The sequence below is a fragment of the Canis lupus genome, chromosome 24, assembly GCF_003254725.2.
Source record: "Canis lupus dingo isolate Sandy chromosome 24, ASM325472v2, whole genome shotgun sequence".
Classification (NCBI taxonomy): domain Eukaryota; kingdom Metazoa; phylum Chordata; class Mammalia; order Carnivora; family Canidae; genus Canis; species Canis lupus.
The window spans coordinates 1,303,789-1,372,605 of record NC_064266.1 but is presented as its reverse complement, the minus strand read 5'-3'; the positions used below and the strand labels follow the sequence as shown (position 1 = coordinate 1,372,605).

Genomic DNA, 68,817 nt, shown 5'->3' with positions numbered 1-68,817 from the left:
TGGGATTCAGATTAATGGAGGGACAAGATCTGGGAGACATGCATCAAAAGGGGCCCTGTCATAAAGAACAACAACAGAAAAAAAAAAAAAACACTTCTGAAAGGTTGGGAGAATGATGTGATGTCAATTGTGGGAGGCTATGGTCTTAAGCACAGGGAAAGGAACCAGTTTTTAAAATTCCTTTGCCAGGACACCTCAGGAAGTAGTTTGAACATTATATAAAGCAAATCATCTTCAATACTGTCTTCTATATATCTTGTATAAAATAAAAATGCATACCAATGGGTGTTCTGAGCCAAACTACATGCACAAAAGTAATTTTGCTCAGGACAGAGAAATCCAGTTGCCACTATGTTGTCATTTTTTGGTCTATTTTAATTTCTTTACCCATCATCTACTTCTCTGTCTTACTCAAAAAGGTACACCTTTAAAAAGTAAAATATGTTAATTTTGCCTTTTTGCCCTTTCTTTTGGTCTTTGTCTTCCTTTTCAAGGCTAGCCCCTTGTTCACTCCCTTTTTCCCAAAGCTAACTCCTGGCTGTGCTCATTTTGATTTTTGGTGACACAGAGCTGAGTTGTATTCTCCAACAGACAGCCACAGTCCTCTGTCTTATCTGGATTTTCCTCTCTATATAGCCAAGCAGAGGTCCTGCTCCCACAGCCATTTCCTAGCACCTGCTGAGCAGATAAGGGAATACTTTTGCTAAATGCAAAAATGTATTGAGCTTGTATTATGATAATTAATGTATATTAAAGCTTTTAGTACTTAATTTTTAAAAGTGCTTTCATATGTTAAAATCCATGGTTATTGTCTTACATATCCTAGGTATCCCCTTCTGGTAACCTAAGTCCCTTTGTCCTTTAGGGAGGGCTTGTGGTTTGACTGGGTCTGGCTCACCTACTGGGACTTAGCTGCCTATTCGGGCCTGGCCACCTTCAGCCCACAGTCAGGAGTCTTTTGCTGGAAAGAAATGTGTTCTCTTGGCTAACTGAGCAGGCAAATCAAGCCTCAGGCTATTGGTAGTCATCCTTCCTATACGTGGAAGAACCTGTCTGATGAATCCAATAGGGTAAAAGTAGAAGTGAATGATGGGGAAAGAGAGTAGCATCCTTGAGCTACTGTATCTTTCTATGCCTGAGTTCCCCATTTATGTGAGCCAAAAAATTCTTTCTGCATCAGCAAATTGTTTTTAATATTTTCTTTATTTGAGAGAGAGAGAGACAGACAGACAGACAGACAGAAAGAGAGAAAAAGAGCACAAGCAGGAGGGAGAAGCAGAGGGAGAGGGAGAACCAGAACCCCCACTGAACAGGGAGCTTGATGTGGGGCTCAATCCTCATGTTCATGACCTGAGCCAAAGGTAGATGCTTAACTGACTGAGTCACCCAGGTGCTCTGCTTCAGCAAATTTAAATTGAGTTTCCTTTTCAACTGAAAGAGGTCTAATTAAGGCATAATTTGACAGTCATTTATTAAGTCTACTATGCAACACACACATTTGGCTCAAGAATCACTTTGTTCACATTATCTTAATGTGGGTGCTTTTTAGATTATTATTTTTATTAACAACCCTTTGAAGATTAGTCTCCTGAGACTCCAGGGAGTAATTCTCTCCACTTTACAGAGGAGGAAACTGAGGCACAGGGTGATTTAGTAAGTTGCCCAGCATCACACAGCTCAGACTCTTAGTCCAATGCCCCGTAGAGATAAAAGACACACCAGGGCTGTGAAGGAGCTCTCAATCTCTTTCTATACCAATAGCTTTGGGTATAGTATAGACCTTATCACCATTTGCAGTTAAGTATGTGGCCAGATAACAGAGAATATGCGGGGAAGGGATTGCCCAGCCTGTGACAGCCAAGAAGGCTGGACGAAGCTTGGCTTTTCATCAGGCCTGGAGGAGTGGCCAGGTCCAGAAAGGCAATGCCCAGAGGAGGTGCTCTCAGAAAGGGAAAGACAAAAGTGAAGGCTAGAAGTGGACATATGAGGTCCCTCACACCACTAGGGGTATGACTCTTTCAAGGCCATCCATGTCATCTGAGCCTCAACTTTCTGACTGATACTACTGGAAAGAAATGCTCTCCTGTGACTCCCCTCCTTCCCCCTTTTCTGCCCTTTCCCTTCTTTCTTTCTCTTTTCTCTCCTCTCTCCCTTCTGTGTTCTCCCCTCCTCCTCCCTGTCCTCCCATGTCCTAATGCTTCTGGACACTTAGGATTGGCAGTTCCAACAGAGGACACTGGATTTATAATCCATACACTTGATTCCAAATCCTGTCTCCACTTACAAATGTATGTCACTTGCATCAAGCTGCTTAGCCTCTTTTAACTCAGTTTCCCTATTTGTAAAATGGACAGAATTCCTTCCTCAAAGACTTTTCAAATGAAAAATCTTTTGGCCCTTCCAGATCAAGCTTTTTGCTTTAAATGAGGTTTCTAGCACAGTCTAATTCTCTAGTCCCAACCTGGAACCTTTCATTCCTTCCACTGATGACATTCACCTCTGTGGCCTGAGTTCTTATCTCCTGCTCGGTTCCCAAACTATGCATACCGTGTGGGTTCCTCACTGCTCAGGGTCATCTTCACATTACCCTGGGGCTTGTTAGAAATGCATAATCTCAGGTCCTACTCTGGACCTTCTGAACCAGAGCTTGTATTTTTTTTTAATTTATTCATTTTAAAGAAAGAGACAGAGAGAGACAGAGAGAGCAAGCACAGCAGAAGGAGAAGAAGAGGGAAAGGAGAGGGAGAAGCAGACTGCCCCGAGCAGAGAGCCTGACCCAGGGCTGGTTCAGGACTTGAGCAGAAAGTAGATGCTTAACTGACTAAGCCACTCAGGTGCCCCCTAAGCTTACATTTTAACTGGTCCCAGGGAGACAGATCTGTGCATAAAATTTGAGAACTGCAGCTTTCTCCCCACATCGGACCCCACAAACCCACTGCCTACTCATGGTTGTACTTAGCTAGCTGACCCTCCCCCTGGTCACTCTTCCATTTTCTGCAAAATCCTTCCTCCAGGGAGCCTCCTTGGTTCATGCCCCCATGGCACCTTGCACTTGTCCTGGTGACATTTAGCAGAGTTGCAATAAATAATTATTCGAGTAACCTCTGTGGTAACAAAATTCTCGCCTATATTATTCATCACATAACCTCTACATCTTAAGTTCCCAATAAATATTTCTTTAATAAACTAATGGTAAATGAAGGAGTATTGGAATAAAGGTTACTGTACATGTAAATAGCTGATATACAAGAGCTGAGTAAATGTATGTTTTCACTTTCCCACATGTCCCACAGCATAGGAGGCATATATACTCTGTGTATACGTCAGAGTCAGGATCGGTTGGGTGCTGGTAACACCAAAGCCACGTGGTCCAGATGCTGCCCTCTGGAGCTCACAGAAGTGCTTCTCAACATCAGTGTGCCGTTCTATCATCCCCATGATGAACCACAGCCTTACCCACCTATGCTCAAGGGCAAGTTTGTGTGGCATGCCTTCCAGCTAGGGTTCCTCCCACAGAGAGCAATAAAGAAAGTGCATACATTTGACCTGACCGCATGTGTGGTGTGTACTGCATGTCACTAGGTACAGCACAGAGATACAAAACACGAGACCACTAGGTTGTTGCTGGAAATTCTACTCTGGGTTGAAACCAGGTATAATGACTCCAATGATTTGTAAGTTTCCTTTTAGAGAAAGATCCACATAGACCAGAACAGTTTGGAAAGCTGCAATTGCTATTTATCAGCAGGGCAAAATGTTCTGTATTTTCTATGAGAAGCCCTCAACTTAAGTCAAATAGATCTTTAAAAAATCTTCATACATTCTTTTTTGCAGCAAGAGTACATTTAAATCATGATAGATAATCTGAAGTCTTGAAGGGTTTCCAGGGAGTGAGAGACACAATAGGAAGGATTAATTGATTGAGCTGCTTAATGTAATGAATGTTCTAATTCTTCAGTAAAGTGGAGGGTCTCACTTAGCCATTTCAGTGTCTTTGTACATAGTCTCTCTCATTTAATCTCCATGCTCTCCTTACCTATATTTCTTCTTTCTTTTTATCTTATTATCCTGGGGATATTTTATAAGCCACCTGGGAAAAAACTTCAAGGACCAGATATAACTTAAATATATGTGTACAGCTTCGGGCTTGGGAAATTTAGGGAAAGGTTGAAAATTAGAGTCAACTTTGTGGACAAGGGATGAGTGACTTAAACACACCCTTGAAAAATCAGCAAGATTTCGATAGGTAGAAACCCATTTTAACTTGCTGGTCCTACCTTTGCACTTGCCCTGAGCCCCTTGGATCATGGAGAATTATATTAGCCTCTGAGTTGAACAGCACTGAGCACCTAGCTACATGCCACAAGTGCTGGCTGTTATGTGGGTTCATGTGCAGGATATCAACCCAAGGCAAATACATTCTCCATTTGGGGTGATGGAAATGGTCTATATTTCCATCAGGGGAGTGGTTCCAGGGTGGATTCATTTGTCAAAACTCATCAAACTATTCCTTTAGGGATACCTGTATGGCTCAAGTATCTGGCTCTTGATTTCGGCTCAGGTCATGATGTCAGGGTCCTGGGACTGAGCCTCACTTGGAACTCCACATTCAGTACAGTGTCTGCTTGGCCCTCTCCCTCTGCTCCTGCCCCTGCTCTCTCTTTCGCTGTCTAAAATAAATAATAAAATCTTTTTTAAAAATCTATTCTTTTAGATTGAGGATAACTTGTTGCAAGTGAATTATGCCTCAGTGTAGTTGATCTTAAAAATGAGCATACGCTTTTGGTCCATTAAGGGTCTGTCCTCACTCAAGTTTGAGGTAACGCATTGGCAACTCTTAGAAGTTGGGGAAGGTGGTAGAAGAGGAGGGTCTCTCTGCATGACTGAGCTTTGGAAGCTAAGAAGCATCAATAAGATACAAATCAAAATATGTTAGGGATCTGAATCTGAGGAAGGGCTATTGAAAGATGCTGCTCTGATTTCAGTGGTAGCTGCTCTGATTTAAGTGGCAGGGTACCTGGTGGTGCTGCCTCGCCAGTCCAGGGTGAGGCGAAGGATCCATGGTGTGGAAAGTAGGAGAAGGGTGCATAAAGCTGAGGGGAGAAAAGAAGATGGAGAGCTGACAAGAGGTCACCATCACGGCTGGCAGAGGGAACAGAGGTCCATGCTGATGGTACATTTTGGGAAACTGTCTAGAAGTCAGTGCCTCTTTAGGCACCCAGGGTGGGGCTACCCCTTGGTACTGATGCTTTCTGCTGGTGCTTCTTAACCATTCCTGAGCATGAGCATTGCCTGAAGAGCTTTCACCAAATGCAAATGCTGAGGACCCTTCCTATCCAGCTGGCCTGGAGTGGGGCCAGCAGTTGTTGTTGTTGTTGTTTTTGAAGCTTCTCAGATGATTTTAGTGGGCAGACACCAACACCAACCCTCACTCTGTGTTCCTGGAATCAGGGTGGGGAGAAGCTAAGTGAAGAGGGGACTGAGACCCAAAGAGGTTAAGTCACTTACCCAGAAGTTATACAGTTTGACTGGCCCCTGAGCCAGACTGGCCCCCATGACGTAGGATCCTCACCCAGCTGCTGCATGGTGGACTTCTCTGCTCCCTTGTCCCTTTTCCTGCTGTTGACAACTGTGGACACATATGGGATCAGTGTCAACCCTCTATTCTTGGGGCTTCCTCAGACACATGCTGGAATTTCAGCACTACACAGTCAAGACCAAGGTTCTAGGCCTGGGTTGTCACATGGGCTGTGGGGAGTTGCCTTTCCCAGGACAGTGCGGTGGGGTCTCCCTCAGTCCTGCTGAGACCCTTGAGATGCCACAGGGAACCGTATATGCTTCATTTTCCCAGGCACAGACTGTCTATTAAACTTTGAGATCGCAAAATTCAAAGAAAAACAAGCTTCCATTTTCTGTCCCTCCCAACCCATCCTAAACAGTGTTCCACCCAACCCATTCCCAAACTCACTGTTAACCACCTATTTTCTGGCCCTCCATTCCTTCCAGGACAAAATCCAAACTCTTGACCAAATGTCAGCAGTTCCTCTGAGCCATGACTCTGGGTTGTCACTGCACGAGGATACATTTCACAAACCTTTGGCACCTCCCAAACTGATCTCTTAGTTCCCCGGGGATCCTCTGCCTGTTCTCACAGATTTCTCAGGATTTAGAAAACTTAACTCTCCAGCCAGTGATTCTCAGTCCTCCTTCATTTCATGGCCCCTAGGAAAGACTACTATCTCTTCACCAAACACTATGCTCTTGATCCAGATTGCTATGACTATTTGTTGGCTTCTGCCTCAAGTCTTCTGCATTTGCTTTTCTGTTCAATCTTCCTAGCTTTTTCTCCTAACCAGTTCCTTCTAAATCCTCACCCCCCAACCCAGCCAGTGACACTGTTCACTCCAGCCTATTACCTTCTTCCAGTGCACAGAACCATTTGAAATCATCTTGACTTTTTGTCTACTTTGTGTGTTATCTGCCTTGCTCTACTTAAATGTAACCTCCATGAAATGCAAACTTCTTCTGTATTGCTCACAGCTGTACCTCTACTGCCAGTACAAGCACATAGTAGAATCTTATTCAATGTTAGCGCAATGAATGAATGAAGGAATGCAGTTATTCTGGGCCACAGTAGGCCAGATACACTTCCTGTCCTAGGCACGGCTTCTTTTTTCTTTTTTTAAGATTTTATTTATTTATGCATGAGAGACACACACAGAGAGGCAGAGACACAGGCAGAGGGAGAAGCAGGCTCTCTGTGGGGAGCCTGATGCAGGATGCGATCCCAGGACTTCAGGATCACACCCTGAGCCAAAGGCAGAGGCTCAACCACTGAGCCACCCAGGTATGCTTAGGCACGGCTTCTTGAGCCACCTTCTGCCTCTGCTCACCATCTGGGCTAAAGTGTGTCTGTCATCTCCTCAGGCAAGCCCTTCTTTTCACCAGTTGGACAGCAGGTATTTTCAGAGATAGATAGATATCTGACCTCATAGGTGAACAGCAAGCACTCAGGAGATAAGGCAGGTGGATATGGGCCCCCTTTCCCGTGGCCCAAAAGGCCAAACCATGGTCTAGGAGGTCAAAGACAACCTCGACCATTCCCCAGTGTGAGGATGGACTATTTTGAAAACAAAATAAAACAAAAAAACTGCCATATTTGTAATAACAATGAGTCACAAAACTTCATACATTCATCTGTAAAATAAATTGTAACTGCTGGCACGGATCAGAAAACTATTAACACAAATTGAATACCAATAAAAAATAAATTTTTATTAGAAAAAAGAAAACTATTAACAAAAGAAGAAAGAAAGAAAGAAAGAAAGAAAGAAAGAAAGAAAGAAAGAAAGAAAGAAAGAAAGAAAGAAAGAAAACTATTACCCATGGGCCAAATCCAGCTAGCCACTGTTTTCTTATGGCTCAAGAACTAAGAGTGGTTTTTATTATGTCTTACTGGCAATGTTTTAAAGGGCTATATAAGCACTGAGATAATATGATGGAGAGGAAATTTTAATTATCTTCTGAAAATCTCGCAAAACAACAAATGGATGGTAATGCTGTTGTTCATAAGATCAAAAGTGCACAGGATGAAATGAGCGTGCATATAACTTACTTTTGCCACTACAGAGAGTGTTAATGTCATAGAAGAATCTGGTTGAGAAATAGACTGTCTACTCCATGAGGTGGACAAGCAGGTCATGGTTCACCAGAAGAACATGACCAGTGAGGAGTGTAAAACTGTGTAAGGAATCTTCTGCAGAAAAATATATATTCGGTCCTATGGATTCATGGGTGAAAATACCAACTTGACCTTGTTTCAACCCATTTTTATCCATCAGCATTAACACTGACCCCTTGCAGTTCAGCTTCTAATTGTGGTATCAACATTAAGTCTTTTCCGTTAGTGCATGATATATGCTTGTCCTTAAGGGTTACATAGAGTGTCATCAAAGAGACTGGAAACCCAGCGTTTCCTTCCCAGCCTGCCCAATGTGGTTCTGCAGAGCAGACATTCGTACACGTGTCCACTTGGGGGCTCCATAGAACAATGTTCCAGAGCAGTTTTTAAAAAAACCAGATCAATAGCATCTCAACTGCCACCTCAGGGCCAACGTAACACGTCTGCATCACCTGCTCAAATTTGTAATTTTGCAAACATTATAAAAAAAATTCATTACTGAAAGAAAAAATATTTGAGGTGAGATTTTCCCAGCCAGAGAAGCTAATCCAGGAGTAAGACTTAATTAAATGTGGTCCCCATTCAGGTAAGGAGACTGCACCAGCGCACCACCTGACTTGAAGAATCAGCAGGGTGTGCAGGGGTCACCCCACCACCTTCCTATCTCCAGAGGGATCCCCCTCCTGAACACGAGGCACTAGGAATCAGGCATTCTGTCCTAGACTCTCGTTATCAAAAATCCAATGTCTAAGCCAAATGGATGCCAGGTCTGAAGAAAGAAAACATTCTGAGTGGCCCTAATTTCACAGGAAGTATATGCAAATGGTATCCTATTGATAAAAGAACTATTCATAGCACTGGGACCTCTTTATGGCCTGGAAAACATTTAGTAATGATTATGACCCTAATTTTTTACAGCTCTTTATCACATTTATGGACTTTTTCCTTTATATATCACATTTTATCTCCTAAAATACACATGGATTTGTATTGGGTTGAACTGAATATCCCAGAATTAAATGACTAACTTTCATAATATCTGGTCCAATACTTACTGTTCCTTGACTATTTTTCAGAAGGTTGAGTTAATTTACTTTAAACATCTGTATGCCCTCCTTCAATGACATGGTCTTTCTGAAATACACAAAGCATAAGCATGTGATGCAAACAGATACACCCGAGCTGCTTTGAGACATCAATCATTCAGTACCTAAGTTTGTAAAAACCTTTCCCTGATGCACCTGGTTCTGAGAAGTTACCCAAGAGCTAAGGTGGAGCCCTTTCATTGGGGTCCTGGTGCATTTTTCTGAAATAAAAACAAATATCCCCAACTCCATTTAAACTGTATCCTGCTATTAAAGGTACATATACTCTGTCATGGTCTTATATTTCTCCTCCCCAGTTTGAACAAATGTTACCAGTTTCAGGGCTTCTGGAATTATTACCAGCTAATAATTTCACCAGCCCTCTGGGTTTAGAAAACAATACTTGATGTAAGCCGTTTCTGATCTCCTGCTAATCCGAGATAATTGCTTTCGGGTTTCATGGGGAATCTGAAATTCTCAATGCTGGATTCACTGAATGGGTCTACTGGAAAAGGGCTTTAGGGGACACTTTCTGCCTCTCTTAGCAACCCAGGTTTTAGCAGCAGTTCTAGCACAAAAGAAGCCTTTACATTGGTGGCTGCCAACTGCCAACTCCCTGTAAAAATCAGATACACCTATTGATGGACTTGATGATATTCTTTTATAAATTCCCAGCTTCCAGCTTCCTACCTTCCCTCCCTCCCTCCCTCCCTCCCTCCCTCTCTTTGTCTCCATACTTTCTTCCTCTCTTCCTGTTTGGTTTTTTTTCAAATGTTTGATAGATTTCTGGTAAACCCCTAGAAAGTGGCCACCAAGGATGGCTCTCTGCTGTTTGGAGGATTCAAAGTAGGTTTGAGTGGTGGAAGGTGCCACAGAGTTGGCTCCTCCATTCCTAGGAGAGAACATCAAAATTATGTTGGTCCCACTGAGACTGCTAGACCTCGGGTAAATCCTTAGACACCCCGACAGTTTGGCTTGAATTCTCTAACTTGTCACATGGCAGTTGGTTCTGAAAATTTAAACCTGGACTTCATAACATTAAAACAGAAGTTCTGGGGGCCAGGACTCGCTGACCAGTCGCCCATAAACTGTGCTTCCAGGAATAAGGGAAGAGTGGCCAGAATTCTAAAGTACAAGGCTCACTGTGGAAAGTATAGCATCACCCAGGACCATGTGTTCTTTTGAAAAGACACACCCATGGGGCCGCCTGGGTGACTCAGTCCATTAAGCCACTGGCTCTTGATTTTGGCTAAGGTGGTGATTTCGGGGTCATGAGATCAGGCTCCATACTCATCATGGAGTCTGCTTTGGGATTCCCCTCCCCCCCACCCCGCAACAAACAAACAAATAAATAAAAATCTTTAATTCTCCTGGACACAGAAGGCTTCACACTCAGGAACAGTTCCTCACAACTTCATGTATAGAATTAAATGTCATTGCCAAGGGCTCTGTTGGCCAAGTGGTAAATTCATCCTGTATGTTTCTTTTCCTGGGGACACTCAGATCCATAACTAGTCTCCAATCTTTTTTATTTTTTAATTTTTTTTAATTTATTTATTTTTTCCAATCTTTTTTAGGTTTCAGCATGTTTCCATCTCCTTGAATTCACATTTGCCTGCTCACTCCCTGAGCTCTGTACAGGCTCACGTGTCTGCTTGTCTCCAGGTTAGCTATAAATTAACCTGGAATTAGCTTTGGGTCTTTGGAGGTCACTTCATAATAAAACTTCAGAGACAACTAAGAAAGCCAAAGGTCACCAAAATGGCAGGACTTCCTTTGCAGTCCATTGGGTTAGATATACCCCGAAGCAGAAAATTCATTTTAAGGAATACACACCATAACTGAGAATATATTATGTGATTTTGCTCCTTCAGTCCTCATAAGAAATATTTACAGAGGGAACAACCATTGATCCCCATTTTGCAGAGGAGCTGAACATTGGAGAATATGGGTCAATTTCCCAAGGTCACAGAGCTGGCAAGTCATTGAAGTTGAGTCCACGTAAGGCCTCTCTTCTGATCTGAAATGTCTAAGAAGTCAGGGACACCGATGCTCACCAGGACTTACACCGATGCTCACCAGGACTTACTGGGAGTCATATCTGTTCAATGTTGAGTACCCAGAAATACTATCAGGAAAATCCTGTTGACCCAGTAAAGCCAAGTTCATTATGGGTATTGCCATAGAGGAAGACAGGCCTGACAGCAGGGTCTTGAAAGAGGACACCAAGCAATGGTATTTATTAGGTTTGGGACTGGACTGATTCGGGGTAGGTCTTGCAAGGTGAGGAGCGAGGGGATTGGGTCATTTTTTACCTTCTGCAAGAGTACATTGGTGGACACAGGAAGGTGAGGGGCATGAAACGGGAGCTGAAAAGCAAGAGTCAGTCATGAGAAGTAAACTGTGTGGTTGGTTCAAATATTGATTTTCTAGGAGTCAAAATTTCCTGAAGCACACAGGTGAGTTACTTTCGCTTCTTCTCTGGATTAAGGTAGCAAGTTGGTTCCAGTTCTCATGCAGAAAGGACAGGATACGAACAGGTAAAATTCCTGCACTCAAACGTTGGTGTCCCCTCAGAAGTAGCCACTATCCTTATCAGATAGCTGAGAAAAGAAAGCCTCAGGAAAGTGAATAATAATATTACAGTCCACAGGTGGGTGTGGACAAGGCCTGTTTGAATCAGGGCTTGCATTTTCACTGAGCTTCCAACCTCTGGAACATTCACCCTCAGTTAGGGGCATTCCTGCACCTCAGTTCCCTGATATATGCAGGGTCAGTAGGGGTCAGCAGGGGGAGAAGAAAATGCTTTGGGGAGAATTTATTCCAAGATCATTCTAGAGAAGTCCTTGATCTTAGAATAACCTGAGGCTACCACTCACCTGGCTTATCTCTCAAGTTCTTTAAACCTGTAAGAATGTTGATGAACTGTATTCATTTATAGATCAGTGAAATTTAGTCTTCTGAATTATAAAATATCTAGGTGCCTGGGTCAGTCAGTTAAGCATCTACATTTGGCTCAGGTCATGATCCTGGGGTCCTGAGATCGAATCCCACATCAGGCTCCTGCTCATCCAGGGCCTGATTCTCCTTCTCCCTCTGCCCCTCCCTCTGCTGATGTGCACACGCTCTCTGTCTCTCAAATAAATATTTTTTTAAATATTATTAAAAATAAATAAATCATAAAATATGTGGAGTTAGGGTGTTAGTAGGGCTCTTTGAACAATGAAGAATGTTTGTTTTATATCAAACTATAGGTCACTCAGGACCCATTGCTTTATCTTTCCTATTCAGAAGTGAACCCTTAGTACCTCCCTTCTGATTTGTCTCAGCAACTCAAGTGTAATACGGTAGCAGTGGAATATCACAGACTTGAGGCTGAAAGTGGAAGTGTCAATAAAAAACAACCAGAAATAGGTGAAAAATCTAATTTAAAAAATGGAGGGTCAGAATTTGGGGATTTTTTTTTTTAACAGAGACATATTTTTGTCCCTGGACATGGTGTCGTTTCTATTTTTAAGCCTTTTTTTTTTTTTTCTTCCCATTTAGGGCTTATATTCTTTTTCTTTTTGAAGTCTGGAAGGCAGCGTGGAGACCGCGGACGGCTCCGGCCACCAGGGCGCGTGTTAGACCAGCAAACTGACACCGTGTGGGCGGCCGGTAGGCCGCGCCCCCGCGGGGATGCACCGCGAGCCCCGGAGGAGCCCCGCAGCGGCGGGAGCCCGAGGCGAGGCCGGAGGGTTGGCGCGGGCGCGGGCGCGGGCGCGGGCGGGGGCAGGGGCGGCTTCCCTCCTCCCTTCTCCCTCCTCCCTCCTCCCTCTCCCCTCCCACCCTCCCTCCCTTCCTTCCCTCCTCCCTCCTTCCCTCCCACCCTCCCTCCCTTCCTTCCTTCCTCCCACCCTCCCTCCCTTCCTTCCCTCCTCCCTCCCTCCCTCCCTTCCTTCCTCCCTCCCTCCCCTCCTCCTTCCCTCCCTCCCTCCCTCCCTTCCCCGCCCCCACCGCCCGCGCCCCCGGGGTCCCGGCACACACAGGAGCGGGCGCCCCCCAGGCTTCGGAGCCGCCTCCGACCGAAGGGGACGACAACCCTTTAAAAGCAAAGCGACCCCGGGCTGTGACGGGAGCCAAACTGCTCCAGGCTTTGGGGAATCCGGGTCGGTCGAGGCTCGGCGTCCTCGGGAATCCGGCCGGTCGGGGCTGCTGCCCGGGTCCCGCGTGCGCCCGGCCCCGCAGGGCGGCGGCCCGAGCTCCAGACCTCCCCGCCTGTGTCGGGGCGCCGGGGCCCGCCCGGTCCCACCGCCGCCAGGCCACTGCTGGAGTAGGCCGGGACTTGTCACAGCCGAGGGCGAGGGCCCCAGGGAGAGAGGCTAGGGCTCTGCAAAGCCCAACCTGGCTTGGCCAGTGCTCCCGGGGGCCTGCCTGGAGGGGGCCCCGGGAAGGGCGGCAGAGCCTCCTCACCGCCACCCCGGGCAGCAGCTGCGGCCCTGGCCTTCCAGCGCCCGAGAGCAGCCGCCGCGGTACCCGAGGAGCCTGCAGCTCTGAGCCCAGGCCTGAGGCGCGCAGCCACCGTGACCTCTTCCTGCTGAACCCCACACTCAAGGGGCCCCGCTGCTTCTGCTGTCACTGCCTCTGTGATACCTTAGGGTCGCCTTTGCCCCTTCCGTTCTGTGACATTGGTAAAGACTCTTTTTGTTTGTTTGTTTTTTGTTTTAGGGAGAGCAGGGGGGAGATTCAGTGGGACTGCAGAGCCGGACGGGGGGCTCCATCTTACAACCCAAGATCATGACCTGCACCGAAATCAAGAGTCAGACGCTCGGTTGACTGAGCCACCCAGGCTCCCTGTGGTAACATGGTAAAGTTCTTTATATGAAATTCTCTGCGGTTTCTTCCTCTGACTGATGGATATTCCAGCCATAACCCAACAGATCATCAGTATTGCAGATTATTCGGGCTTCGGGTATGAATTGAAAGAAATGTAAAAAAAAGGCAAGGCCAGGGCTGGAAGTGGGGTGAGAGAGTTTTGTTGCAGTTAGCAAGGCCAAAAACCTTCAGGACCAGAGGCAACTTTGGAGAGATTGGGCTTAGCCCGCCAGGTGCAACCATGCCTCCTTGAGCAGGTCCTCACGGCCACAGCCTTCCTTTCTGGGCCTTTTCTTCCTCAGTGTTAATCTGCTCTCTTCTCCTAGTAAAGCTGCCCTAAAAGATGATCTATGAGTCACATTCACACCACATATAAATGACTGATAAAACTTTAACACATTATCAAGAAATTTGCACTTTAAAAATTACCTCTGTGGCTGAAATCCCAAGCACTGACAACACCAAATGCTGGTGAGGATGTGCAGCAACAGGAACTCTCATCCTTTGCAGGTGGGGATGCAAAATGGTACAGCTGCCCTGGAAGGCAGCTTGGCAGTTTCTTACAAAATGAAATATACCCTCACCATATGATCCAGCAAATGGTACTCCTTGGCATTTACCCAGTGAGTTGAAAACTTATGTTCACCCCAAAACCTGCCCATACATGTTTATAGCAGCTTTATTCACAGTTGCCAAAATTTGGAAGCAACCAAGATGTCCTTTAATGGATAAACAGTGTGATATATCAGTACGATGGAATATTATTCAGTGCTAAAAAGAAATAATAAAGCCATGGAAAGACATGGGAAGACCTTAAATACATATCACTGAAGAAAGGAGTTAACCTGAAAAAAAAACTATGTGCTAGATGATTCTAACTATATGACATTCTGGAAAAGGCAAAACTATGGAGACAGTGGGAAAAAAAAAAGCAGTAGTTGGGGGGGGGGTGCCTGAGGAAGGGAGGGAGGGGTAAACAGGTGAAGCACAGGGATTTTCAGGGCTATGAACTACTGTGTGTGATACTATGGTGATGGATACATGACGTGGTACATTTGCCAGATCCATGGAATACACAACTCCAATATTCAGCCCCAATGTAACCTATGGATTTTAGTTAATAATTATGTATCAATACTGCTGCTCATCAAGTGTAACAAATATACTACATTAATGCAAAAGAAAAAGACAGAAAGGGAGAACCGGGGGCATATGGGAACTCTCTGTATTCTCTGCTCAATTCTCTTTAACCTAAAACTTGCTTTCTGATGACAAAGCTGGGACTTCAGTTGCCCTGCTCTGATGTGCATTTCTGTCACTGTGCCTACAGCCAGGTCCGGGCAGAAGAAGGAATAGAGATTTTAAAATCATGATGAATTCACCTCCTGTTCAGTGGTGCTTTGCATTCTGGTGTCCTTCCATGATTCACTTTTCAGGGTCCTCAGAAGCTGCCCTGTGTGTTTGCCCAGGTTTTATGGCCACATTCCAAGAGAGAGATGAAGTAGCCTCCCTCTGTCTTACTTGGGACCAGAGCCTACCACTATTTATTTAGATACTCAAATGTTCAAAGTCAAATGGTTAAATATTCAATCAAGTGAATTGGCTGGCACTCCTCAAAAATGCCAAATCAAGTCACACACAAAACCATGGAGATGTCCAAAGTTAAAGATACCTAAAAATGTAAGCAAAGTTATAAAGGGCATTACTTTATGGGGGTACTGATAAAATGTAAATATGATCCGTGGATTGAACAATAGTATGGTATTGATGTTAAAGTTACTAATGTTGATACTGTGTTATGGTTATGTAAAGGAATGTCCTTTCTTTTTGTAAATATACACCAAAGTATTTACTGGACAAGAGGGCATGCTATCTCCAACTTAGGTGCAAATGGTCCGAATATGCACATAAATGCACACTTTCTCACACAGGCACACACACACAGTACTGCACAGTACTGTACACTCACACACTCATATTCTCACAAACTTCCTTATCCACTTTCTCATCCACTGACAGACTCTCACAGACTCAAACACACACACACAGTCTCACATACATTGTGCACACATGCTTACACTCTCATACTCCCTCACACACACATTCATGCCACACACCTTCATAGCACTTAGGCTGAAGGGTGTGGAGAATAGAATACAGTTGGGAGGACCAAGAGCCTGTGGTCTCTTCCTGGGTCATCTGCTCACTTGCACATGAAGCCATTGACCTTGGGGCACCTCACTTACTCCTTGAAGTGTGGGAGTGGAGGGGCTTCTAAGACCACCTCTGCCTCCAAAACATTGAACAGGGTCTATGGGGCATGAAGGAAGCCCCTCTCCCATGTAGCTGGCATAAGTATGAGGCTCCTGAGAGTAAAATATTTTCTTTTGGGAAGAGTATAACACAGCTGTGTTAACACCGAGAGTGCAGGAAAGGCAGAGGTAGCCAACCTCGTGCACTGTGAATTTAGCTTCGGTTTCTCCATCCCATCCTCCATCAGCCTGGAGGAAGGTTATAAAGGGCTGATTAGATGTGGTATGAGTACTTGGGTTGTTGTCATTATTGCTCTTTTAATGTTAAATGCAGAAGTAAAGCTAAGCCATCAGAGGTTCTGAAACCTAAGCTTTAAGAATATATATATATATATATATATATATATATATATATACACACACACACATACATTCTTTTGAAATCATTTATGATCATTAACTTCAAAGTCTAAGAAATGGAAATTTGGCCTTAGAAATAGTATAGAAATACACTTATATTCTGGGAAGCCTCTTTTGACCTCATTGCAGGAAACAATGAGCAAACAGTTTAGAGGCCAGGACTGTGACAGTCTGCATGAATTCACTCACATGTCCCTCAGGGTTGTGGTTTTCCTTGACCCTTTTTCAGTACAAGACAACTGAAAATAGAAAGGCTAAACAATTTTCTAGAACAAGGCAGAGCTGGGATTTGAACCCAAGTCAGTCTCACCCCAAACCTTGGATCTCAGGCTAAGGCTGAGGAAAGAAATGAAAGAGATGGACATCTGGGCCTGGAACCAGGATGGCTGAGCCATCATGTGGGGCTACTTTGTCCATGTCCTTCCTTCAAAGGGACCCTTTCTCCAATGGAAGAAGTGGGAAAGGAAAGATTTGGGTTTTACAACTTAAGTTCAAATAAGAGTTTTGAGCCCTGGGCAAATCACTTAACTGCTCTGACCCCTCAGTTTCCTTTTCTGTAAAACGACAATCAGAGAACCTATCTTGTAGGACTGATTGCTGAGAGGACACAATGCTGTACTGAACTCGAAACCTCTGGCACCGTGTGTTTACCAGATTCCTCTGAAGAAACAGAACCAGTAGGAGACAGACAAAAAAGGATATTTATGTTAGGAGTTTGTTCAGTTGGCTATGGAGGCCAAGAAGTTCCACAGCCTGCCATACATACGCAAGCTGGAGAAGCAGGAAAACCAGTGGTATAACTCACTCTGAGGTCAAAGGTCTGAAACCCTGGAGTCTGTTGGTGTGAGAGGACCAGAGAAGGTGGAAGAGGAAGAATTGGCCCTCCTTTTGTTCTGTGGATGCCTCTGACCATTGGAAGATGCCGCCTACACTGGTGAGGGTGAATCTCTTCACCCAGTTACTGGATCAGGTGTCAATGTCTTCCAGACCATCCTCACAGACGCACCCAAAAATAATGTCTTGCCCGCTCTCTGGACATCCTTTAAGTCAGTCAAACTGATGTAAAATGAGCCATCACAGTGTCCCCATGTAAATGCTTCATCTATGTTGATGACCACAAGAGCACAAATGTTTCACTTTACAGCTGTTACTTGGTTCTAACATGATACTCATTCTCATTCCACACACAACAAAATTCAGGACATTCCCTGCTTCAATCCAGAGCAAACTTCTAGCTGAAGATACTCTGTGGTGAGGACAAAGCCACCCCTGAAATTCTATCACGGCCTCACAGCAAGGCAGCTTCATACAAGCCCTAGAGCAGCGTTGTCCCAGAAATACAACATGCTCACAAAGGCAGTGTCAACTTTTCCAGGAGCCGCATTAAAAAAAATGAAATTAATTTATAATATATTATATGTAACTCAGTATGCCCCCAATATTATCATTTCAACATGTAATCAACCACTTGAATTAATATTTTACATTCTTATATTCTTGTCCTCAAACCAATTCTTGGAAATCTAGTACGTCTTTTAGAATTACAGCTTATCTTAATTAGGATGACAAAGTCTCATCTGAAATACATAATTTAGATTTCATAAAGTTTACAGTTGAAAAGGTAGATTCACATACTCAAGTTGTTTTAAAACTACTGAAGAGTTTTCTAATAACTGATCCAAGCTTCCATTCTTAAACTTAAACTTAGAAATAATTAAAATTAGACAATTATACTACCTCTATCACATGATCCACATTTCAATTGCTCCCAGCCATAGGTGGCTAATGGCCAGTGTAGTAGGCAGTGCAGTCTTTGCCATGAAGACTCAAGGGCTCTTAAAACCTTCAGTGTGGATTCCACTGGTATTCCTCTGAGGTGATCTTTAAGGATCCATGCATGATAAACAGAAAGTCAAATATCTCCTTCTGAATGATAGACAACAAACTGTGCTGGAAATATATCTAACTTGAGATGAAATTGCCAAATATTCACTTAGTCAATCTACCAATTATTCACTAGTTTATTATTTATTAATATGATGTTTACTAAAACCAAGTTTATGCACAGCATTGTACTTCAGAGAGGATATGTGGGTGTGTCTTTCAAAATAATTAGAAGAAGGCCAACCCCAAAATGACAGAGGAATGCGGTTGAAATAGGTCATTCTTCAGGCTGACCTGATGAGAGTCTAGAGTCATCACTGCATAAAGTAACCCCCACCAAGGAACATCTATGAGGAAAACTACCCTCTCGTGGGTATTGGCGTTTCTCAGCTTGACCCCTGGCCCATAGCAAATGACACCCAATCAGCATTCTACATTCACGGAAGCACTCCAGTGACAGGGTATGTGCAAAGGTGTCTCAGCCAGCCTGAAAGAATGTCATCTTCTTCAGGGAAAAGTAGAGCAAGTTCACAAGCCTGATCCCCGTACCACACACAAATACACACACACACACCTCACTTCATGAGTCATTGAAAGGGAAAAGCGTATCCTTAAAATCTGTAGATCAGAACAAAGAACAATCAAGAAGTTTGGTGGTGGACTCAGTATCATTATGCCCGTGGTCCTGTGGCATTCATTCATTCATTTTTCATTTGTACATTCATTCATTCGACAAATGTTCATGGAACCCACAATTGCAAGAAAGTGCTGACAATATTCCTCTGAAAAAAATGTAGACCCTGCCCTCCAGAAAATCAAAATCTACTGGTGAGACAGCAGTTAGCCGGGCATATTTGATACCACCTGAGGAATTCAAGTAGAAATAGAGAAACTTTGCAGAGGGCTGGAAAGTATTACACAGAGGAGGGAGCTAGAGAAATTCTGTTGAATACTGTCAGGCTAACATGAGCATGTCCCTAGATAGGGTGGCTTGGGTGACACAGGCCACCCTGAGCCGGGGCAGGAGTTTGGTTGCTATTCAGTGTAACTAAAAAATAAGAAGCCTGTGGGGGATGCCAGGGAGGGGCTATTAGATCTTGAAGGATTCTGTATGCCTGCTAAGGACTTCAGACTTTTAATTAGGAGATCTAATGTATTTTAGATATTAACACAATAGGGAGTGGTAGTTCTCAACACTGGCTACACAGTAGAATCAGGAAAATGAGGGGGTGTATGGGAACTCTCTGCTGTCCGTTCATATTTTCTATAAATCTAAAACTGATCTGGAAGGTCTATAGAATCTATGGTCTCTAAGTCTAGAAGTACATAGTCTACTAATTATAAGAAATCATTCTAGATCAATGGCCTTGAACACATTGTCCAGACACTTCTGAATCCTAAGGGTTGTTTCAGTAGAGTGATGAGGTCAAATCTATTTTCCCAATCTTGTGCTCCTAAGACTTTATTTACTTTTTCCCAACTGCTTCTGTCATGCATGTATAGTGGCATTTGCCAGAGGCTACGGGACATGTGCAGAAGAGAACATGAGGATTCAGTTGTCTTTTGTTATGCCAGTCTTTAAAGGAAAGACAAAGATGTAAAGCAGCATCACTGTCTTACTCAACTTTTTCCATCTTGGAACACATAACATGTTTCAGACAAATAATTCTTTTAGGTTACATTAATTGGATTTATCATTGTTATTTCGAATGAGTTAATAAAAATACTTTAAATGTCTCATTCTTGATTTCTAATACATTAAATATGAATAGATGTGGCCCACACAAATCAAAGCTCTTGAAGTCCTCAATAATTTTTGAAAGTGTCCTCAATAATTTTTGAAAGTGTAAAGGGATACTGAGAACACAAATTTTGAGAAACTCTGGTCTAGACTACACTACTAAAAGATAGAGAGTAGGCTTAGAAATTAGCCAATGGGAGCATTGACAAGAGGGGTTGGTTTTTTCCTTTTCTTTTTTCCCCTTCATTTACAGAAGTTTGAGCATGAATGGAATCCTAACATCTAAGCAACCAAGTCCATAAAGGGCATATTTTCCAGTCTCCTGGGCACTCCCTCTTCCTTATTCATTTATTCTCATCAACCAGCTTGAACTTGGCATAAAAAGCTGACCCTTAATTCTAAGTGTTAGTTTATATGCCTGTCCTTTGTACCAGCTGAATTAATGACAAAAAAAGAGCAAGTAAGTTTTCTTTGAAAGTGGAATATCATTAAGATCTCTTTGGAAGGCTGATAATAATTCTCCCTTCTTATCAACTAGATTAATTTTCTTATTAAGACATTTGCCAATCCATTAGTGCCATTTCTCTCTTTCTTATAGTTTAATAAGAGATGAGGTTGAGTCATATTAAATTACCATTTTTGTAGGTTGAAGAAACATAGCTGGATAGCAGCCATTTCACATGATGTAATCTAACAATTTCTATAGCATTAATTGCCACTTTGTGTCTTATTTAACTCAGCTGAGAAATGTGTTTCCCATGCTTGGACATATACAGAATAGCTGCCAAAACAAACAAACAAACAAACCTGTTATTCTGGCAGTGGCAAGATGTCTTTAAATGCATAGTAGCCCTTGTTTTTTGGCCTTATTTTTGGAACCTAGCTGAATGATGTGTGGCTGGGTATAGTTGAGCTTGAGAGCAAACCAAGGTCTACTGATTCCCAAATCTGCACTCTTGGACCATGGTGGCCACACAATGGATAGACCAATAATCTCTATTATTCGGCACAAGTCCATACTCCAATGTAATGTCACCCTCTATTTATTTTTTAAATATTTATTTATTTTAGAGAGAGAGAGGGAGTGAGTGTACACACATGTGCATGTGTGAGTGGGCAAAGGGAAGGGAGAAAGAGAGACTCTCAAGCAGACTCCCTGTTGTGTGTGGAACTTGACCCAAAGTTCCATCCCACGACCATGAGATCATAATCTGAGCTGAAATCAAGAGTCAGACTCAACCATGTCACTCAGGAGCCTTTACCCTCTATTTCTATTTCAATTCATTGCAGGATCCTTACAATGCTGTCTGAAACATCTAGGGAAATTTAGATTACATCTGCTATGGTTCCTGAAATCGATGTATTATATTGCACCTTGGCAATCTGCATCATCTAACTCATATATTAAATGAAAAATACCATCTCATTCTCTGCTATCAGATTGGTGCATTTCTCCATATTTACCTTCCTTTGATACAGGTTTTATCATCTGAAAAGGGTGGATGATAAGTAATATCTACTTGGGATGTATGCTAGTTAAAGGCAATCTTTTAAAAAAGATTTTATTTATTCATGAGAGACACAGAGAGAGAGGCAAAGACACAGGCAGAGGAAGAAGCAGGCTCCCCGAGGGGCGCCCCATGTGGGACTTGATTCCAGGACTTCAGGATAATGCCCTGAGCTGAAGGCAGATGCTTAACCACTAAACCACCGAGGCATCCCTAAGGGCAATAATTTAAGAGAAGTTCTGGCTCAGTGCTAGACACATGGTTGGGTCTCAATAACTACTATTTTTTTCCCTTTCCCATCCCAAACACACTTATAAATACCCTCATACATATGCACAAACTCATACACATGCACATGCACACATTTCATGCAAAACACCCTTGCACAAATATGCACACTCACAACACTGACACAGTCACTGTGAACTCACTGTGCTCATATGCGTAAATGCTTGGAAATGCTAGGACAAATGAAAGTGGTAGCCACTTATACTACTATGCATACATAATTGCTTTAAAGATGGCACTGCGGAATAGAAAAAACATGTATCCAGAAAGCAAAAACCAGGTTTTTATTTCATTGGATTGCTCTTCAGTGTATTATGCTCATTGACAAATCCTTAATCCACCAAGCCAAGCTTCCTCACCTGCAAGATGAAGGCATGGAAGAGGATTGTAGCCTCTTGTGACTAGAACATCTTTCTTTGACAAAAATGAGCCAAGGCTTTGGAGCCTGTCACAAGTTTAAACCCCAACTTCATCCCTTAGTAGTTCATTCATTTGGAAGTCCTGCTTCCTCCTGGGCTCATTGGCGGACTGCCAGATTTGTGAGTCATTGTGAGGATTAAATGAAATACAGAAACTCACCTAGCCACTGTTAGGATCCCACAGAAGAATAGATGGCACTCAGCAGGTGACCAGATCCTGTCTCTGTCCCAGAGTCCAAGGCAGAGGACTCGCTCTCTTCCCTGACAGTAAAGCAGAAAATCTTCCCTGCCTCCTCTAAATGAACTTAACACTATGTTCAAACATCCTGTAAGAAAAAAAAAAAAAAGAAGAAGAAGAAGAAGAAGAAGGAAACCCCTCACACCCACTCTGGTACACCTTGGTGTTTGCCATTATTAGAACAGCAAACTGAATACTATTGATTCAGAGGGTTTGTGGTTTACCGACTTGGTGCAGTTAAGTTTCTTTTCCTACCCCGGTGACTCATGAATACACATCAAATCCTAAATAGTTTATTTACTGTTTGAACAGATTTTTGCTTCATGTCCCATTTCCCTTTGGACAGATAACCCAGGATGCTTCCTTTAGCCACAAAAGCAAATGCAAAACAAAAAAATACTGTTTTAGAAATAAGGGCAGGCGTAAGAGCATGAATTTTATTGCGGGGTGGGGAGAGCTTCAGTAGAGATTTCTTTGAAAAAATCTCAGTCCAATATGTCTCATTAATGTCTCAACATTAATATGTTCCTTTCCATCCCAAAAGTGTCTTGGATTGGATAAGAAATCATACAGTAAGCTTACTCAGAACACAACTTAGATGGGATAGAGGCAAAGACCAGAAGAGTATCAGCTAGGGCACAACTTCACTTCCACTTCCACGCCGGGGGGGTGGGGGGTGGGGTAGATAGAGAAGACTGATCATTAACTCTTCCTAAATTGCATGACTTCTAGAATCTTGCTACTGGAGATGCAGATGATCCTACTGAATCCAAATCTGCATTTTACCAGGATCCCAGGTGAGCCAAATATGTTCTTAAACTGGAGAGCTATCCCTCAGCAAACCTTGCCAGGGGCACCATGCCTTGCAAGCTTCAAGACTTTAGCTATTGTTCGTTGAGAGTTAAGAGTAACTTTTCCAAAATCCTAGAGGATTTCAGATTTAGAAAGACCTTCCCTCAAGTTTAGGTAATGCATGCATGAATTTCTTCAGAAAGGCCTTACCTGGGGGGGCCCCATTGTGTGCTGGGGAACTCTCCCTCTTAGGAAGAGTTTTCAAAAGTGCTTCCCTCAGGCAAGATGGAACTTGCTTCCCTAGAGCTACCATTTACGGGCCCATTGTCTACACTAAAGAGCCACCGAGAGGAAAGATTACCTCTCTTTCCCTGTGAAGAATTTTTGTAACTCCAAGACACTTCCCATAAATAAGATCCCATATCCAGTTCCCTCTGAAGTCTGTCTGGTAGGTTTTGAGCCTCTCACTGAGAGAACATCCCTCAGTGCCCTGGGCCCAACCCTGCTGGCAGAGCCACATGAAGCCACATCAGCATGATGACAAGGGGAGTCCCTTGTCACTTTTTTCTGTAATTATTAAATTACAGTTGTCTGCTTTATTTCCCAGCCAGTTTAGTGGAGAGCTGTGGCTAGTCTAACCCCAGGACAGGTCATTTCTGTATGTTATCAGCAAGCACTTGAAGACAGGCATCAGTCTAATAGTCAGAGCTAGATAAATCTCGATCAACAGTGACAATAAATCTTCATGAAACAATACTCAATCTTAGAGACCCCAACTACAGCAGAAAATTTCGGAACGTAGGCATTGACCTCTGATAAGACACAGTGTACAAATATCAGTATATCACTTAAACCTGTTTGGTGTTCTTGGCAATAATTTAAGAACAGAGAAAGTAAGTCTAAATGATAACCAATACCTAATACCTAATCTAATACCTGCCAACTAGTGGATGCTTACTGTGTACTTTGTCCACTCTGCAGCTCCTAAGTGGCAGGATCAGGACTGGAACCCAAAGCTATCTGCTTCTCAGCTGTCTTCTTAACCATGGGATGATACTGTATTCAGTTGGCCAAGTTTTATCCTACATACAAGCCTGTCTATCCGGGTAGTGGGTGGGGGCGAAGCATGAAATCATGGCCAAAAAAAAAAAGTAAGACTGATTCCTTTTTACTCTATCAGAGTAGGGTGGACCCAAGATTTCAAAAACAGTTGGTAATGATTTACCAACATATTATGGATTCAAATTCTTCTATAACATGATAAGACTTATATTAATAATTATGATGTTGAGTCATCCTTGAAGATAGTAGCTAATTGAGATGGCAGAAAAATATGTAAAATGTTTTAAAAATATTTCCATTACCATGGTTGACATAAATTTTTCTTTATTATTTCATGGTAATGCACTGTAAATGAAGTCCTTTTTGTAGGACTTCATTGGGAGTAAGGCTGACCTGGCCTTAAATTCTGGGTTTACCACTTTACTAGCTTTGTGAATTTCAACAACTAACTTCTCTGAACCTCACTTTGTCATCTGTAGAGTGGGCTTAGTAACACCAACTTCTGAGTGCTGTTAAAGGCATGGAATGGTAAACTGTCTTTAGAGCATAAGGCCTCCAGCAATGCATTTGGCATGTAACAAGAAAAATTAAATTTATGAGATAAAAATTAAAAGGTGTACCAATCTGCAAAAGATATTTCATGATGCAAAAATGTATATTTTTATACCCTTTGGGCAAGAGAATATGGCAAGTGTGGCATCTAGGGTTGGAACCGGAGATGATTTATAGGACTTCCTTCACTACAGATTCATCCAGAAGTTGAATTTGAAGTTTGGGACACTAGGGACAGGCAGGTGCTCTGTGTTTGGAATATCATAGGCCAAAGCTTGAGAATTAATAGGAAAGAATGGAAAGAACAGTAAACATGTGTTGAACTCAGTGACAATGAGAGCAGGGACATTGATCGATAATGGGAAGTTGGCTTATATGCCTTACAACAGGAGTCAATATATATTTTTTGTAAAGGGTTGGATAGTAAATATATTAGGCTTTGTGGACCATACAGCCTCTGTCCTGACTACTCAACTCCACTGCTGTAGTGAGGAAATAGCCATAGATAATCTTTAAATTAATAGATATGGCTGTGTTCCAATAAAACTTTATTTACAAAAACAGGTGGTAGGTAAGATTTGGCCCTAGAGGTCATAGTTTTCTGACTACATCATATCTGATTTTAAAAATAACTTGGAATCTCATCACCAAGAAATTTTCTAAATGCAAAAAGTCCAAAGAAAACTATTAAAATCCTGTAGTCTAGTCCAAGAAAATTTATAGGAAGAAATGACTTCTGCCATGAAAAATAAACTCTCTTCCTATCTTAGAAATGGCTCCCAGGAGAATGCCCTGGGTGGGGGAATATTTTCTCTATTCTGTGTCTGAAAATATACCTCTAACAGAAAATTTAAATGTGCTAAAAGGCAATTTCATCCAATCAGGTGGCAGTTTTGGAGAAATAAGACTCAGGAGCCAGAAGCTGCTACTGAACAAAGAGGTTTATGTTTTGAGGGAGTGGAAGTCATGCCATGACCTCTATGTCAGCTTGTGCTGGCAATGGATTGCCCATTCACCAGGAGATGGACTTCCCAAGGCAGAGGCATGCACAAGGAGACCTTCTTTCCCTCTGCAAAGGAGGAAGCTTGACGCCTGAGGGAGTTCTTGATTCCATGACTGGCTTATTGAGAATTTATTGGACAAGTTGCACACACAGATTATCTTACAGAATTCTAAGGGATTTGCTGGCAGAAACTTCTATCTAAAGGTCAAAAGGAGAAAATGTCTCAGTTTCTAGAAAAGTCCATGGTTAATATTAGCAAACCAAACAATGAGTTGGGAAAACAGTTTTCTTTTTTTTCTTTCTTTTTTTTTTTTTTCCTATGAGGTTCACAAGGGAAGGGACAAGGACGGCCTCACTCACCTTGGCATCTCCATCATATAGCACAGGGACACAAACAGTAGTCACCCACTCAGTAATGTCTACTGCATGTAAGAAAGTTGCTTTTCACTCTCCTGGGATATTTCTGGCCCTATACACAGGGTAAAAGGACTGGTCTATTGGCTGTTGAAAGGATAGATAAGCATCACAAATCTGATTATCTGCTCCTTGCACTCTCAGAGAAGCCATGCTGTTGAATGGCAAATAATGCAGTCTTAGAGTTCTGTCTGAGTTCACTGGCCACCAAACCAGGGGAAGAGGAGAAAGGGGCCCAATTGGCTCCTGGCATTTGGGACTCTTCTACACAAAGTGTGAAAACTTCCCATGAGGTCCTGCTCCTTTAGAAGAGGGTGCATAGTCTTATATCTGCCCAGAAATCTCAGAAGTTTTAGAAACAAAATCTGTAGGAACTGGTTGACCCCACACGTTGCCCTATCCACTTTCAATGGTAAATAGGAGGTCCTGTATTCAAGATTGGGAGAAATAGAAAGTTTAAACTTTTCCAAAGTTTAGAGCTAGTTTTGATTCCATAAGTTGCCCTTTACTCTTCAAAATAGTTTATCCTAGTTTTAATCTACTTATAACTAGAGTTAAAATATGCTTTGGGTATTAGAAGATATCTAAACTTTGAGCTTTTGATTTCCATTTAAATGTTTGCTTCTCCCAAAAATGAACAAACAAACAGAAAAATGTTTGCTTCCATGGTAGAATGGTTATAACATAGAATCAAGGTATTTTTTGTTTTACTATGAAATTTGCTATATCTGTATTTCTTCACTGAATCATCCCATATGTTTCACTAGATGTGTATCCTATGAGGGGAAAATTTTTATAAGGCAACATATTTGCAATTTCCTTTTTTACAGTACATTTTTCTATATCATTTAACTTTAAAACTTTTTACTTGAAGGAAATATGAGCTATTTCATTCTGTGTCTATAATTATCTTATTTTCCATCCAGAATCAAAGGATTTAAAAAACTACTATCAAACCTAATTTGTACCTGTATAATGTATTTTCTGTATATTTTGACTATGAATCAATTTAAAAGCAGCAATTTAAAAATAGGTTAGCCTGAACAACAACTACAACATAAGAACAAATCTACAATCAAATTAGTAGTCAAATAACCAACGGCAAGTGGAAAATTGGTCAACATATTATTTCTTCTATAACCTAATTCAAAATGTGACATTTAAAAATGTAAATCTCTCTTTTCAATGTTAGAGAAGCATCGATGAATATTTCTATGAGTAGGAAAATATTTATTAAAATAGTGGCTACCTATTGGTATTGATATTATTCTTCTAACTGTCGACTCTTTTAAGAGACATCTGGGCCAGATGGAACTCAAGGGCAATGGAAAATAGAACACAAAATATCATCCACCTGTGATGACCCACACAAAGTGGGAAAACCACAGTTCCAATGCTTTCTACTTACAAACCTAGAAAATAAGTAATAAATCATTCTTTCATTGGAAAAAAAATGTCTCAAATAGATTGATTGGATGATGAGTACCTTCTCTCATAATCATAGTTTGGTCTTCTTTTTTAAAATTAAAAAAAAAGGATTTTATTTATTTATTCATGAGAGACACAGAGAGAAAGGCAGAGATATAGGCAGAGAGAGAAGCAGGGTCTATGCAGGGAGCCCGACGTGGGGCTCGATCCCAGGACTCCAGGATCACGCCCTGGGCTGAAGGCAGGCGCTAAACCGCTGAGCCACCTAGGCATCCCAGTTTGGTTTTTTTCTTCTCTCTCTCTCTCTACATCCCTGCCTGGATCCCTCCCTCCCTCCCTCCCTTCCTCCATCCTTTCCTCCCTCCTTCTCTTTTTGTCTCTCTATAGAGGAGTTGACCCTGTAGAGCTCTAGTTCTTTTTTTTTTCAATGAAAAATAGATAAAAGTTAAAATTGCCTATCTTTCCAGATCTCCCCTTCTTTTCTGCTGTCCATTTTCACCCCCAGAATTCCAGAACTTGTTAGCTTGGAGTTCAATTGTTTATGGTAATATCAAATCCACAGATGAATTCATAACTCTGTAGATAAAAAGAAGTCTTGAAAACAGAGCAAGTGAACTGAGGATGACCTAGAACATCTTTGTAAGGCTAACATATCTGCTCTACTTTTAGAACCTAGTAAACCTAACTCACAAAACTAAGTTCCAATCATATCGTAGGAAAAACATTATATTGAAGGTCAGAAGTCCTCTGATCCCACATCTATCACACCTAACTTTGTAAAACTAGACAAATGACTTGATTTCCTTGAGGCACAGATATCTTACCAGCCATATGAGTGTTTAACTGACATTACTAGGTCACTTCTAACTTGAACATTCTATGATTCAAAGATTTATTCCTAAATGGGGTATAGATGATAAAATGTGTTCTACTGGAGTTCCATAAAATTCAGGAGACTATGTGAATTCCTTTTTAAAGTAATGAAGTCTGCTTTGTTTGTTATGATCCCCATTTATTTCTTCCTTCACCTACCTTGAAAACTGAATTTATTTGTAACCTAAGACAACTTTTTCCACCCAAGGTTCTTTGCCTTGGGGAGCTGGAGGTAAAGTGTATGTCCCATAATATAAGAGGCAGCTCTATGGAGTTTTACCTCTTTAACCAAACAGCAGTCTCTCTAGGAGTCACACTTCTCAGGACTATATTGATTATTCCTTTTGTTCAAAATACATCTATGCTATCTGCAAATGTCTGACATCACATTTCAGATGGTCGTTTTCAGAGGGACATCTATAGAAATGAAACATATCTGTATTTCTATAAAGTCAGGTTGGAAAAGAAAATGTGGAAAATTATGATCTACAAATACACTCATTTCTGAATTGTATTTATTCTCAGCTTCCATTCCCATGTCTATATCATAAAAATAACAATACCTTTCTTCACGATTTTGGAATATTGAATGAGATAATACATTGAAGTGCATGTGAAAGACTTGAAAATGCAAGATACCACTCAGAAATTCCTAGTTAGTATTACATAGTAATCTCAGAGCTGACAGGGGTTAAGTGCCTGCGTAAAAGTGACAACCTAGTGACAGTATTAGCAATTTATACTTGGCTCAGGCCACCAGAATTGGTGGTCTTAACTTTCCAACCCATATTAATGGATCCTCATTAATGACACATTTAGAAGAATAAGTACAGAAGGAAGAATTAGATTCTAGAATGATGCTTCTCATTAAGCCTCTATTCTTTCACTTCTTGTATTTCTGACAAGAACTTCAGAAAACTCATTAGGGATTAGAAATTTTATCTAAGACACTTTAAGATTTCCAAACTGAAACCCCCTAGCATCCTATCACTAAAGGTTAGACTTGTTTTGTCACCTCTCATGTATTTCTAAATGTATCAGCAGTGACCATAAGAAAAATAGGTGAATATAGATAGTTTTGATCTTTACTCCGGGTCAGTTTGTAAACATTTAAGTGCCCAGATCTGGATGCACACTAAAGGCATGGTTAGCTTTTGAAAAACCCCAACCAGAAGTCTACACTCCAGCCAGGGTATCCTTGATTCTCTAAACCAGCGTTAACATTGGTGCTTTTCAAATTTTAATACCAGATGAATCACCTGGAAATCTTGTTAAAATGGAGGTGATGACTCAGTAGGTCAGCGATCAGCCCTGAAATGTTGCATTTCTATTAGGTTCCAGGTGACTTGTGATGTTACAGGTCTCAGGGCTACTATTTGAGTTGTAGGTTGCAGGTGTGTTACTTATCATAGGGATACCATAAGTAAGATTTAATTGGGGAAATAAGTAGTGTTCAGTAACATCTTCTAGTGTTTCTTGACTAGTATATAACATCTGGTAAGCCCTAGAGTCAAATTCTCCTAATGCACCTGGGATTTCAGATTCCATGAAGAGCTCGGTTTGGTCACAGCATGTAGGATTCTTGCACAACACAGGAAGATGTAGAAAAGAGGCCTCCTCAATGAGATATACATATTATTATTGATAATCCAACAATAACAATAACTTTAGCTTGTTGAGATTTATCAAGTGCTAAGCAAATATTAACTTGCTTTACTCAATATCTGAGATACAGAAAGACTCAGTGAAGTGTCATGTGTGACAACCAGTTATCTCCCAATATCCTTTTCGCCTTTCTCATTCTTTACTGTCCCATAGTAATAGAACCATTCTGTCTTAGCTGACACATGGCCACCAGCTTCCCATATAGGAAGATTGGTCATGTGATTGTGTCCTGGCTGAGGGAATGGAAGTGTAAGAAATGGTACAACTTCTAGGTTATGACTTTCCAAGAAAGGTGGCCACTATCCCTTTGACCTCCTCTCCTTGACACAGGCTAGAACTTGGATAGTCTAGAGGGGAGTTTCCAACAGATGGAAGCTGCATATTAAGAATGGAATATACTGGGACCCTAGGGGATATACACTTTTGCTGTATACTTAATAATTATAAATGTTTTAAAAGGTAAAATATTTTATCTACTCTTGTTTTGGCCTTACAATGACTATGAGGGTTAGAGAGATATATTCCAAGTTCATAGATGAAGATACTGAGGCTTGGAAAGTTTGAATAATGAAGCTAAGAAAAACCTGGACTTGAACCTGGTACTTTATTTATAAATCTTGTTTACTTTCTATTTCTTAATACTGACCTGTGTTTATGTAGACTTGGAAAGCACCCTACAGAAAAGAGGTTGGCCTCGGTTTGAAATGCAAGCCAGAGTTCCATGACTATAATATTAAAATGCAAAGAGGAAGAAACTCTTTCATTTCTGAGTGCACCGGACAAACCAGCACTAGACACAGAAGGCTTCCACTCATGAATGTCTTTAATTTTGGTTAAAGGAAAAAAATAAAACACCATGCAGTCAAATGCTCTATCCTCCCCCAATGCAACAAATGCCAAATTTTAAAAAAGACATGGATCTGCAAATCTAAGATTAACCAGCTTCAGGTTGGATAAACCCGAAGAGGCCTACACTAGACATCTTATCATCAAATTCTGGAACGCCAAAGGCAAAAAGAAAATCTTAAAAACAACTAAAGAAATGCAACGTGTTATGTACAAGTGATCCTCAGTAAGATTATCAGGATATTTATTGGCAGAAACCCAGGAAGCCAAAAGACAGTGGAATGATATATTTAAAAAACTGAAAGAAAAAAAAAACCTGTCAATCAAGGATTCTATGTCTGGCAAAACTATCTTTCAAAAAATTAGAGCAATCAAAACTATCTTTCAAAAAATTAGAGCAATCAAGATAAACAAAAGCTGAGGGAGTTCATTACCACTAGACCTGCCCTACAATATCAGCTAATGATAGTACTTAAGTGGAAATGAAAAGACACTAGACAGTAACTGAAAGCCATGTGAAAAAACAAAAATATCCAGTAAAGACAAATACATAGACAGATATAGAAACAAGTATTATTATAATTTTTGGCTTATAACTTCATTTTTAGATTGCTTTAAGAAACAAAGACAAATTCACAAAGAATTATACATCTAAGTTAATGTATATATGATATATATGAAGATGAGACATATTTGTGATAAAATTTATGACATCAATAAAATAAAGGACATTACTGTAAAGCAGTGCAGTTTTTGTTTGATTGAAATTAAGTTGGTATAAATTTATAGGTTTGTAAGACTTTAGGATGTCATATGTAATCACAAAGAAAACATTTATAGACTATACACAAAAACAAAGGAGAAGGAAATCAATACATGACAAAACAAAAAAAAATCAAATAAACACAAATGAAAGAACTAATGCAGGAAATGGGGGACAAAAAGGTTATAAGACAAAAAAGCTTTCTGCCCAAAAAAAGATAGAAACTCTTCCTTATCAGTAATTACTTTAAGTGTAAATGGATTAAATTCCCTAGTTAGAAGACTGACCAAGTCATAGACTAACAGAATGGATTAAAACAACAATAGTATCCAACTGTATGCTGTCTTCCTACTGACCTCCCAACATACAGTAGTTGAAAATGGAAGGATGGGAGAAGATAGTCCATGCAGACAGTACCCAAAAGAAAGAAGGAGTGGTTATACCAACATCAGACAAGATAAACTTTAAATTAAAAATCACTATGAGAAAAAAAAATCACTATGAGAGTTCAAGAAAGATTTTGTTTAACGATAAAAGGGTCAATTTTAAAGAAGATATAACAATTATAATCATGCATGCACCAAACATCAGAACTCCAGAACATATGAAGTAAATAAAATTGAAAGGAAAATAGTTCTATAATAGTAGGAGATTTTCATACCATACTTTTCAATAATGGGTAGAACATCCAGACAGAGGAAACAAAGGACTTTAACTACACTAGAGACCAACTGCACCTGACATGCATTTACAGAACACTTTACCCAACAACAGAAAAATACATATTTTTCTCTAATTCACATCGAATGTTATCCAGAATAAACTACATATTAGGTCCTAAAACAAATCTTAGTAGATTGAAAGAAGTTGAAACTACACAATGTGTCTTTTTGGTAACAGTGGAATGAAATCAGAAATCACGGACAACCTGGTTGGTTCAGCGGTTTAGCACTGCCTTCAGCCCAGGGCCTTGTCCTGGAGACCTGGGATTGGGTCCCACGTTGGGCTCCCTGCATGGAGCCTGCTTCTCCCTCTGCCCTGTCTCTGCATCTCTCTCTCTGGGTGTCTCTCATGAATAAATAAATAAAATCTTTGAAAATAAAAAAAGAAATCAGAAATTAGTAGCAGAAGTAAAACTGGAAAATTCTTAGATATATGGAAAATTAAGCAATGCACTCTTACATGATCAGTGGTCCAAAGAAGAAACACAAGGGAAATTAGAAAATATCTTGAGATAAATGAATATGGAAACATAGCATATCAAATTTAAGAGATAGAGCAAAAGCAGTACTAAGAGGCAAATCTATAGTTGTGAATGTTTACATTAAAATAGAAGAAAGAGGGGTGCCTGGGTGGCTCAGTTTGTTAAGCATCTGCCTTCAGCTCAGGTCATGAACTCAGGGTCCTGGGATCGAGCTCCATGGTGGGCTCCCAACCCAACATAGAGTCTGCTTCTCCCTTTTTCTCTGCCCCTTCCCACCTCTTGTTCTCCCTTTCTCTCATAAACAAATAAATAAAATATTATAAATAAATAAATAAATAAATAAATCCAAAAGTAAAAACTTAACTTCATACCTCAAGGAACCTTCAAGAAGAAGCTAAACCCAAAGCTAGAGAAGAAAAAAATAATAATAAAGATTAAGTCAATGGTAAATGAAATAGAGAAGAAAAAAAGCAGTAAATAATATCAACAAAACCAAGAGCTGGCTATTCAACAAGATCAACAAATTTGAGAAACCCTTAGCTAGATTGACTAAAACGAAAAAGTGAGAAGACTCAAATAACTAAAATTGGAAATGAAACTGAGCACATTGCTACTAATTTTTCAAAAGCAAAAAGTGAGAGTAATATGAAAAATTGTAGTCCAACAAATTAGATCACCTAGATGTGATGGAAAAATTCCTAGAAACCCTCACTCTAGTAAGACTGAGTGAAGAAATAGATAATTAAAAAAGAATACAACTAATCTATTATGTAGTAAAGAAATTAGATGATTAATTATAATTAATAAGAAAATTAAATCAATAATCAAATCTTCCAACAAGGAATGCCCTGGATAAGATGGCTTCTACCTGATGAATTCAACCAAACATTTAAAGATTTAACACCAACATCTATCAAACTCTCCCAAAAACATTGAAGAGAACACTTTCTAACTCATTATTTGAGACTAGCATTACCTGGTACCAAATCCAAAGATGTTAAGTGAAAACTACATATCAATATCCCTTATGAATATTGATGCAAAAATTCTCAACAAAATACTACTGTTGAATTCAACAGCATGTTAAAAGGATCATATACCACAGCCAAGTGGAATTTATTCCTTGAATTCAAGGATGGCTCAACACATGAAAACCAATCAAAGTAATAATACATTACATTGACAGAATAAAGGAGGAAAACGTAGAATCATCTCAACTGATGCAGAGAAAACTATTTGACAAAATTCAACACCTATGCATGATTAAAAACACTTAACAAATTATGGGTAGAAGGAAGTTGCTCTAATACAATAAAGACCATATATGAAAACCTGATGGTTAACATCATATACAATGGTAAAAGACTGAAAGCATTTCCTCTAAGATGGAGAACAAGACAAAGATGTCTGCTTTCACCACTTGTATTCAATATATAGTGGAAGTTCTAGCCCAACGCAGTCAAATAAGATAAAGAGGTACAAATCATCCAAATCAGAAAGGAAGAAATGAAATTATCTCTGTTAACAGATGACATGATCTTATATGTAGAAAACCCTGAAGATTCCATAAAAAATAACTGTTAGAAATGATAACTGAAGTCAGCAAAATTGCAAGATATAAAACTAACACAGAAAAATTGATTGCATTTCTATACACTAATAACGAACAATCTGAAAAAGAAATTAAGAAAACAATTCCACTTACAACAACATCAAAAAGAGATAATATTTAGGAATAAAATTAACCAAGAAGGTAAAAAGACTGGTACACTGAAAGATACAATGTTTTCAATTATTGTTAAATGAAATTTTAAAAAGAATAAATGGAAAGACATGCATGTTCATGGATTGGAAGACTTAATATTCTGAAGATAGCCAATATTTCCCAAAGTGATCCACAGATTCAATGACATCCCTTTCAAAATCCCATTGTTGTGGGGTTTTTTTTCAGAAGTAGAAAAATCCATTCTAAAATTTATGTAAATATCAAGGGATCCTGGATATCCTAAGTAATCTTTAAAGAGAAGAAAATTGAAAATTCACACTTCTTGATTTCAAACTTACTACAAAGCTATAGTAATCAAAACAGTGTGGAACTGGTATAAATGCAGACATAAAGAACAAATGAAAAGAATAGAGACCCTAGAGATAAACCTTTGCATATACAGTCAAATTATTTTTTACTGGGCAGCCCCGGGGACCAGCGGTTTGGCGCCGCCTGCAGCCTGGGGTGTGATCCTGGGGACCCGGGATCGAGTCCCACATCGGGCTCCCTGCATGGAGCCTGCTTCTCCCTGTGCCTGTGTCTCTGCCTCTTTCTCTCTGTGTCTATGAATAAATAAATAAAATCTTTAAAAAATTATTTTTTACTAAGTTTCTAAGACTCTTTAATGGGAGAAAGGACAGCTTTTTCAACAAATTGTGGAAATTTGGATATCCACATGCAAAAGAATGAAGCTGGACCATAACTTTAAACCGTATACAAAATTAGCTCAAAATAGATCAAAGATTTAAGTGCAATATCTGAAACTTAAATTTTTAGAAGAAAACATAGGAGACAAACTTCATGATGTTGAATTTGGCAACAATTTCTTGGCTATGATACCAAAAGCACTGGCAACAAAAGGAAAAGTAGATAAATTGGACCTCATCAGAATAAATTTTTTTTAAATGTTGTACCTCAAAGTACACTATTAACAGAGTGAAATGGCAACCATAGAATAGGATAAAATATTTGCAAATCAAAAGTCTGATAAAGAATTTTCAGAATACACAATGAACTCCTGTAACTCAACAAGAACAAAACAGCCAAAGAACTCAATTTTAAAATGGGCAGGGTGTTATTCTTTCTATAGGGTGTTATTCTATATGTTGGCAAATCGAACACCAATAAAAAATAAATTTAAAAAATAATAAAAAGAAAAATGGGTAAAGTGGCAGAAGGGGTGGTGGTGCTGGCTAGCTCAGTCCATAGAGCATGCAACTTTTGATCTTGAGGTTGTGAGTTCAAGCCCCATGTTGGGTGTACAACTTACTTAAAATTTCTTTTAATTAAAAAAAATAATAAAAATAAAAACAAGAATGGTAAAAGGACTTGAATAGACATTTCTTCAAAGCAGGTTTATAGATGACCAATCAGTACATGAAAAGATGCTCAATTATCACTAATCACTGGGGAAGTACAAATCTAAGTCACAATGAGGTACCACTTCACACCCATTAGGATTGCCATTAACAAAAAAAACAAAACAAAACAAGAATAAATAACTCAAATAAGCAATATAACTTTATGACTAAGGGAAGTAAGAAATTTAAAACAAAAGTTAGTAGAAAAAATAATAAGAAAAAAGCAAAGCAGAAAATAACAAGTGTCTACAAAGATGTGGAGAACTGGACCCCTTGTGCACTGCTGGTAGAAATGTAAAATGGTCCCAGCACTGTGGAAAAACAGTATTGTCAGTTCCTCAAAAAATTAAACATAGAAGCACCGTGATTCATAAATTCTGCTTCCAGGTATGTACACAAATTAATTGAAAGAAGGGACTTCAAAGATGGATATCTTTGACGTCAAACAAAATATGGTACATACATACTGTAGAATATACTTCAGTCTTTCTTTTTATAATATATTTATTTTTTATTGGTGTTCAATTTGCCAACATACAGAATAACACCCAGTGCTCATCCCGTCAAGTGCCCCCCACAGTGCCCGTCACCCACTCACCTCCACCCCCCGCCCTCCTCCCTTTCCACCACCCCTAGTTCGTTTCCCAGAGTTAGGAGTCTTCATGTTCTGTCTCCCTTTCTGATATTTCCCACACATTTCTTCTCCCTTCCCTTATATTCACTTTGACTATTATTTATATTCCCCAAATGAATGAGAACATACACTGTTTGTCCTTCTCCAATTGACTTACTTCACTCAGCATAATACCCTCCAGTTCCATCCACGTTGAAGCAAATGGTGGGTATTTGTCGTTTCTAATGGCTGAGGAATATTCCATTGTATACACAGACCACATCTTCTTTATCCATTCATCTTTCGATGGACACCGAGGCTCCTTCCACAGTTTGGCTATTGTGGACATTGCTGCTAGAAACATCGGGGAGCAGGTGTCCCAGATATTCTTCAGTCTTAAAAGGAAGGAAATTCTGGCACATGTTATAACATGGATGAATCTTGGAAACACTATGCTAAGTGAAATAATTTTCCCCCATTGCAAAATTTTTAACAGATTTATTTATATATTTATTTTAGAGAGAGGAGTGAGCACTAGAGTAGGGGAAAGGGCAGAGGGAGAGGGAAAGAGAGAATCTCAAGCAGACTCCTCACTGAGAGCAGAGCCCTCTGGGGGGCTTGATCTCATGACCCTGAATCATGAGCCTGAGCCAAAACTGAGAGTAGGACTCTCACCCAACTGAGACACCCAGGTGCCCCTCCCCCTATTGTAAATTTTAAATAATTTTTCAGGCTCCTGTAATTCCTGCCTTTTCAAGAACACATTTGAGATGAAAGGATCAGGCTAATTGCACTTAGCAGGAAAGTCTGGAAGTTCTGGAAAGTTCTGCATGTATCAACTTTCTGTTATTCTTTCCACAAGATAAACATACAGACTAAATATTGTATATGTACCATTTACTTTTATCAAGTTGTTCCTCCTCTTCCCTTTGCTCCCTGCCTCCCAACTTTGTCCCTCCTCAACCTATCTCAGCGCCTGTCATTAGGACCAAGGGATCTCAAATATGTGAACCCCAGTAATACAAAGATAGATGGCACCAGACATCTGAGTGTACTTCTGTGAATTAACAAAATTCCTCAAGCCATTTATGAAATCCATGTAATGATTTCATAGTGCACAGCATACCCATTCTTGTGACCACATTTCTGTACCCATCCTTGCACACACATGTGTGATCTACAGAGAGAAGAAAGTTCTATTTCCTTGAGGATACTATATGCAAGGCACATGGATATGCACTTCTTTGAGTTGTCTTATCAAGTCCTCCAAAAAGCACCACGCAGTCCTGATTGTCATCCTCATTCGCAGGTGAGGAGCTCAGAAAGGTGAAGCAATGGTCACACCTATACCTGCTTCTTCCACCTTGGTCCCAGCCACCATTACCATGGAGTTCCACTGAACTCAAAATAATAATATCTTGCATTGAAGTGTACAGGCTTCTCTGTTAGTTTTACTTTTCTAGTTTCTGTTTTTTATTTTTTCTGTTTTTTTTTTCAGTATCTACTGGTGGGGTTCTTCAGACTTCCTGCATGGGGAGAAAAACAACCTTGGACTCTCTCCTCCATTAAAACTGTTATTACCAATAATTGCTCTCTAGGATTCTGGCTCCCTGAAAATTCAGCTGCAGGGAACTTTCCAGAAAAAAAAAAAAGGAGATCATATTTTGGAAACAGATCTATGAAGAGTATGCCTTCTTTGGAATGAATTCAACAAAAAGTCAGTCCTTGGCTTCATTTTACAGCAGGAAACAGCCTGTTTAGTATTGGTTTTTCCAAAGGCCTCTGGCCCTTCCTTTGTCTACAGAGGGTCATAAAGGCAGGTGCAAGCAGGGAGTCAGAGAGCAGACAAAACTGACCTTTAAAGTTTTGTTTCAGGCCAGTGTGCATGACTCCCAAAAGCGTACTGACTAACACAAATAGCTTTCAACCTCTGCCCTCCTCACTTGTGTCTTGCCATTGTGGGGGAGGCATTCATCTTCTGCCATGACACATCTTTTTAAGACGGAGAGACTGTGTATTGAGTTATTATGATGATTGTGACCTTCTTCTGTGACCCATTATTTTTCTCCCACAATGAACATACTGAGTAAATGCAGATTTAAAATAATACATATTGTTATTTATTCTTATGAAGTCCTCAGTGTCGACTTCTCACCTTTCCTCCTGTGTCTTTACCGAGCTGGGTATCACCTTTACATTTTGTTTAGTTCCTGAGAACCTAGATATGAGGGTGGAGGTGTGATGAGGGAGATAAATACGTTATTGCTGGGACAGTCAGTGTTTATGAGATACTGACCACATGCTTGCTGCTGTCATAGGTACCAGAGTCAGGTGGAAAGAATGTGTGGGGCCGCAGTCTGCCTGTGAGGATTCTGCCTCTGAGACAGAATGGCCTTGCTCACACAGATTCTTTGTCCACTCCAGCTTTGCTGCACTAACAAAACACCCCTAAATCTCAGTGGTTTACATCACTTCTTGCTGTGAGCTGTGGTTCTGCTCATGTGCCCCCTCATTCCAAGTCAGGCTGAAGGAGCACCTCCCATTCAGGACCATGCCATTCTCCTGACAAAACGCAGAAGCAACACAGCTGGAGGAACCTCCAGATTCTTCTCAAAACCTCTGCTTGAATGCAGAATACGGTATGTCATTGCTTCACATCTCATTGGTCAAGCATGTCACACAGTGAACCCAAAGTCATGGGTTCACTGTGTGACAGACGGAGGCCTGGCTCTCACAAAGAATTAGGTTATGTGGGAAAGGACACAGTAAAAAAAGTGTGAGTAATATGATCTATTATACCCAGAAAATCCTCAAAATGTATGTGAACTGCAGTGGATGGCAGTGACAATGAACATTCTACAGGTAGAGAGACTCATGGTGGCCAATGAGAGCAAAGAGAAACCCGAATAGCCAGAAAAACTAGAAGACAGAGAAAACAGAGGGGAGGGGAATGAAACTGGGATTTTCTTCAGTTAAGCATAGTGTCATGGATGGAGGCATGAGAAGGAAGCTCATGCAGACATGTCACTTTTTGCTACCTAGCATCTATTTCCTCCTTCCTGATATCATTTGAAATTGCATTTGAGAAATGCTTCTTTTTATTTGTGGGACCATAAGAAAGGACGGTGGGGGCCTCTGGAGTCTTCTGCACTCATCCACTTCTTTTACAGTCAAAAAGTCAGCTGGTCACTTACATTTGCCCCATTAGACTCTTTCTTGGGGCTTTAAATGAGAGGTAGGTTGCTTCTAGGACATGACAAGGAGCAATGGCTGAAGTTCACTTCCACACGAAGGCCACACTGTCAGACCCAGAAGGCTCCTTCCCTCCATTCCTGTCCTTTTTCCTGTCCTGGTTCCTACCCTTCCCATAAAGTTTAAAGGATCCCCTCTACATTGAAGTTAAACAGAATGGTTTCTGTAGTATATGACCAGAATGTTCTGATTGATAAGGGGCCACAGAAATCATGGGAAACCAAAATGCTATTCCTTTATAGGGTTTGGCATTGAAAATAAAAAGAAAATTTATTGCATCAAAACAATATATCAGTGGAGATGTTGTAGTGGCCTGTCCCAGGTCACTCGGTGGCAAAACCACACCTTGTTGTGTGAGAGCCCTCCACTGTGTCAGAGCTCCTTTCCCATCACTCTGAGTGGACCTGAGCCTGCCTCAGGAATCAAGGTGGCAGCATGGAAGGGAGGCATTCTGGAATGCTGTAGGATGGCTCTAGATGAGTGGAGACCATGCTAACCAGAATGGGAAAAGGGGATCCATCAGTGCAGGATGAAATTTCCAGAGAAATTCAGGAAAAATTTGGAGTGATGCTTACAAAAGAATTAGAGTAATATGGACAATAATTATGTTAGAATGTTAAATGAAAAGGAAACAAACACATTCACTCTGACAAGTTTTATTCTAATAGAATGAAAAAAAAACCATGTACACAAGAGTTTGGAATTCTGGATAAAAGTATGAATGACTGTCTTTTTCCTAGTTCTACTTTTATGTGGTATCTCATTCTATTACAATGAAAGTGAATCACTCTCACAGAGGAGGATAAATTTTTTCAAAATCACAATTGCTCAAGAGTAAACAGCAGAAATCCAGGGATGCAACACATTTATAAAAAAAAATGCTTTGTGCAGTTCACCTTCTGATGATTTACACATCTGCTATTTCTCTCAGAGATGAATAGTCCAGGTCTGCTTAAGATCATCTCTTCCATTTGGTGCAAAGCTTTGGCTAATCTCTGCTGGAACTGGGATAGGCTAGGAAATTCACCTGGATAAAAAGATATCACCTGGATATTTTCTATGTAGACAATACTTTATTTATGCGCCTTAGTAGCCATTGGCAGCATCTTTATAATAGCCTGCAAGGGATACAGCTGTTCCCAAATTTAAAAACAGAGAAACACAAAGGCTTCTGAAGCCTGTACTGTGGTCTCTCTTTGACTAGAAAGAATAAGAGGGAACAATGTGCATGTTGGCAGAGAGGTATTATGAAACAACTGCTGGAAAGCTGAACTGAGACAACCTTCCCCTGCTCCTTATCACTTGCAAAAAAAAAAAAAAAAATCTCTAAGAGCTGCTATAGAAAAGGAGGCAGGGCTATTTAGGATGATAGCCAAACACCTGCAGATTTTTGAGATTATATCACATTCTGTGGTTCTGGAGGAAAGTTTGGCCACTTTGTTTTCTTTTTTTTTCCCCCATATCACTCATGGATTCTATTTTCTGAGAGTGCTTTGATTTTCTACTGACTTGCAAATGAGTATTTCACCTGAGATGACTCCTGCATCTTTTTGACAGCTATAGGCTTCTTTCTTCAAGGACTTTTGTACTCTTTGGAAATTGATGGGATTATGGCAAGGAAAGCAACCTAGGAATATACAAGTAGGAGAACATCAGTATGTATGAAGTGACCACATTTCTCATATTCCCCTGAAGCAAGATGTTCTGAATCCCTACCCACCGCCCTATGTAGGGTTTACATAGCATGCTCTGTGTGCATCCCTCTGCAATGCCAGGCTCATGGCAGGCCCCGGTATACATTACAACTCTGGTACTCAGCCAGAGCTGAGTACCATAATGCAATGGTTCTAGGTTGTTACTACCAGGAGACCAGAGTTACCCATGAAGTGACAGCTCTTTGATATACCTGTCTTCTCTGCAGTTTGTGAAAACTCCAAGTTGTCGATTTCAATCCTTCCTCAGTCAGAGGTACAAACATGGCTTCGACTCCCTTGCAAGTTCTGCGGCCGCGTAACTGACGTCTGTGCGGTGGGATGCAAGCAGAAAAGAAGTGATCGTTACCTTGGAGGGCGGGAGGGAGCCTTTTCCTCTTTCTCACTGGCCAGAGCTATAGAGTAAAGCAGCCCCCATGCCCTCAGAGAGGACAGGCAGGCTTGAGAATGGAAAACTGCCTACCTAAACACTATGTCTTGTCCTGGACCATTCAGTTAAAGAGTAATAAGCTTCCAGCTCATACCAGCCACTGTATTCGTGGTCTTTTTGTTGCAATGCCTTACTTAGCCTACACCTCTGCTAATGCATACAGAGGGCAGGAGAGCCCCTTCCCTGCTTTTCCTGGGTCCTGTGCTCTGATCCAGATAGCCTTCCAGGATTTCAAGACTGGAGAAAATAAAACACAGGCATTTCTTATAAAAAATATCCAGGATTGCTGCTTTGGAATGAAGAGCTAAAAGTAAGTGACTGTAAGCGAGTAGTAATTCAGAAAAAAAAGGAAAACATCAGCTCCATTCTTGCCTTTGACCTGCGTGTGGTCCAGGAGTTTGAAGGAAAATCACAGCTGTCATTGGACAAAGAAGTGGAAGCCCAGATACTCTGAGTACCTGAGAGTTTGTGTTTGCACAGGATTTTGCAGTTAATTTATTTTTCTGATTAAATGGTATCTAAAAAAAATAAAATAAATGGCATCTAACCAGAAGTTACTCTTTAAGGAAAACCTTTGTTATTTGACTGTTTTTATTTCTGCCCTGGTCATTTTGTTTACCAATCCTCATGGTAACTTTCTTTGATATTAGAGAATGTCGGCTTCTCAAAGTCCTCACTCTGATGGACCCTGAAAGATGGAGATAGGACTGAATTCATCACTCATTAAAAAAAAAAATCCACTTCCATCCCACATCAGTTTGCCTAATATTCCTTTTTTAAGGAGAGAAAGCACAGAGGCCACAGATGGGGTGGGGGGACACTTGCCTTTCACCAAACAGGAGGACAGAAATGGGACGTTTATCTAAATGCAAAAAGTATTCCTTTGGCCATTATCGAATTCTTGTCAATGAGGCAACAATCTGTATAGGCAACAATCTGATTGTCATGTTTTCTAACATCTGTTTTTTGGACAACAAAGAATTGCCCACAGTTTTTTAAAGCCCACCTGGGAGAGAAACAATGGGGAGTGAATTTGAGATAATTGCATCACTTCTCCTAATGAGCCATGCTTCCCTTACCAGGGATCCCACGCAACCAGAAGCTCCTGCTTTCTGCTTCTTTGTGCCAATGACCCAATGGTGATGCAGGAGAAAGTATCACCAGTCCATGTGGTGGAGCACAATTCTTGTTGAATGAGAAAAAGAGAAATAGTTGGTTTCCTCTTTCCACCCCCCATGCCATTTGTGCTAAATATGTAAGAGGCTAGAAAGTCTTACCCAGAGTCTGACATCTGAGTAGAGACCTCAAAAGTCAATAATGTGACCCAAACCTGAACCTTGGCAAACAGTTTCCAAAGCCCAGCTGAGAAGAAAGGGCAGGTGTGCTATTTGATTGCATTTCTTTTGCCACAAAAGATCCTACTTGTTTCAAGTTACTCTATTTGAAGTGCACTTTTCCTGTTGTTTTAATTTGCGTGTGAGTACAAACCTCCTGAGAACAAGGCCTCCCATTTGATTCACTCTTGGTGCATTCCTTTCCCAGAGGCTTGTCTTGCTGCCCATCTTGGATTCTCTCCTTCCTCCACCCCACCCTCTACCGTGCTTACTGGGATCCTCTTCCAGATCAATCCCCTGCTCTCAAAATCCTTATCACAGGTCCACTTCTGCAGCAGCCATAAGATCTCAGTCTCTCTCTCTCTCTCTCTCTCTATATATATATATATATATATATATATATATATATATATATATTGAACAAAGTTAGGGCACAAGAGCAATATATGAAAAATCCAATTTTCTTTATCTTGATTGACAGCTATTATGCCCAGGAGCCATCATTCTGTTTGATGTCTCAAAGAAACAGGGGTTCATTCAGCATCACCACTCCATGCTCCCCTTGGAGTCTGTGTGGTTTAGGAACCTCTAGCCTTGTGTCAGCAGCCCAGTCCGGGGAATACTGGTCAGTGCTGTCATTTATGCCACTTGCTGAAGCTTCTTTCCACCATTGCTTCTCTGGGGACTCATCTTTGGGTATCCTCACCTGGTCCTCAGGTTCACCAGCTAAGCGTGCTGTGTCTGTGCTGTTTGGAGGCTGGGGTACCTCCTATTGCTCCCACGTTGTGTTGTCAAGTTTACATCAATAGGAACTTGGGGGTTCTGCGAAGGTGGGTGCATCAGAGTTTAAAGTTTGTGGCTGTTGAACACATGCCCCTGAACATTTTCTCAGAGGTCAATTCTGTTTTTACCCAGTGCATATCATTTATTCCTCTTGAGAACTGAAACCAAGAGGATTGATTTCCTGACATCCGTTAAACAATACTGAACCTGGTGCTCTTTCACCATCCTGCTGTTGCATTTCTATTCCTAGAAGATAAGACCCTACATCAACTAAAAAGTTTATTAATTAAGACCTACACTTGCTCAACCAGACTCATTTCAAGACGCTCGCCTTGCTGTCCCCACCAATTCAAAGCTTAGCAGCTTTGTCATAATGGCCTAGGCTCTAAAATCCTACAGATGCTCTCCTGTGACTTGGTCATTCTCAGACAGGGCTAAGATGCCCAAGTTGAGTGAACTGAACTTTGCTTTCTTGACAGGTGTTTTTGGATGATCTCCTGGGGAGTCAATAGTAGACTATCTTCTTACTACACAGCAGTGAGTCAGGGAGCCACTGTATTATCATTGTGAATAATCGTTTCCATACAGAAATCAATAGTTTATAAAAGGGCAAAATCATAGACTGAAGAACAACTTAAATGTTGTTGGACAAAAATAAATGTTGGACAAAAAGGAATAATTAGCGAAAGCACTAAAGGTGACCTCAATTTCAGAGTCTCTAAAGACCATCTATTTGCTACCCTCTTGCAGCATGCTGACATCAGGCTGATTAGAAAGACAGGTGAGCAGGAGGGGAGGGGGCTGCCTGTGGGTGTGTCCGAGACTATGCTAAGGCAGTGGAAATGGAGAGTCGTTTCAGAGCTGGCAAATCCTAAGTTTGTGCTAAGGTGGCTCTGCTAATACCAGGTAACGGGGTCTCTGTGGAAATCCATGACAAAAGATGCAGGAGATCATTGTTGGCAATGACCTGCTGTAACTTCCTTCGGAAGTGGATCATCCCCACCCCGACCCCAAATCCAACAATATGTCAGCATGCACACATCCCATTTTGTATGGTAAACACCAGGACGCCAAGCATCAGTCTTGGTCATAGAGTCAATACCGTGTGTGCTTTTTATAATGAGAATTAATATAGTTCTATCTCAACAAAGCAGCAGTTAGGATGTCATCCTATATTCCCTATTTTCCCCATCCCTAATTCTTAAATGTTGGTGGGCAGAAAAATCTCTTGGCACTTCCAGACTTGGGAGAGATCAGATGAGTGCATCTGGGATGGGGCCCAGGAGTCTGTATGTTTAACACTTCCCAGGCCAAAGGAGCTCATGGGAAGAGCACAGCTGAGGCTCAAATAATGTGTTTCTGAGGAGGCCAACCTTAAATCTTGGCTCTGATTCTGGCTGGCTATGTGACCCTGGACGAGAAACTCAGTCTCTTCTATTTTTTATCTGTGAAGTGAGGATCATAATGCCCACTCCTCGTGTTTATTTGAGCTGGCAACAGTGAGATGCTTGTAGCATTTGTGCATTCATTCAGTCCAAATTCAGTGTCCAGGAGTTCTGGGACAAGCTCTGAGCAGGGCTGTGGCTACAAGGAGCAAATAAGGCACTCAAAGTCCTCATGGTTTTTGGGTCAGCAGATGGCAAGTACTAGTGGCTTTGGGAGGAGAACTACAAGAGGGTTGGTGTTGAGGCCCCTGGCCTCTTGAGTCAGCCCTACTTCTTAGGAAAAGCATCTGGCATCTTGAAATTACTGATGAACAATCAAGCACCATGAATTGGGTTGGGATCTGTTACATAAGCAGTATCAGCTGGGTGTAGCCTTGACTTAGGCTCTCTCAGGCTCTCTGATCCTGAGTCTAGGGTCCTGGTGGAAGTAGCTTATTAAGGACGTTTTCCCACCAGAACTAGGAAAGGGGTGGGGAGCAGGACGGGAAGGGAAGGGAGCCAAGCTCAAGTGTGCTCTCAGGTGAAACCCTAACCTCAGCCTGGACCCTCTGAGACCCCAGGTTGTAAATGACACTTCAGAGTTTTTTGGCCAAGTAGGTAAAGGGCTGTGCCTTTCTATTTTCAAGGATGTTCCAGTGTTGATAAAAGGGATCTGAGGGATCCCTGTATTGCTATACCCATTTTTAAGCTACATAAACAGACTCAGCCAGTTTTCTCTGTCTGAGCTTGCATAGCTGTTACAAAACAGCAGTCACCACTGGCTGAAGGCTTGCCATGTGCCAGGCAGCCCTCCAGGTACTTTACATTAATAACTCACTTAATCCTCAAACAACCTATGACTTAACATCATCATTAGCCCTGCTAAGGGGATTGCATCAAAAATAATTAGTAACCTGCCGAGGGTCACAAAACTTAACATTTCAACTCAAGTTCAATCCCAGAGGCTGGGATTTCAACCCAAGTGTGCTTCACAAACCTGGTCAAGTCTATCATGGTGCTCTCAGTATTTGGTTATCTACATGACTCTGGAAGCCTTAGGAGCAGCTGCCCTTCCCTGTTCACCCTGCATTCCCAGCATCTGGCAGAGAAGTTAGACATTCATACATATTTGGAGGAGGAGAAGAACAATTTCAAAACACCTCGAAGTACTTTGGTCTATAGTTGCACTTGGACTAGAACAAACCCAAGAACAACAGTAGCAAATTATGAAATTCTGGCCTTATTAACTCATTCAGTCAAAAGGCACAGAGCGCCCATAGCATACCTGGCCCCATCCCATGTGCTGGAAGAACAATCATGAAATTGGATACTTTTCTCCCAGCTGAGACTAGGCTTGACAAGTTGAGCAGGGAGGGCTGTCTGTCCATTCTGAAGGCACTCGGCCTCTCCCTTTGTGCAGGCCTTGCTGTCCTGTGTCAGGAGCCCTAATATTGGCCAGGAAGGGACCTGTGTCCCTCCTCTGACCTTCAGCATATTAACAAGGGAGCTCTGTACCTCCTTGGGCCCCTTCGACCTCTCCCCTTTTCCCCTTATAATTATAACAGGTAAATAGCTCAGAGTTATGGTACAAAGAAATAGAGCTGGAGGGATAGTGTTTCAGAACTAATTGTGAGTCACCGGATCAGGTTTCTAAAAGTTGAATATACTGTGAAAATATTCTCCTACCACAGAGTCCTGTGACTTAAAAGTGATGACTGTTAACTATTACTAAGGGAGAAAATTTTACTCAAATTGTTTTCTCCCTTTTCCCATTTTCATTGTTCAATGTATCAGCAAAAAACCCATGGTCTGTTTTAATTTAAGAAGAAATAATGTAAAAATGTTTTCCTCTGCCCTCCTCTCAGGTGTAGTGAGCAATTATAGGGATCGATAATTTTTCATTCCAGGATGAAGATAAAGGAGTCTCCCTTTCAATTCCTCACCTTCTGCCCCCACAAAGAGGGTTGCAGTACCTCTGGAGGCAGCAAGGAACGAGGCAGGGTTCAGAATTCCAGGGGCAGACAACCAGCCTCTGGGTCAGAGTCTCCACCCCAGGCCTCCATTCCCTATCCGTGGTCTCTCCCAAGCTGAGACATTTCTCAGAGTGCACTACCCTGGGCTAGCTGGAAGCTGGACTGTCTCACGTAAATGTTCCTGTGAGGTCACAGTGGTCTTAGGGGTCTCTGATTCCTCCCAGCCGAGTCATCCTAAATTATGGACACTTGGACCCCTCCTGTGTGTCCTACGAGAGAGCCTGAGTAAGACCCTGGAGCCATCATGAGCCACCAGCCTCTAGCTGTAAAGGAGAAATGAACTCTGTAGGGGACATATCCAATTCTGATTTAAATTTAATCTCGGTGGTCAATTATTTGTATAATAATGGAGGAAAATAAAGACTATTTCACCAAAGTCAACTCTGTAATTTTAGAGCCTTTAAGACATTTGAAAAAGCCTTGTGCAATTATGTGGCGCTTAATACTCAGATAATGGAACAATGAAAGATGTATGTTTGCATTTTGTAAAATTAAACTGTATGCAGTTATTTATCTTTTACCTTAATTGTTTGAGCTTGTTTCTAATGTAAACTGTTGTAATTTTAAATAAATACAATAGAAAAAACTTTCATAGGTATCAAGAATCCAGAGTAAATTTACTTTGCAAATAGGCTTTGTAGGTATGTTTTATGCTGAGGATCTTAAACTGACACTTTCATTCAAAAATCTTTTGAATTACTCACTGTTTGCCTCTCCGAGGTCAGATGGATTTTGAGGAGGCTGGATTTCACAATGGAGTTTGGGTGACTTCATCCAAATCTTGAAATATGGGAAATGTATGAAATCGGTGTGCTAGTGGGTTGAAAGTATAGTCTGGACTGACTTTTGTGAAGTGTGCTAACTTCATCCTTTCATTTTTATGTTCTTCCTTTAACCCTGGGTCCAATTTGGTCTCCTTTATAATTATATTTCTCATCCACTTACCTTTTGTTCGCTTGATGTATTTATTATAAGAAGGTTTAAGTATCTTGGGGGATAAGGCAAGTTATAGTATATGAATATATTTGCTAATATTTAAAATAATCGATACAAGTCAAATATACTGTTGGTTAAATTCCAATGTTGTCTTTCTGATGTGATATTCATACCATGACTACAAACACTTGTACAAAACATAAAAACAGAAAGTAAGGCATAAATGATTCCTCATGGATTTTTTTTTTTTTTTTTTTTTTTAATTTATTTTTTTATTGGTGTTCAATTTACTAACATACAGAATAACACCCAGTGCCCGTCACCCATTCACTCCCACCCCCCGCCCTCCTCCCCTTCTACCACCCCTAGTTCGTTTCCCAGAGTTAGCAGTCTTTATGATTCCTCATGGATTGCAGAGGATTCCAGGATTACGCTCAATCACATTCCCCTTGTCCAATGGCTTCCTCGGAATTTTATTACTTCAGTGACACTGAATCACTACAGCACAGGGTTTAGGAGTATAAACTTTCAACTGGATGCACATTCCAGCTCTGCCATTTACTAGCTGTGTGACCTCAGGCATGTCACCTGAACCCTCTGAGCCTCAGTTTTCTTACCGAAAAAACAAGAATCCTGGTAATACCTAAGTCTTGGAGGAAGCGGTTGTTCAAATGTATTGATGTATTTTAAAATACTTTGAACAGTACCTGCCTGGCACATGGTAAGCCTCCTATGGGTTAGTCTTGGGTAAAGCTTTATTTTGGAATAATTTCATATTTATAGACAAGTTGTTAAAATGTACAGAGAAATTCTGTAAATTCTTCTCTATTTGCTAATATTTTTACATATGTGCTTAGATATCATTATTAGTTTTCTATTGCTATGTAAGTACCTGTCATAAATTTAACAACTTAAACCAATATACATATATTGCCTCCCAGTTTCCAGGGGTTGAAGTCCAGATACAAGTATACTGGGTCCTCTACTTAGGGTCTGGCCATAGCTGAAATCAATCAACCTGTCAGCAGAGGCTATAATCTCCTCTCATTTTCAGGATCCTCTTCCAAGCTTAGTAGTCACTAACAGAATGCAGTTTATTGTCTTTGTAGGGCTGAGATGCCTACTTTCTTATAGGTAACAGTAGAGATCATGCTTAGCTCCTAGAGGCCTCCTGTCATTTTCTACCATGTGAGCCTTCCCACAGCATGTCAGTATGCCCTCCTGCAGGAGAGAGCATTTCTCTAATGGCTTACCTTTAGTTAAAGGGTTCACCTGATTGGGTCAGACCTACCCAGGGAAATCTCTCTTGTGATTAACATAGAATTAACTGAGGAGTAGTCTAATCATCAGAATGGTATTCCATCATATTCACAGGTTCCGCCCAGACTTATGAGGAGAATACATTACACAGGCATGTACAACAGAGTGTGAAAATCTTTGAGGATTACCTTAAAACTCTGCTGTATGTGTATTTTTTCCCTGAATACTTTAAGAGTAGGACAGATGTAATGCCTTATCACTCTTGAGAATGCTTGAGAATGCTTTTTCTATGACGAAGAACATTATCTTACAGAACTACAACATAATTGTTAAAATGAGAAAATTAAAATTGACATAATTATCTGTTTTAGAGACCTTATTTATCTATTACAAATTGTCCTTTATATTAGAGACACACAAAAAAAATCTGGTCCAAGATACAATCCACATGTTGCATTTCAATGTCATGATTCTTTAGTCTTCTTTAATCTGGAATGTTTCTTTAGTGTATATTTGTTTTTTATGATCTGGGCACTTTTGAAGGGGGCAGCCTAGTTACCTTGGTGACTGTTTGATACTTCCTCATTATTAATTTAACCAATGCACTTTTGCCAGGAGAATGACAGCAGTTATATTTTGTTCTTGATGTGTCATATCAAGAGTCACCTATGTTGGTTGGTCCAATTATTGGCGATGTTAACTTTGATCATATGGTTAAGGTGGTGTCTGCCAGGTTAGTCACCATAAAGTTAGTCTCTACATAATTATTACTAAAGATGAGCATTGTCCAGTGTTAAAAAGTTAATAGGAACAAAGAAAAATAATAAACTTTCACAGGCCTGAAAGCACTGTATAGCCTCAAAGCACTTTGACTTATATTCCCTTAGAGTTAGCCAGTGAACAAGTCTGAGTTTGGCTGTCTGCTGAGCTCCCAAATTCTTGTCTTTCAAGGGCTCTGCCCTGCAATCATGCAACTCTCTCTTTCCTATAACAAAATTGCCTCCCTCTCTGGGGATGATTCTCAACACAATATCATCACATCTTACTTTGTTTCATCAGAGACTACATTCATCGTCTTACTCTCCTCACTCCCCTCTTAGAACAGCTTTATCCTGACCTCTGTCATCATCATACCACTAAGAATGAGACAAATCATGTCCAGCTCACCAACAATCTCCATGACACTAAATCCAATGGATGTTTCTCTGTCTCCACCATTTTTGAGCTTTCAATGACAGCCAACATTATCAGCCACAATTTTCTTGAAATGTCCCTACCCCAGCCTTTTCTGGCGGGTTTCCTCTTATCTCAATGGCTGTTTCTATGTCTCTTGAAGTCTTAGATATTACTCATGGGAACCCTTGGGATGGCATAGTTCTGCTCCACACGGTCGCTCAACCTCCAGCAGGTGAGCCCAAGTATGTGTCCATGGCAGTAGCTGGTCCCAAAAGAGTGAGTCACAGACACAGTGTCTTAATGTCTAGACTCATTCTGACCCTCTGACATTTCTGCTGCATTCTATAGGCCACAGTGAGTCATAGGGCCAGCCCTGATTCAAGGGGGAGGGAAGTAAGTTTCACATCTTGATAAGAAGACCTTCAAAGTCTCATTATAAAACATGCAAATACAGGGAGTTGGGAAGAATTGGAACCATTTTTTGCAATTAATCACTAAATCCACTAAAAATAGCCCTGGACAACATGATATTATCTGCCATCTGCTTTTGTATTTTTGGTCAAATATAGTGATTCCTATAGGTTTTGACACACTCGTGATGCACATTCAAGTATTCTTGTGCCCTTTCTTTTCACCATCTGTTCTCCCTTCCTCAGTTTTATTGAGTTATAATTGACATATAATATTATATTAGCTTCTAGTGTACAACATAATGAGTTGGTATTTGTATACATTGGGAAATGATCATCACAATAAATCTAGTTAATATCCATCACCTCAACATAATTACAATTTTTTTCTTTTGATGAGAACTTTTAAGATCTATTCTCTTAGCAACTTTCAAATATATAATACAATATTGTTAACTACAGTCATCATGCTGGGCATGACATCCCTATGACTTAATTCTTATAACTGAAGGTTCTTACCTTTTGACCACCTTCACCTGTCTCATGCCTCCTATCCCTGCTTTGGGCAACCACCAACCTATGAATTCAGTATTTGTCCTCTGTCAGACTATTTCACTCTCATGTGTCTTCTAATAAAGACCGTGGCTTCTCCCACACCCATCTGTGGAAATATCCTCCTAACTCTGACCTCTGTGGATTTCCATTTTTGCTGGCTCTGTAGCATATCAGGTTCTAAGGTTACCAAATGATGTGAGGAGTGAGCTTAGATAGGGGGCCACCTTGCTGGTGCCCGTGAGAGCCATAATGATTGGTCATGGAGTTCAGCTTCTCTTATGACTGAATATTCTTTCTAATTTCACTCTATTAGCTCCAGCTCCAGATCAAGCCATTCACTTTCTCTATCTTATTCATCAGTCCTAAGGAAAAAAAAAAAAAGGAGTGTTTTTCTGTTAGTTGGAAAACCCTCTGACCCTCCATTATTTCAATTTCTTTCTCCACCATGTCTAGATGGTACTTTGGCAAAGACACATTTATATTTATGAACCACATGAGTTTAGAAATGAATCTATTTTCTTCAAAGTTATACTGAAAGGAGGTTCAACCAAGCTGGACACATATTTGGAGAAAGGGTTACTTTCCATGTCTTTCCTATTTATCATGACATCTCTGAAGGCCATGAGACTAACCTGAGCATCTTCCTTTTTGGGGTATCATTGAAATCACCTGGGTTGCTTAGAAATAATCATGCCTTGTCACCACCCTGAGGGATCCCAAGGGTCAGAATTACCTGGGTCCAACTAGAACCCAATCATCTGTACTTTACAGAACCTCTGCAATAGCTGGAATTTTGGCAATCAACAGGATTAGAATGAATGCTGCTTGAATTCTCCCTCAACCAAGAGGCCCACTTAAATACCATACAGGTAGATTAGCTCCTTGTTCCTTTTAAATCAGCCAGAGAATAATGTCCAGAGTATCAGGCATGAGAACTAAAATTCCACATCACTTATTCTCAGTGTAATATTTTAATCTGGCTCACCTGGACTAGTTTAGAGTAATAACTGTGACCATATTGGTGACCCTCTGCCCTAGTGGAATTGAAAATTATGAGGTGAGCTCCTTTATAGGTTCTGAGATTCAGGATAATAAGGTATCTTGTCATTCCACAGGAGACAGAAGGATTTAGTCCACCCTTGGAGGCAGATGGGATAGACAGTCACAAATAAGTGATGGAGTCTTGGGCCCTTGTGTCACCAGACGTGTTCTATGGGCATCGATGAAAAGGGGAAGAAACAAGTGGAGTGTAATACATAAGACTAAGTACCCTGTTAATAGTGCAAGATTCAGAGAGCTTTTGACTTTAGGGTCTATGTGAGGATGAAGAAGTCTCTCCCAACAGACAGGAGATATACCAGTGCAATTGTACCAGACTTAAAAAAAATGAGAGTAGCATGTAAAAATATGACACTCATTTTGTCAGAAAAGGGTAACAAAAGCTTACATTTTAATGCTTTTTTATGTGTGCTGCAAAAAAACCTGAAAGTTTACATAAGAAACTAAGAATAAGTATTATCCAATCAGAGGTATGGAGTCTTGATGGGGGTCGACAAGAATGGGAGAGAGAGATTTTTTTCTGACTCTTATGACATTTTTCTGGTTTTTGAACCATGTGAATTTACTGCTTATTCAAAAATTTAATAATACTATCTCTAGTCTTACCTACTGAAAAAATACCTAAAGAGAGACACATCCTGTGAATTCAGCAAAATGTTCACATTGTGTTTTATCAATCACAACAGTATTTACATATGTTTGAAACAGAGTAGTGCAGATTAGCTCAAGACATATTATTTGCTCAGGCTATGAATAACGCTTGGAGCACATATGGATTCATGGGCCCCTTGTAATGACTCCTTCTCACGTCATGTTCACGGAAAACCATGGTCTCTGGTGTGCCCAGCTCACCTGACATTCTTGGGTCACTCTCCTTTCCATAAAGCCAAGTGTTGGACAATTTTACAAGTTAAGGTCCCTAATGTTTAAACCTCATATGGGCAGTCTCGGTGGCTCAGTGGTTTAGCGCCGCCTTCAGTCCAGGGCGTGATCCTGGAGAGATCCTCGATCGAGTCCCACATCAGGCTCTCTGCATGGAGCCTGCTTCTCTCCCTCTGTCTGTGTCTCTGCCTCTCTCTCTCTCTGTGTGTGTGTGTCTCTCATGAATAAATAAATAAAATCTTAAAAAAAGAACTAATAATACTTGTAACAGAGCTAATGAGATAGTTTTAAAAAGCTCAGAACATTTGTTTCCTCCTTTCCCTCCTAGAGCATCGTGGCTAGCTTGGCTCCTTTGGCCACCATACTGTTCATGTTGGGAGAATGGAAGCCTTTCATTCTTCCCTTGTGTTGGTGTGTCCTATGCTCTCTGTTATGTTAATATTTCTACAAAAACATTTTGTAGCTCAGTGTTGTGGGCCAAGATAATTCCATCAGCAGCTATCAAGCCCCTAGCCAGCCACATCAGCCCCTTGCCCCATCAGCATGCCTCATTAGCACCCACACATGCCTCCCAGCACCTTTAGTGCTGTGTGTTAAATGTGAAGACCGCCCTTATTCATAGACCCACCTGTAAGGTCACAGGCACTTTCACAGATTAAAACCTCTAAAAAGGGGGCACATGGGTAGCTCAGTGGTTAAGCATCTGCCTTGAGCTCAGATGGAGATCTCAGGGTTCTGGGACCAAGTCTTACATCGGGCTCCCCACATGGAGCCTGCTTCTCCCTCTGCCTGTGTCTCTGCCTCTCTTATTATGTGTCTCTCATGATAAATAAATAAAATCTTTTTTAAAAAGAAAAACTCTAAAAAGTCCTATGGTAAAATAACCTTTTTAGCTTTCTTTAAACAGCATCTCCCAAATTCATTTACTACTAAACTGGTTTTCAAAGAACCCTGCAAGTATTCTCAGTTCTGGCCTAAGTGTTATTAGCCCCTTCAAAGGAAACAAAGCAGAGGCTCCTTATCTCCCGTAGGGCCTTAAATCCCAGCAGTGTCAGGCTTTTTCTGCAATAAGAAATACATCCCCAGCTCAGTAACTGTTCCCTTCCCTTCTTCCTCTCTGATGCACTTTGTATAATATAAAGGTGGTAGATTGTACTCCTAGAACATGGACAGAGGGAAACTTTTACTTTTTCTTTTTTTTAAGATTTTTAAAATATATTCATTCATGAGAGACACAGAGGGAGAGAGAGGGGCAGAGACACAGGCAGAGGGAGAAGCAGGCTCCATGCAGGGAACCCGATGTGGGACTCAATCCCGGTTCTCCAGGATCATGCCCTGGACTGAAGGTGGCACTAAACCACTGAGCCACCCGGGCTACTTTTTCAATTTGCATTTTACTTAGTGAACATTCAGTGCAATATTGGTTTCTGGAGTAGAATTCAGTGATTCTTCACTTACATACAATACCCAGGGCTCCTGAGGCAAATTTTTAAAGCCAAAGCCTCCTCTCAAAAACTTCAGGGGGAGGGATCCCTGGGTGGCCAGCGGTTTGGCGCCTGCCTTTGGCCCAGGGCGCGATCCTGGAGACCCGGGATCAAATCCCATGTCGGGCTCCCGGTGCATGGAGCCTGCTTCTCCCTCTGCCTGTGTCTCTGCCTCTCTCTCTCTCTCTCTCTCTCTCTCTCTCTCTCTGTGACTATCATAAATAAATAAAAAAAATTAAAAAAATTTCAGGGGGAGAAACAGAAATCTCACTTTGGTTTCCTATAGTTTAAAGGCTCCAGAGAGCTTTCTTCTGTTTGCAGGAAAAGCTCAAATCTTACATGTCAGTATACATTTTCAAAAGAGATTACTTTACTTTTGACTTGAATCATTTCTATCCTGACTGTTTAAAAAGCCAAAAGCGATATCCTTTTTTCCCTTCTCCTAAATCAATAGGAGACATTTCAGCCAGACCCACTGGCTCTGACCTCTGGGAAGGGCAAGCAGTCCTGCCCCAGCCACCCCTGACTGTAGCTGATGGTGGGGAAAACCCCAAGCTGGCTGTGTCTAGACAATACAACTGAACCAGCAGGGAAATGAGCAAGCAAGTCAGCATTGCAGACCATCCTAGCAAGGTAGTAGTGCATTCCTCCACCTGAGCTTTTGTGGTGGGTCAATTTGGTTGTTAGAATGACTAAAATTATACAGCGGCCCCTATTCTGGTTGTATAAAAATGCCCTCCATTCAAGGAATGTACTGTGTGGTTTGCCACATTTGGGATTCTGAGCCTTTTTGGATATGCTATCTTTAGTGTCAAACCCCACATCCATTCAGTGCTGTTAACCAGATCTCCAGGGTGTAGATGACAGTTCAAGCAAGGGTATTTTCAGATCTATAAATACCCCTTGGTCACCAAGTGGCACTTGTTTCCCATATATTTCCATGAAACAGGACAGCAAGAGCCAAGTTTTCTCTGGCTTATGAAAAGGGGCTTATGAAAAGGGGCTCATTCTACTGAGACTGTTTTTCTGAGTTAAAGTTAAAAATCCAATGGGTTTCTCAGTGCTGCTCAGGTCCTCACATGAATCTTTGATGCACTGGGAAATCACACTGTCAAGGCAGGGAAGTGGGTGAAGTGAGAATTTCAATGGGAATTCTGCATCTGAGGGGGGATGCGCATGTGAGGATGTGAGGGTGTGTGTTTTGTTTCTCCAAGTCTGCTTAATAGGCAGGCAGAACGGGAGGAGGAAGGACTGTACTAAGCCTTTCAGTGGATCCTGAGTTTATAGGAGGCGCTTCACACAAATGCATGAACACTTCCCTTTCTGGAAACAGCCACCGCGTTATTCGACTCAGGACCTTGTGCTTCTAGAAATGCCACGGTCCAGGTAGACTTGCTCTGTGGCTTGCTGATGGTACCAGTTTGGTGTTTATTCTATCTGTTTCACTTCCCTTATATGTACAAATGAGACCTCCTGAGAGTTAAATTTTATATTGCCTCTCTGAAAGCAGAGTCTCTGCCACAAAATCAGCCTCTCCCCTCGTCTTCTCACCTCTCATTCTCCTCTCTCCCCCTGCCACCCTCCTCCTCCCTCCTGCCTCCCCTCTTCCCTCCCTTCTGCCCTGCCCAACCCATGTCACTCACTTCTCTGTCATCTGTCACATGAGAAGTCCCCTGTGGAGGGGATTCCAGAGAAACCAGGAGCATCTGCCCCATCTCTGACTCCACCGAGTGCCCAGCTATCTTTGGGACACAGGAGAATTCAGTTTGCTTTTTTGAGTTAAAAATCCAGCTGTCCAGGGGCTGCTGCTCCTTTGACAACTGCCACACATGTGGCTTTGCCCTCCTCTCCTTTAGATGGCACCATTTTACTGCAGTGCAGCCTGGAGAATCCTCCCCCCCGCCCCCCCTCCCCGCTTCAATTAGTATTCCTTGTGCAAAAATAAGAAAATTCCTTCATTATGCTGGTGCCCGGTGGCAATCTGATAATTAAGGTGACGCATCAGCATTTCCATTATAAACCCCAATTCTCACATAGGGTTGTAGCTCAGCAATAAAAACTTGCTAGCGAGGTCCTAACCTTAGGACATTTTAAAATAAACATTGCATTTAGCTTTTAGTGGATCTGAGTGGATCCTAATTATATATGTCAAGTCTTGTCCAAGAAATTCTTTTCCTCTATGTGACCACAAGGAAATTAGGACTTTATCTAGGATTTTGAAAATCTCAGCTAGGTATCAGTTTGCATTAAAATAAAATGCAAAATGTGAAAGATATATCAATTAAAAATTGAAAGCAATATAATCTTTTGATTTTTGAGATTTGGTTTCCTAAAGATGAGTATGCTTTATCATTTCTATCACATTCTTGTTTTTGTCTCTGGGTAAACCTAACAATAGGCAAATCTAACTTCTGAAACAGTCCGAACTTCATCCAGAGCACATTTCTTTGGGAATTACCTAAATAATCCATTCATTTCCTTGCTCCACTTTTTCAGTAGCAATGTGATCCTAGAATTAATGCAGAGGCCACTTCACAATCTTGGCCACTCCATGGGGTGGGAAAGGTGTGTGGGAGTCACATTCCACATGAACCCAAGGCAAGACTCCTGAGTATTTCAGAGCAATCCCCGTTTCAAATATTCTGTCCCTTTATCCAGCATGGTAGCAAATCATGTATCCTCTCTTTTGGCTACAAAAATATTTGGTCAGGTAAATATCTGGTCAGAGAAGGATTTCCAATCTATTGAACAATACTGTACATCTTCAGACCATGCTTCTACGTGAGCCACCTAAAATAAAATCCCTGACCAATGATGGCTTTCTACTTTCCTTTAAAATGATTGATAATTGAAAGTTACTTAAATGTTTTCTGTTGAACTCTGAGGGCATACCATTAAAATTGGAAATTTTAGGTTTTAATCATTGATGAGGTTTTTCTGCTCTATAGCACTTTATGATCAGAATCAAATGTTTTAGGGCACCTGGCTGGCTCAGTTGGTAGAGCATGTGATTCTTGATCTTGGGGAGGTAAGTTAGAGCTCCATGTGGAGCACAGAGTCTATTTAAAATTTTAAAAATAAAGTTTAAAATTCATTTTAAAAAGGAATAAAATGTCTCAGGTACACATTTGAACAGATTCACATGGAGTGCTATCTGAATGTTTGTTACCAACCTTCTTGTTTGCTTCTAGCTGTTATATATGTTAAATGACAACAATTGCTTGACTGAAGAGACTCAGAGTTGGAACTAGAATAAAGCAGGCCACAGTTATAAGAAGAAATGTTCTAGAATTTGTGCCTCTGAAGAGTCCCATAGGTTGGTTTCAGGAAAATTGTGCATCTTGGTGTTAGAGGTGAGACCGGAAGAGAGACTATGCAGTGTCACCGAGGACTTTGCAAGCTGTTAGAATAGAGAGACTGAGAATGAGTGGACAGAGTTGAATGCCTTTTGTCTGTCCTGATGGGCTGTCCCTAAACCAATCTCACCTCTTCTCTTTTCACTTCCTGTTAAATAGTAAGTTCAGATTTGCTTTTTAAAATGTTTTCAGTATCTAAGTTAGTCCTGGATTTGAACTGCAGCTGACTTGTAGAGAAAGACATTGGTAATGTGGGTGTGGGGGTGACTACTCTGAGTAGCAAGATGACCCTAAATCCTTGCAGTGGGAGTCAGAGAGAATTAGGGGCTCTTTAAGATGAGCAAGGATGTTGTCTATGGCTGAGTGGCCTTTATTTGAGGGAAGGGCTAGAATTATATACACTCTGTTGTAGCCACAAGACATAATAATTTCCCACGACCCCAATCTCAGAGCAATAACATGTCTGGTTAACTCAATTTTCCATGATAATCAGACATAAGGATTAATCAATGACTGTAACTCCCAAAGTACAAAAGATTTGAACTTGAACCCTCTGGTAGCATCAATCCCTGCTGCAAGCCAGTGAATTGATTGTTTTTCCCTCATGGGCACCTTCTGGTAGGTATACAAATAAGGAGAACCCAGGATGAAAGGAGAGGAGAGAGAAGGACAGGAGGAAAGCCATACACATACAATTTGTTGTTTCTGCTACTCTCTATAATTACAGTGATGCTTCTAAAAAAATGTTCACAGATGACTCATAGAATGAGAGCAGCATTACTTTTGTGTAACTGATACAGAACATAGAAAACAACTCCCTTCTTCCTCTGGTGTTGGTTTCAGACCACAATGCCTATTTCCCAACATAAGAGAAGAGAAAGAAGAAGAAAGAAAAGAAAGAAAGAAAGAAAGAAAGAAAGAAGAAAGAAAGAAAGAAGAAAGAAAGAAAGAAGAAAGAAAGAAAGAAAGAAAGAAAGAAAGAAAGAAAGAAAGAAAGAAAAAGAAAGAAAGAAGAAAGAAAGAAAGATTTTGAAATGTTAACTTTATCAAAAATCAAGATGGATGACTAGGCAGGTTCAACTGGGTAAGACTCACCAGAGGGAGGTGAGAACAGAGAGGAAGGAGGGTTGTAGTGACAAGAGATGTCTGGAGAAATTGGGGAGACTAACAAGTTGACTTCTTTTTTAAGATTTTATTTATTTATTTTAGAGAGATAGGGTGCTTGTGAACAGGGGAAGGGGCAGAGGGAGAGGGAGAGAGAGAATTTCAAGCAGACTGCCTGCTGAGCACCGAGCCTGATATGGGGTTGGATCCCAAGACCCTGAGATCATGACCTGAGCTTAAATCATGAGTCAGACACTCAACTGACTGAGCCATCCAGGCATCCCAATCAGGTGATTTTATAACCAAACAATGTCTATTACTATGTTTACTTGTACCCTTAAGTTGCTTGAGGATAAAGCAAATGAATTGTGCCTAACTTCACAGTGGAGAAGTGATTTCAAATAGCAATAACAAAAAAAGCATGCAGCCCAGAAATGGACTTGACCCCCCTTCTTTGCCAAACTCCCATTCACCTCTCAAGACCCAACTCTACATGTCTTACTCCTTGTGTGAAAGCATATTCAATTCTTCTCTCATATCCAATCTTCCTTCTGCAGGTTTTTGTTCATGCTCCTGCCATGAAATGTACTCCTGTAGTACATCTAATCTAGTACACTCACTAGATTAGAAAGCCATTCTTCCCATTCGACTGAGTTCTTCAGGATGAGAGCTTATTCATCTTTGTATTCTCAATGCTTGGTACAAACCTTATATAAGACTAGATAACATAACTAGACATGGCTAACAGATGACGAATATATACATGGATGCTGGAAAGGTCTTTCTCTTTTATCTTTGAGTGGTTATGAAGAAATTACCAACGGCAAAAAGCCAGAAAGTTGTCATTGTGGCTGCTGTAGACACTTAACGGCTAGTTTCTACATAGTAACCTAGCTTGAAAAGAATGCCCAGAAACCAACTCAGAATTCCAAAATGAATGCCTAGAACTTTTCTGGCTGGTGGGGATCAACCTGGTTGAAGATCTCACTCCATCATTAGTCCCAGGACTCAAGTGAACCCTGATACTTTGGACTAAAATGAGTACTCATTTAGAGGAAACATTTGGCAGCTGGAGATGTGGTCAGTCAGCAATGAATTGTTTAGATACCTGGTTGCTGTTTCCTAGGAGACCACACGTCAAGTACCTGCTGAATCATGTGCTTCCGTTGGGTAAAGATAGGCTTCTCTGACAAGATGTGGGAGGTTGGGCTGGAGCAGATACCTGACACACATCCAACTGGCCAATCTGAGATAGAGAAGAGGAAAAGGGAAATGTGAAGCTTTACTCACTGAGAATGTATTGTCATAGGGTCTGCTTCCAAGGGAATTGTATGTTCTCAGGTCAGAAGGAGCCAGTCAAACCATTAACTTGTCATTTTTAATAGGTGTTCTTCCACCAAAAAGGTTTTTCTTTATGTTATTATATGAAACCAAATACTTTTATTTCTGCTGCATAGACATAATGGCCTGCTTATGAGTGTAAAGCAAGTGCAATGCCACATATTCTAAATGAAGGAGAACTTTATAACGTTCTACCTTTTTAAAAAGATTTTCTTTATTTATTTATGAGAGAGAGAGAGAGAGACAGAGACACAAGCAGAGGGAGAAGCAGGCTCCATGCAGGGAGCCCGATGTGGGACAGGATCCCAGGTATTCAGGACCAGGCCCTGGGCTGAAGGAGGCGCTAAACCGCTGAGCCACCCGGGCTGCCCTATAACATTCTACCTTAAAAAGGAAGTTAATGGTCAATGTGTGACAAGTAGTAAATCATGCATGGGTCAGTTTCAATGAAACACAGGGAAAATTCTCAATATGGCAGAGAAAATAAAATGGAAGATTGTCAAGGATAAAGCTTTATGATTGAAATTTAAATATAAATCCAGATTCTGTTTTCCAACTCTTCTTAATTCTTCCCCTAAACAATTGTGATAATCTTCTGTGATGCTTGGTATAACTAATGCTCCAAGACCCTGCAAAAGATAAAGGCAAGAATCAACAAGGTTTTGGGGAGTTATACCTATGAAATAATGCTTAAGCCTTCATTTGAAATTCTACATTTCTGCATCTTAGGTGAGAGTCATTCTGGTAAGAGATATTTTAAAGGCAGGAGTAACCCAGTTGGCCAACTCAAAGGAGAAAACAAAACATAAAGAGCTCATCTAGCACTTTGATTGTTGGTAAACTATACCAGATTGGTTTGAGATGACTAGGTTGGAACTAAACTGCTGGAAAATAAAACTAGTTAAAAACTATAAAGCAACGTCTTCTTCAGAAAAAAAGTATCTTTATCCAGCTATCCTACCGAGGAGCTATTTACTTTTTATCTTGTGTCTTCCTTCTCATGTTCTAAAATTTCATACCCTCTGTGAAGCTCCTGAGAAATCCAGTTACCACAATGCTCCAAAGCATAACACCCTCATCCTTTATCTCTGTGCTCTGTCTCTTTGCACATGAACTTGGCTTAAAATGAAACATGTTGGTCAATGGGCTCCTGCAGGAGAAGGGACCCTGATAGCCACAAGATACACTGCAAGTCTATATTACAACAGCGGTTTAAAAGCCAAACCATTGAGCAAATTATATAGTTATTAATTTAATACCATACTAAATATATATTATTTTCCCACAAAATTGGCTGATTTCATTAAATTAACCCTTTTTCAACAAACTCAGTAGACACTGTTGTAAAGAGCATGTTTTCAAAAAATATTTAATGCTATGGGGAAGTACTCACAATACATTCTTTAAAGGAGAAAAGAAGAAAAGGAAGCAAAAATCTACATACAATATGACCCTGAATCTGTGCATATATATATTTATATCAAAATGCTGACAGTGGTGAAATCTAAGCTGTATTTGCAAATTACCACCTATTACTCGTACAAATAGAAAAAAGCAAGAAAAACAACCTTCTCTAATTTTAAGAAGCTTTAAGGAAAATTATAACATGGAACTTTCTAAAGCTTTGCTTATATTAAATAAGCATAATGACTCATTGTATAACAACATTCAATTATGAATATTTGCTTCACTAAAACATGAGAAATTCTCCCTATGTTGAACATAAATAATTTACTTCAACACATCCAGATGTAAAAGGAGATCACCTGCACAAAAATACAAGGATAAAATTAAAAGAATGTTAAACACCTCAGGAAATTTCATAATGTGGTCCTTCCGCATCCTTCATTCAGAATATGAAATTTCAGAAAGAATTTGTGAATAAGAAACTGCTTGGCTTACCAAGGACGAAAGACATCTCTAGAAAAGATTCAACCTGTTAGCTGGGTTAGATCAAATGAATGTCAATTCTATAAAACCACAAATGCAGTCTATCAATGAAATAATTCACACTATGGTGTTGGAAAGTTGAAATTTTTCTTGAGAGTAGTGTTGTTTTCCTATGAATGAGAAGTAGGAATTATTTCTTTTTAACAAAATCTTCCTGGAGCCATAACCTACATGACCTCATTTCTTTGGAAGATGGTTTCATCTTCCCCTGCCACTGAGTCCTACATATGAAAATGCGACCTTCCCCGTGGTGAATAAAACCTCATTCGAATGGGTGCACACTCTCGCTCACATTTTGAAATATGTTTGCATAAGAATTTATTTATGGCTGAAAAGGTCCATGAGGTTTTTCCTTCCCTTTTACTCTCTCAGGGATTTGAGATAGGGTTCCTGCATTGATTCTATCACATAAGCTCACACTCAGGCAGATGTTTCTATGTCCTGTGCCTTTACTGCTTACATGCAAGGTGGTCATCCTGATTCTCTCTATTTCTTAAGGGAAATGGGGATGACAAGACAAGAGACTTACTACTTATGGAAACATTTTATATGGCTTATAATTGCAGATTTAACATTTACAAGGGGCCATGCATTAATCATTCATTTGGCAGAAGGACAAATTTGAATAGAACAAATTAAGAGACTGTTATATAGAAGTAAACACCCAAACTACTGCATCAAGCCAGCTGTGCACCTAACACCCCCACCTGCCTGGCTTTTACTGTAATTTGGGTGCTTATTCCAAAAATCTCCAGAAATGCAGTGGTGACCTCACAAGGCTGGACAAAGAAACAAGATTGCTGGTTACAGAATGATTACAGAATCATTTGAGAATCACTTTCTCTAAGCTACATAGAACTTGATTGTAATGAATTGGAAGACATGATTTGTTATGGTGGTTTTTTCAAATTTATGGGTGTATGATTATCCCTTTATATCTCTCAGCTATAAAGAGCCCATGACAAATGACTCCATGATATGGATAAGGAAATAAATGTAGCTTTCCCCCTGAAAACTGCTACCTATGTAAAATTCTTGAAGGAAACCACCACCTGTTAAATGTGCAGCCCCCTTCCTTTCTTGATTTGCAAGACCTCTGCCAATTTAGGCAGAACGAACCTTTGCAGAAATCATGCCGTCAGATGTCATGGTGAGCTGGACTTCTAGCCCCACCTGCATGCAGAGGACCACCTGGAAGGCCAAACCTTATGGATAAGTTGATCTTGGGTCTGTTTAATAAGTGATGCACAAGGCAGTCAAAGCAGCAACTGGGTGCATTGCTGGAAGCCAGAAGCCTGGCCATCCCACCATGTTTTCCTACTGGCTTTGGATTTCACTGGCTAAGGGGCTCCTGAGCACAGCCCTGGAGGTCTGAGCTAGCCTCAGGAGTGTTTGATCAGAGTACCTGCCTGCAATCTTCTGGCTTCCATTTCTTGACAGGGGGAGGCAGAATAATCCTAGTCCATCAAAAGGGACCTCTAATGAATAGGCTCCTCTCCAGCTCTGCTTCACATTCTGCCACCCAGCCCCCTATTCTGGCCAGACCCTAGCGACAGAGAGGAGGTAGCTGGAGGCCAAAGAAGAAGGAAACTTGCATCGGTGTGTGGAAAACTCATCCACCTGTCTAAACTGAATGTTTCTGCCAGGCTAAGGTGGAGAGACAATGCCTCCAGCTGCTGAGGTGGGAACCCCATCCTGGTTCAAGGGAAGGGCTCACTGGTGTTGGGGGTGGGGATAGGCTGTGCATCAGCTCCGGGACTGCCCCAGGAGAGGAGGTGTTGGCTTGAAGTCCTGCCTCCTAGGTGCAGACCCTGCTGGCAGAATAAATAAGGAGGGGGTTATTTGTGTGGACAAATAGAACCCAGCAGGAGGTCCCAGTGTGGGAGGAGCCCTATTCCCTTTCATCCTGGGTGGGATGGAGGACTTGAAACCAAGGGGACTATTCCAAAGGGAGAGGATTCCCATACTTCTTGGAAGGGTAAACACCTTTTAACTTCTTTCCTGAGGGTAGGCCACCTGTGTGCTTTCCCATCTATTCATCATTTTCATCACCATTTACTGGGTGCTTGTTGCACAGTGCTAGATGCTGGGGGCAGGGAGGGAGGGAGAGACAACACAGTTTGGCCTCTGCCCACACACAGCTCTTAACCTCCAAAGCTTAATAAGCTGTGCCTGCTCTACCTGATTTTCTTTTCCTGCGATGCCATTCCCAGACTTGGGTGAGCAGACACGATGAGCACTGATCTCAGGTGGCATGAGGCAATCAGGTATTGACTATTACCAAGTCATGGGAAGCTAAAATAGGAGAGACCCAGAGCTAAAGCAGCCAACGCCCTTGTTTTCACGTGGAGAAACTGAAACCACGGCATGGAGGAAGTTCAAAGCCATGAGATCAGATCCTGCAGCTCCCTGGCTCCTGACCCAGTGCTCCCTGCCCTGTGCCTGGTGCACTCCAACTCTGGGAACCTTCTCCCCACTGGCCCAACGTGGCTGAAAGTTTTTATCCAAATATGAATACAGGGGAAGTACTCATTTGGACAACAACTTCTTATTGCAGCTACTATTCATTAAATAGTTTTGGAAGACACAGATTTTCCCCTTAAAAAGCTCTGCTGCCAGTGAATCTACTAAATCAGTAACAGCCAAATCTCCCTGATGACGATGACAAATGCCACACATGCCTTCAGTATGAAGATTTGTCTTGAAATAGGCTTTTCCTCCTGAGACCAAAAATAAATATGCTTCGAGGTTTTTTTCTCTGAAGCATTCATTTCTTTAAAAAGCGGGTCCTATGGTTACATGGCAAATTATAATGATGATTCTCCCAAATTATTAGTTACTGTTGAAAACTTAACTCTTCTTCTCTCCTCTTTCAAACCAGGGATACTCATTTTTAAAAACAATGTTACAAAATCGGAGATTTTCCTTACTCTGTCATGGAAAGGTAAATGATTTCATTAACAACATTTGAGATGGAATTTGAAGTATTTTGATATAATTTCACTCTTTTGATTCTGAGGAAGTTATGAAATTGGCAAAAGGTGTTACAATGCCAATTTTAGGTAGGCAGGTATCCATTTTTATTTTTATTTATTTATTTATTTTTATTTATTTATTTTTTAAATTTTTTTTATCCATTTTTAAATAAGAAATATATTTAAAATTTTAGGGGACTCTATATCACCCGGCAGAGTGGTGGCAATGCCTACATTTGAACGTAGGTCTTTTGATGCTTGGTTCTGAGGCCTTGCTGCCAGGCCACATGAAATGTATTGCTATCATCTTGCCGTGGGTGTCCCTTGAAGATACGGCTGTGCGAAAGTGATATACCATTACAATAGTGTGATATCAACATAAAAATAGGTTAATGGAACAGAACGAAACCTAGAGACTCCAGCATATATAAAAATTCAGGATATAATAAGAGTAGGTTTCAAAATAATAGAAAAAGAGAAAAATAGAAGCTAATAAGGTAATAAGTTAAATATGGAGGAAAAATCAAAATTAAAGCCAGATAATAGTATACAAATATTCATATAAATTCTAGGTGAACTTTTTTTTCTTAAAAAAAATAAAAGATAAACATTGTCATGTAGTAGAATTAGAATAAAAACCAAGGGGACAGAGGGATAGATAATTTCAGGACAAGAAAGTGTTGGGTAAGCATAATAGCAAACAGAGATAACCACCAAATAAATGAGTGCTGTATTTGATTATGTAAAATATCAAATTTCAAAATACACACACACCACCACAATACACATAGTAGACAAAAGAATAATATCTTCACGATGCAAAATATTTTATAAATATTTTTTATTTTATTTTTTAAATTTTTATTTATTTATGATAGTCACAGAGAGAGAGAGAGATACAGAGACACAGGCAGAGGGAGAAGCAGGCTCCATGCACTGGGAGCCCGACGTGGGATTCGATTCCGGGTCTCCAGGATCGCGCCCTGGGCCAAAGGCAGGCGCTAAACCACTGTGCCACCCAGGGATCCCTAAATAATTTTTTAAAAAAGGAAAAGGAACTCTAGTGCATGTTGGTGGAAATCCAAACTGGTGCAGCCACGATAGAAAACAGTACAAAGGCTCTTTTAAAAATTAAAAATGGAGCTACTGAATGATCCAGTAATCCCACTGCTGAGTATTTACCCAAAGAATACAAAAGCACAATTTGAAAAGATATATGCACCCCTATGTTCATTGCAGCATGATTTACAATGGCCAAGATATGGAAGTGGCACAAGTGTCCACTGATAGATTAATGGATAAAGAAGATGAATATATATATATATATACATATATATATATTTGTGCGATATATATATACATTTGTGAATGTGTGTAAATATTTATAAATGGAATATTACTCACCCATTAAAAAGAATGAAATCTTTCATTTGCAAGAACATGGATGGATCTAGAGAGTTATAATGCTAAGTGAAATAAGTCAGGGAAAGCCGCATACCATATGATTTCAATGATTTGAGGAATTTAAGAAACAAAACAATGAACAAAGGAAAAAGGCACAAACCAAGAAACAGACTTTAACTATAGAAAATAAACCGATGGTTATAGGAAGAGATGTGGATGGAGGGATGACTGAAATAGTGATGGGGATTAAAGAGTACACTTATGATGAGCACTGAGTAATACATAGAATTGTTGATTCACTATACTGTACACTTGAAACTAGTATAACACTATATGTTAACCATACTGGATTTAAAATGAAAATAAATAGATGATAGATAGATAGATAGATAGATAGATAGATAGATGATAGATAGATAGATAGATAGATAGATAGATAGATAGATAGATAAGCATACCAATAGATTAATAGGAGGTTTGGCTAAAGATATGAATGAGCAACTCACTAAAGAAGAGATAGAAAAGAATGATAAACACATGAAAAAAGTTATCTCATTTATAATCAAATTTCAAAAATTTATCATATAAAGGCTTATATTCAACATTTATCCTATAAAATTGATCAACTTTTTTTTTTTAATGAATACACCAAGCCCTTTGTAAAAGTGAAAGAAAAAAAAAGAGCATTTTTGTTAGCTCATGGAAATGTAAACTGGAATAACCATTCTTGGAGTAATTCTGCAATAAATACAAGAACCTTAAGAATATATTTTCTATTATCCTAGAGTAGCCAGGTGGACCCTATGTACTCACTAGAGTTCTTACAAGAGGGAAGCAACTAGAGTTGAGAGGGAGATGTGAGGACAGAAGAGAGACTTGTATGTAGATAGAGGAAAGAGCCACAAGCCAAGGAATGCAGGTGGTCACTAGAAACTGGAAAAGGATTGCACAGATCCTCCCCACAGCCTCCAGTAGGGATGCAGCCCAAGCGATATCTTGATTTTAGAACTCCAACCTCCAAAACCATAAGAAAAGAAATTTGCGTTGTTTGAGGCCACTAAATATATACATATAGCTTTCTCTGTGAAGTAGGATATCCAATGTCAGGATATCAAGCTATCCTAAAAATTCAAAGAGGTTGAAGAAGAGATGTTCACGGTGGCATTAGTTATAATTGGAAAAAAGGGGAAACAATCTAAGCATCCAATAGTTAAAACATCTGAGCCAATCATGGTGTGTGTGTGCA

The 68,817-nt window shown here is 40.7% G+C and overlaps 2 long non-coding RNA genes across 4 annotated transcripts; one reads left to right on the top strand and one right to left on the bottom strand.

Moving 5' to 3' along the window:
- The first annotated feature begins 12,814 nt into the window (after positions 1-12,814).
- On the top strand, positions 12,815-27,692 carry LOC112673486 (uncharacterized). 2 transcript variants are annotated; one of them, XR_003144807.3, is made up of 4 exons: positions 12,815-12,914; positions 13,474-13,612; positions 23,103-23,167; positions 25,661-27,692. It is a non-coding gene; the product is annotated as an uncharacterized LOC112673486 (long non-coding RNA). The 2 variants fall into 2 exon arrangements; XR_004808866.2 differs by lacking the exon at positions 12,815-12,914 and adding an exon at positions 12,956-13,078.
- Positions 27,693-40,613: 12,921 nt separating this feature from the next.
- LOC112673349 (uncharacterized) lies at positions 40,614-61,001 on the bottom strand. 2 transcript variants are annotated; one of them, XR_004808865.2, is made up of 4 exons: positions 60,404-61,001; positions 43,185-43,290; positions 41,870-41,984; positions 40,614-41,590 (listed from the first exon to the last, which is right to left on the bottom strand). It is a non-coding gene; the product is annotated as an uncharacterized LOC112673349 (long non-coding RNA). The 2 variants fall into 2 exon arrangements; XR_007405657.1 differs by having other exon boundaries at positions 60,522-61,001.
- Positions 61,002-68,817: the final 7,816 nt, after the last annotated feature.